Below are 72,089 nucleotides of genomic sequence, written 5' to 3'. Positions count from 1 at the left end.
AACCCACACTCAGGTCGTCCAGGAGGTCAGCCTGGTACGCCTGTAAAACAGCATAGTGTGCAGAGCAGCACCAGCCTGACCTGCTGCTTGATAAGCCCTTCCCACTAAAGTGGAGGTTGTCCTACAAGGCTTTGAGGGGAGAGAGGGCTTCTTAATTGATGATGCCGAGCCCGGCGAGAGATAGCCCGCAAGCGTCTCTCCGACCGGCGGCATCACTGAATACCCCCGTGCCTCAGTCGAATATAATGACGTAAAGGGTATGTGAACACGGGAAGAAAATCTTTTTTTTTTTTTTTTAGGGGTTCCTCCATGAACACGCAACGTTGCAGCTTTCAGTCATTCTCTCTTTTTTTATTTTATTTTTTTTATTTTTAGATATATATATATATATATATATATATATATATATATATATATATAATATTTTCTAAACAGAAGAGAAAAGAGAAAAATTTTCACTGCACACTGCCTAACCAATTCTAACTCCTAACAGAGGAAATAAAGTTTTGACAGGGTTTGTAAAACACACAGAAACAGAATCGCTCTGCAAAAAGAGTTTCTGACAACACCTGGTGACGTATCCATTTATAGCCTGGCCGCAGGTGCATCTAATGATTACACCAGCCGAGGCTATAAATTCCGGTCAATGTTCATTGACGTGTTACACACATTATTTCAGCTCGGTCACAACTAGGATTGTTCCCCATAGCGCTGAGCAAAAGCGCAGCATCATAGTGAAGCTTTTGTAAAGGGAACTCTGAATATATAGAAAGAAATTCTGAATATATAGAATGAAAAGAATGAAAGTGAATATATGGAATGAAAGTGCAAATTTGACAGTACTTAATGAATAATGTATAGCTAGTTATATCCTTGTTATCAGAGAAATAGCCTTTGAAGTCTACATCCCACCATCTTGAGGATCATATTTCCATTATTGCAACATTCTTAGTGATTATGTTAGCACTTAACCTAAATCATGTTCAACAAAACGTTGCTGAAAGAAATGATTATGCATCATTGTCGAAGGAATTCACGAATCTGAAATAGCGCTCCAGGTAGAAGCTGATATACAAGTGCATGGTATGGGTGTACATTCTGCATCACAGACAGGAAGGCTGAGGTTAGTGATGATAATGGAAGTGTATGTTGATGGATGATGATGCAAGAATACTGCACCTAACCTCTTTGCAAGTTGCAAACAAAATGATTAATACAAGTAATTAGGAAAATTCATTAACACTATATATGTGAATGAACACATTTGTTATTTTGTGTTTCTACTTTAAGGTACAACATACCTGCTGCTCTGCTTATTCACATGTGGGATTTAGGATTTAGCTGGATGGCCATATCTCAAATGTTGTCTGCAAACATTCAAACACTGTACAACCACAGGAGACAAATTGGTTTAGTGGACTATGGGAATTTCACCAACATTTAAAATGATGATCTTGATCGTCTTATTACTGAGGTACTTCAACAAACCCCTGGCTCAGGAGAGACCTACATCACTGGTAGTTTGAGAGGAAGAGGGATCAGAGTTCAGCAATGGCGAATGCGAGAGCGAGAGCGTTTAAGAATGGTAGATCCGGTGGGAAGAGGCTTAAGAGGACGAAGGGCTATTCAACGGAGGGTCTACCATGTCTATGTCCAAAATCAACTGTGGTATGTGTTTTGTAAATTTGGAAAATAAATAAATAAATATAATAAAACAGTTCTTACTCCCTAGCAGGTCAGTGAAGCAAGATTGATGTAAGGATTAAGGAGGACCAAAATTATGCTAAATAAATAATGTCATTATAAAACATAAATATTTGTAAACTCAACATGAAAATGTGTGATAATGCAACATTTATAAATATTATTATTAAATATAAACAAGATGAAAGAACATCTAATAATATTGAGATTCATTTTTAAAACATTTCTCTTTCTTCATATTTGCATTGTTTTATATTCTTTTACTTAATTTTGACCACTTCTCTCAACAATCTCTGGGGTTGTAACATTTTTATCACTAAGTAAAAATTGCCTATTTGATAGAAAAAGTAAGACAACATTTTCCATGTAAAGGAAAAGGTCTTTAAAGTAAGCTGACACCACCCTGTTTAGTTTAGTTCCCACAATCTTTCAGTTAGTTGATTAAACATAAAGCTTCCTCTGTTTGCCTCTTGATTCTCAATCATAAACCTTGCAAAATCAATATTCTCACTACCAGCATCCCCCCTGACATGACGTGGGAGTCCAAATAGATCAACAGCACCCTGGAAAAGTTGCAAGGCAGTTGATGCTCTGTTGTCTGTGCAACATCTCAGATAGGTAATACAGCAACTATAGCCATCAACTCCTCCATGAAACACAAATCCCCATGGATTTAACTTATGGTTGTGTCAATATGCCTGGAATAATAATAATTATTATAAACCACATTGGATGTACATCAAATTTTAACTTATTTGGCTTTGTTGTCTTACCTTTTCTTTATTATTATTTTATTTTCTTTATTTATTTTTACAAATTTACAAAACACACACCACAGTTCATTTGGGACATAGACATTGTAGACCCTCTGTTGGATAGCCCTTCGTCCACTTAAGGCTCATCCCACTGGATCTACCATTCTTAAACACTCTCGCCATTGCTGAACTCCGATCTCTCTTCCTCACAAACTACCAGTGATGTAGGTGCCGCTGGACAAGCCACTTCTTCCCTGCATGCCATGACTCTCCTGCAAGTCCACCAAGCCAAGGCACTAAAAGAACTACACAAGGGTAGTTCTGCCCCGGGATTGATGCAGGAACTGCGCTCAGGGACCACCCTCGCCCTCTGGGCGACGAAGGTCACGGTGCGGTCCACCTTGATGGCCCAGGAGTGCTACCTTTGGCTCAATCTGGTCGAGATGAGAGAGACTGACAAGGCAAGGTTCCTTGACATCCCTATTTCCCAGTTTGGCCTGTTCGGCAACACCGTCGAGAACTTTGCCCTGCAGTTCTCGTTGGCTAAGCAACAGACAGAGGCTATCCAACACATCCTACCCCGGCGCGGCTCAAGATCCCGCACCCAGTCTGCCCGTCACCAAGGGTGACCTCCTGCGCTGACTACACCAGCTCTGCCGCAGCCCGCCCCCCCGGCCCTGCCGTCGAGCCCACCGCAGGAGGCAGATGCCACCCGTCTCACGGCCGGCTGCCAAGAACCCATAGAAGGCTTCGAAGCGCTCCTGAGATGGACGACCCAGGGACGAGGAGACCTGCTGTTCTGGAGCTGATGAACAGACCACTCCATGGAGGGCCAGGAGTTGAATCTTTTGTTCCCTTTTCATTTAATTTTGCTGCATGCTCAAGTAAATCAAATCAAATCAAATCAAATCACTTTATTGTCACACTACCATGTACACAAGTGCAACAGTAGGTGAAATTCTTGTGTGCAGTTCCGAGCAACATAGCAGTCATGACAGTGACAAGACAAATACCAATTACAGTAAACAACATACTTACACAAAACAATTTACAAATCAAATGTACACATACTTACACAACACAATAATTATATACAATGTACAGTAAACAATACACACAATATACAATACACAATATACAATACAGTAGCTGTGGTACCCACGTTCAACAAAAGAGCAGTTTCCTTATTCCCTGGGTCACATATCCGGTGTGCACGGCCATCATTACGACCACCGTCCACCATTCCCTTTTGGCAGGTCCGGCGCTCCAGCGGCAGCCCCCCCACCCATGTGTGTCCAGCTGTGGCACAAACACGCCCACACCCGGATGGTTTCGACGGACTGTGTGGATGATGTACCTCCTCCCCCTCCCCGACCGATCCTCTGGTGGGTATCAGGAGCCTGGTAAGTACTTCGATGTCCCTCGACTCAGCACGCCAACAGGGCTCAAGCCCCTTCAACGTGGTGTTGTACTTGCTTGTTTTGATTAATGTACAACCTCTGATGGGCCTTTTTCAATGTGGGTGTCCCACTTTAGGTCCTGTGAGATGGCAGTGCCCAGGAACCTGAATGACTCCACTGCTGCCATAGTGCTGTTTACAATGGTGAGCGGGGTCAATGTTGGGGTGTTCCTCCTAAAGTCCACAATCATCTCCCCTGGTTTGAGCGTGTTCAGCTCCAGGTTGTTTTGACTGCACCAATGAGCTAGCCGTTCAACCTCCCTTCTGTATACAGAACATGTATTATGAACACTCTGACTTCAATCCTTAATTCAGTCCAACAAATCAACCAATAATTTTTTATAAAAACTGTCAGCATTATCATAGGAAATAGTGGCAAGCAGCCAGACAACATCTAGCAGCCATGTCGCCATCATCATTATTAACAACGATGATGGTGAAAATGATGATGATGATGATCCAATCATTAACATTATTGTTCATTTAGATTTTGAGTACTGATGAATATCACAAAGTAACCACGAAAAATATTTAGAAATATATCTAACAAAAACAAATATTGATTAGCAATATAAAGAGCACCTTTCCTATTTATATGCTCTGGATGATGAGTGAATTGAGTGGTAGTGTGAGTATGAGGATGGAGGATAAGGTAAAATGGGTTGAGATCAAATTATTGTTGATCATTATAATTTTTGTGTTTCTAAAAAATAAAAATATTGTTCAATTACAAAATGGCGTAATTATACTGCGTCATTCAATGACATTTGTGGCAAAACTGCATACAGTTAAAAGTATAAAATATTTGAATTATTCCAATATTAAATATGTTTAATTCAAGGTTGAAATACTTCACATTCTTTCTTATAAAGGATGTTTGATTTAATTTATTCCCTAATGTTAAATCAAATATGTACTAACTAATTATGGTGGCTGTTATTAAAGCATGAATATATTTGCCTCATGTTGTAGTAAATGTTAGCTCTTTATTAAATCCTGATTAGTCATTCCTTAACTCACCATTCATTTATGTGGAAGTAACTATTAATTCAGGTATTAATTCATGATTATCCATGCACTGTTATTATAAAGTGTTACCAAAAATGGATCTTTAAATTCTTAAAATCTCAGGATGTTATTAAATAAAAGCATACCGGAATGGTTTTTAGTTGTTGATGAACTTCCCATAAATTCAAGAAAAAGTTTTGCTTACAACAGTGTTGACAACAGGGTTAAAGGTAAGCCTTGATGAATGCAGTCAACAATACTTAAAAAAAAAAATGGTGTACATTTTTTTTACTAGGGTTCAAATGATGTCACTTCCTGGATGTCACAATTTTGTGTAATGTTACATTTTTAATAGAGCGGATATCATGCCATAATAGGGTCCCATGCAAAATGTGGGAAACAGCTTTGGTAAATTAAAATAAATGAATATACATAAAAAATACATTAAATAAACAGATTATGTCAATATTATGACATTATGACAATTTATGATTTAAATACAGCAACAGATTAACCACCAGGCCAATTGGGCCGTTGCCCAGGGGTCTCAAAACCCAAAGGGCCCGAGCTCTAAATCAGTGATTTATATCGAGATATCTATTATCAATCCACATAAATGTCAGCCTTATGTAAAATACCATTTGTTCGGCTAAATGCGTGCTGGACAACAGCAGCGCGAGCACAGACACTCGAGTATGCACTCATGGAATCTGTGTCTCACAGGGGCAGTGCATTTATTTGAAGGAATAGAGAACCGCATCTGATTTACAAAAGCCTTCCAAACACAAAGATAAGGTGAAGTTTACCCTGGCTGTGTAAATGGCTTATGTTTAAAATTCATAGAAGTGACAGAATTTATGCAACAGTATAGAGAATTTTTAAATGTTTAAGTCCTGCATGCATTTAATGTTTAATGGTAAAGAAAAATGTGCCTTAATACCCTAAATATGTGCATGGTAACCTTTTGTAATATTTGGTTAACCGCAAAACACAATCGGTTATTGTGTTATTTGACAAGAGTTGGAACTCTGGAATAAAGAACGTTTATTGCCATGGATGCGTCAAACACAATGTCAGATTAGCAGGGAATAAAGTGCACAGTGAGCTATGAGCCGAAATACAATACATAGATCTTCAAATGATAAAATCACATTCAAGTCGAACAAAATTCATCTCTGTCATTGCCTGCAATGTAGTAGGCCTATTTTTAATCCATTGAAAATGCCCCGGCAAGTTCACTTTCCATGAGGCAGAAAATGCTACAGATTACAGGACTTCTTTGGAATGCTTTGATTTTTAAATGATTCAGCATTTAACTTGTCTGCACACCAAAGCAAAAGGTGGAAAAAACATTGGCTCACCGTTTATCAAGCGATGAAACTTTGCCAAGAGAAAAACAATCTGGAATCAAGTGTAACAATCACATTAAGTCCTCTTTGCAACCTGAACTTCAGCAGAATGTCGATTTGTGACACCAGCGCTGAAAAAGCTTGATGCAGCGCAACAAATGTTGAAACAGAACAGGTGTCTTGAGATGCGTTAATAAATGTTAAAGTTCTTTTAAAACATAAAACAGTGTCTAAAAAAAAGTAACTGCACGGATTGCTGAAAAAAAGTGCTTACATGGCCTCGACGCACATGTGAACAGCCCTTAACTCGCCCTATAGCCTACTTGAAAAACTGACCCAAACCTGGGCCAAAACCTGTAGGTTTGTCAGGTACCATCGGACTCAGATCGGGTTGAAAACCTCTAAACACGTGCAGAATAACTGAAAATTTATTTTGGTATTTGAATACGATGAACATCCCTATTAATAATGGTTCATAATTAAAAAGTACAGATAACCGGCCGTTTAAGGCATTGCTCCAAACTTTTGTTCTGTCGATTTGAAAAATCCAACCAAATCTGGCAAGAGTCCTGTACCGCATAAAAGTGGGGAGGGGGGCTCCGTGGTGTACCGGCCTCTCTGTTCTTAATCCATCCTTGTTTAACCCTTGTGCGTCAATAAAAAAAAAAACAATTACACTCAGGACCTTAGAGGACAAAAATATCTGTGTCAAAAAACAGCCATAAAAATATGATATATTTAGATTATTTTCCATTTTCACTGACATAACTACTAAATAGTAATTCATTTTCAGGATTTAAACCCTTTAATTTCCAGTTTGTTTACATAATGCCACTGTTGTTTTATACACACACACACACACACACACACACACACATTTCTCAATACACACATACAAAACACACTCTGGCATCCATACCAACACACATGCACACAATTTTAGCTGCATCATTTATTCAATTTGCCTGCACTGCTCTATAATACAGAAAATAGGAAAAAAGCTTGTATTTGGCTAAACATGAGAAAAATTACTTCATCTAGTGGAAAATATAAATTGTATTATTTTGAAGCCAGGGCTCCGGAATGAAAGCATAATATCAGAGAATTCGTGATTTTATGCTTTAATGGCACTGGGATCAAATATTGCAGTTTCAATGGGGACATAGTTGTCCTGAAGGTCCTGAGTGTAACTATTTTGTGTACACAGTGTATTATTATAGGACTATGGGAGGTTGAAATATCAAAGTTGCCCAAAAAATAGACACCTTTGGCTAAATGTATGCCATTGTCATTAACACAGCCAAAATGATCGAAAAAATTAAAAAGACAAAAATGTCCTGAAGGTGTTCAAATGTTCAAAACAGTCGAGAAGAACAAGACCAGTTCCTAAGGCAAATATCACCATTTTAACAATGTTAAAAAGGCAATTAGTTTATCTAAAATATTAAATTGTCTCTCCAAAGGACATATGATTTGAGCCTTCAAAATAACTACATTAGTAACGCGATACATACTTGCTATATACTCGTGGAAATATATTTATATTTTAACTGTTTTGTTTGTGTTTTATATTTCTGTGAAAGTGAAGAACTAAAAAAATATTATAAATAAAAACAGCAGTAACTTGATGTACGTACTTGAGCAATGACACTGATATCTGCGTATACTTAACAGTATCTTGCTGAAAAAAATATTAATCGTAAAATCGTTTGTCTTGTGGTGAGAGAATTACCTTCATGAGGGGAGACGAGCAACAGGTTGTTCTTCACAGGGTCAGAGAGCCACCTAGAGGCCAGGCGAATCATGACTGCAGGAAAAAATTAATACCGCATACTAATCAACAATACTTGAATTAGTTGAAGTATACATAAATTACACACACACAATAATAATAATAATAATTATATATATATATATATATATTATGTCTGCAATTACTAATATTAACATATACATCTTAAAAAAAATGGTTTAGTAAATATTGACATTAACATAAAACAAATGATATAAAAGTATTTTATTAATTGTAATGAATGTTAGCAAATTCAGTTAACTAATGTTAAATACCTTATGATAAATAAATAAATTAATACTATATAATATATATATATATATATATATATATATATATATATATATATATATATATATATATATATATAAAACAGTATGTTTTTGTTTTACAACGTAAATGTGGAACACTGTATTAACAGCTTCACTACAGGCATAACTTGCCATTTGTTAACAGGTCTTTGTTTCAAGTACAAAATTTTGCAACACAAACACTGATGCGTTAATATAAAAATGTAAATATATATATATATTTAGTATATAAGTAGTATATATATTATTATAGTATATAAGTGTGTTTCTTTAGTTCATTTAGATTAAGTCAATTGAAAAAGACTCTTAGCTTTTAAAGCTCTTAGCTCTCAGCTAGACTCTTTTTTGAGTGTAGGTTTTGACTAGCAATTTCAAATATATATATATACTGTATTTTTTATTTTTTACAATGTTTGAGCAAAAAATAAAGGAACTAAGAATGTTTGAGACAAAATATGTCAAGTCTGTTTCATTTAATAAAGCAATCTTAACAAAGGTTGTTTTGACAAAAAGCTCATGAACAGAAAATATATCAAATGTAATAAAATGTATAGCCTTATACAGAAAACAATAATATGAGTCTTCTTTGAAAAACCTGCCCTCATGGCATCCTCAAGTTTAGGTTTGTTTTGCAAAGCGCAGTGAAGTCACTGAGGGGCCACTCATATCTTCCAGGCTGGCCTGTCACATCATGTAACATCTTACACCCTTGAATCTGACCCATCCTCCTCCTCTTCTTCCTTCTTCACTCTTTCCCTCTGTTTCTGTCACATTGTTCAGTTTTCTCAATATCATACAAACATGAATTTTGTTATTCATGATTAAGATAAATCTTCCTTTCTTACCCTTTATTTAGTAAAACACAGCTAAAATGACTATTTAAGCAATGTTCACTCGATATCTGTGCTCGGGTGAGCACTCAATAATTCTGACCCTCACATGGTATGATAGCATGACCCAATGACCCACCCATGACCTCCATCAGCCAGCCTCTCTTTAAGTCATGTTTAATCCTAACGTACTCCCATTACTGTAATGTAGGGCATTTGCGTGTATATGTTTGTGTGTGTGTGTGGGTGGGGGTCAGCAAGGTTTAAAATGTCACTAGAATAGCAAAACCTAAAGAAAATATTTTTTTATGGGGACGTCCTAAAAGAAAAAAATTTGCTTGAAGAGTCTAAATAATGTCTTAATTTAGGTATTGTTTTTAGAAATTATAACTTACATTTATAACAACAGATTTGAAAGGGAAGTGCCCAGAAGGATACACACACACATTCACACACACACACACACACACACACACACACACACACACACACACACTCACACACACACACACTCACACATACACACATGTGCATGTTGGCAGAAAGGATAGAAAGGGCACTGATTTTTTTAATTGATTTTTTTATAATTATTATTTATTATAATTTTTTCATTTAAAGAGTAGCACTTATATATAATTAACTTATTCTTTGCTTTTTGAGTAGTTAAGCATTTTTCCTATAGTATAAACATAATTCTTTCCATTATTTCTTAACAAAAATACTATATTTACACATATTTTATCCAGACATGGTCTGTGATAATCCCATGTTTGTGCTGCAAGGTATCACGGCCCATCAACCTTGAAAACAAATGTTTATATATGCTTAAATATGTGGGCCCCAGAGCATATACAAGGACCCCTCAGCAGGTCCATGTGACTATGAGGGCCCCAACTTATAGGACCCCTTTGCCTTCTTGTTTCTTATAATTGTTTTTGAGCAACTCTTTAACTTTATTATACCACACGGATCATATTTGATATATGACTTTATAAAGCCTCTACATCATCATCACGATGTGTATGAGATGTCTACTGTCTCTTGGTGAAAGTTTCATGCTCTTATAGAAGTTATATAATGTTCCTAAAATAGCTACTATCATGTTTTGATGCACCCTTTTGCTGATTTTAAAGTAATATGTACAATAAAGTTTATTTTGCTACTGATATTTCATTCGTATTTGTTGAATTCAAGCAACACGTGCTTAAAATGTCATTATTTCATAGAAAAATAGGTTTAAAGGGTTTAAAAAGTATATAATTTTCTGACTATTATTTCACATAGGCTTTAAATGGTTAAGCTTTATTTATTTTTATTATTTATTTTTTATGTCGTACAAAAACTTGTATTTACATTGCTATAACTGCATTACAAAAAAATTACTTGGCATAGGAGGTTGGGGGAAGTAAATATTGACATTATACTTTGTGTGATTCAAATGTAATGATTAAACTTTTGAACCACACAAACTATAATGTTGGTCTGACAAAACCTTTAAAAGCTTGAAGTTAGAAATGTTTACAGGTTTTACAGAAAGAAAGAAAGAAAGAAAGAAAGAAAGAAAGAAAGAAAGAAAGAAAGAAAGAAAGAAAGGAAGGAAGGAAGAAAGAAAGAAAGGTAGGAAGGAAGAAAGAAAGGTAGATAGGAAGGAAGGAAGAAAGAAAGAAAGAAAGGTAGGAAGGAAGAAAGAAAGAAAGAAAGAAAGAAAGAAAGAAAGAAAGAAAGGTATGAAGGAAGAAAGAAAGAAAGGTAGGTAGGAAGAAAGAAAGAAAGAAAGGTATGAAGGAAGAAAGAAAGAAAGGTAGGTAGGAAGGAAGAAAGAAAGAAAGAAAGAAAGAAAGAAAGAAAGGTAGGAAGGAAGAAAGAAAGAAAGAAAGAAAGAAAGGTAGGTAGGTAGGAAGGAAGAAAGAAAGAAAGGTAGGAAGAAAGAAAGAAAGAAAGAAAGAAAGAAAGAAAGAAAGAAAGAAAGAAAGGTAGGAAGGAAGAAAGAAAGAAAGGTAGGAAGACAGAAAGAAAGAAAGAAAGAAAGAAAGAAAGAAAGGTAGGAAGGAAGAAAGAAAGAAAGGTAGGAAGAAAGAAAGAAAGAAAGAAAGAAAGAAAGAAAGAAAGAAAGAAAGAAAGAAAGAAAGAAAGAAAGAAGAGAGCATCATAAAGCATATTAAAGTGTTTGCGTGTCAGTTTTGACAGCTGAAGTTTGAAATCACGACATTCGAAAACAGACTCGTAGCTCTTTTAAACATTCTGTCAGTGTAATGGGGGATTTGAAAAGCCTTTGAAAAGGCTTAAATTATGCCTTTGTAGGGCTTTTCGATAATGGTAGCCGAGCTGTAGGGTCGTTCCAAACAGAATGTCCCAAAAAATGACAAAATGACCACTATTTTTGAGCCCCACACCTTTCAGCCATTCGAAGCTCTCACAATGGAGGGTAAAGTCTTTGAAGGAAACAGTGTGTAGGATAATCACTTCTGAATGGAACGCTCTCCATCATTCAGATGAGTGTTTCCCTCACACATATATTATATCGCTTATCGCTTCTTAGATGGCTTCTGAAGATATTAATTTAACCACTGGAGTCTTATGGATCACTTTTGTGTTTCCTTTCTGCGATTTTTGGAGCTTCAAAGTTCTGGTCACCATTCACTTGCATTGTATGGACCTACAGAGCATAGATATTTTGTGTTCTGCTGAAGAAAGTCATTCACATCTTGGATGGCATGGGGTTGAGTAAATAAGAACATTTCAATATACATTTTTATATCAAGGTTACCTTTACAAAAATAATTTGCTTAATTGTGCACTCAGCAAGATTCCCAGTAGTTCCCAATCCCAGTAGTTTTTAGACCCTATACTGACACCTATCATCTTGGATACTGTAAGTTTGTTTACTAAGTGCTGTCGCTTTACACCAAATATATAAGTGGTCTGGTAACCTTATGGTAACCTTAGAGGTTACCAAAGCACTTTGCACTGTGTCCCAATCACCCATTCACACTCATACACCAATGGCGGCAGAGCTGCCATGCAAGGCACTAGCCTGCCATTGGGAGCAACTTGGGGTTTAGTTTCTTGCCCAAGGACACTTCAGCCAACCCTGCGATTAGCAGCCAACCTGCTCTACAACCTGAGCCACAGCTGCCGAATATGAATATTCTTTTAGTCTGTGTTTATATCCATCTCATAATACATAAATCCATATGATGGACATCCTTGTATTCAAACTAAACAAATTTCCTCCCACTGCCATGTGCTTGTGCTCCGTGTTTGACGCCACATGTTTATCTGTGATCTGCTCCATGAGAGCGGTTGAGCAGCGGTTTGTTTAATCACTCCATCAGGGACCGCTTGTTTGGACAGTTTTTTTTTCCACTTCTGTTTGGACTGCCTGGTGGATCACACTCCTGTTTATCACTACCATACCATCACTCTGGTCTGTACTGCTGACTTTGGAATCATTGTTGTTTGTATTAAGCATATTGTGTTTGTTGTTTTATTGTTTGGTTTGCTTGGTTTGTTTACCCTCCCTTTGCCCTATGCCCTACTCACTCCGAAGGACAGAGCTCTTGATGTGGGCATTCTGTGCTAATTTTAATACATTGTATTTAATATATTTAACAAATTAATTTATTGTAACATGTATATTGAAAAATGTATAATGTTTTTACACATTTGAAATTTGTAAATCTTAAATAAAATAAAATATAGACACTTGTTTCACCCCTCACATGGCCTGACCTGTGTTTTGTTTTTGTATTTTCAGAATTTTTTAGCATTGAAGTACCAGCTTTACAGGTCAAGTACTGAGGTAGCACTACACATATCAGGAAGGTGTTGTAAAATGTTACAACACCTGTAGAATGGTCTGTTTTATCCATCCTATTAGTTTATGTTTATCTGATAAGTAGTATGTTTCAAAGTGAATTTGTTATTTATGATTCTGGTTGAAGGTGCAGAGCACATCTGGTGGCACTTGTCCACTGCACGTTATGGTTCGACTCGCCTCAACTGTACTCGCTTTACTTTTCTGAGCTTGCATTTCCATTGCAGTTTAATGCCACCTTAACTTGGGTGTGATTATAGGCTGATCGTCATAGTTGTGCCACCTCTACTGCCATAAAATCCTCTTAAACACGACACAAACTGACCAGAACAATAACACAACCGCTAGCTGTTAGATACTAGCTCATTGTGCTGCATAAAGCAGTTGTTGCATGGTGATTTTACACAAGTGTAACAGTTAAATTGGCCTGGTTGTTTTAGAAACAAGCTTTCCAATAGCTGGTCAACTAAATAAAATGAAGCTTTCAAGCAGAGTATACATAACTGTGGCAGGGCTCTCCACCGCCCCTGGCAGCGGCTCCATCACTTCAGGCGGTCGGGGAGTCCAGTCCCTACTCGCCTCACGGACGGCAGCCATCCACCGTTCATCCTGACATGACAATCCCTCCAGCCATATCAGTGGGAATATCAGTGTTCTGCCATGGCCAGCGAAGAGCCCAGATCTAAATCCCGTTAAGCATGTCTGGGACCTATTGGATCGGAGGGTGAGGGCTAGGGCCATTCCCCCCAGAAATGTCTGGGAACTTGCAAGTGCCTTGGTGGAAGAGTGGGGTAACATCTCACAGCAAGAACTGGCAAATCTGGTGCAGTCCATGAGGAGGAGATGCACTGCAGTACTTAATGCAGCTGGTGGCCACACCAGATACCGACTTAGTTTTTAGCATTAGTTACTTTTGATTATATATATATATATATATATATATATATATATATATATATATATATATATATATATATAGGTAAATATTTATTTTCAATACTTTACTGCATATTATATTTATTACATTGTAGATTTAAAACCATTCATCCTTGTGTTCATTTAGTGAAAAACATAATTGACTTCATTATCTTTAACTTGATTTTTATTTCATTAAACATTTTGAATCTGCTTGGTTACAATGACTGTTAGGATGCATTAAAAAATATTATTTAAAATCACTTTTGTGTCATTTCTGATCAAATAAACTATTATCGAGGTATACACCGATGAGCCAAAATAATGTGACCGCCTGGATCGGACTTGTTGGTCCAACACATACCACAGATGCTCAATCGTATTGAGATCTGGAGAATTGGGAGGCCAGGGCAACCCCTTGAACTCTTCATCATGTTCCTCAAATCATTCCCAAACAATGTGTGCAGTGTGGCTGAAACAACCTAATGAAAGTACACATTCCTCCCATAACCATCATTAAAATGTTCTGTAACTTGGTACTTACCACTGCTGACCAGAAGCACCCCACAAGCCTTGTCATTTCAGAGACGCTCTTACCAGTCGTCTGGCTATTACAATTTGGCACTTGTCAAAGCTCAGGTCTTTACTCCTGCATTCAACACATTGACTAGGAGAAATTATTGTTCTCTCACCATCTAATCGACACAGACCTTGACATGTGGCCTTGTTAGGAGATGATCAATGTTATTCACTTCACCTGTGAGTGGTCATAATGTTTTGGCTCATCAGTGTATATCGAATATCACCAACAGGCTAAAAAATGTTGAGAGATATACTTTTTGGAGCCAGATCTCCCCACTCCCACTGGATGTCGAAAGGGGGCCCCCGGTTGGACGGTTGCTTGGGACAAGTACTGTAAGTATTGTTGCTCTTTGGGTATTACAACAAAGTTCTTTGTATTAATGGTTTAGCAACTGGATTCAGCAACCTCAAGACCACAAAACCTTTTTTATTTCCACATGGTAAAATGCAGCCTTTGCAGGGCATTAGTAACTATCCCTCCAAGTGCATTTTTTTTTTAGTTTGTTTGGTTTAAATTGCATTCATTCACACAATCTTATGGAGCTTGAAAGTCACTGAACAAGGACTGTTGCTTTCAAAAAAGCCTTTCTCTTGTAATAAATGATCACTTTCCTTCCAATGACGTTATTAGTGGTGTTTTCTCAGTCATCAATATTTTTACTACATATATCAGGGTGACAGATTTGAACAAACTATTAACATTAAATATTAAACTTCATGTTGTAACTCATCCTACAGAGTTTGTCATATGGACATAAATGATATGAACAGCATTTGGCTGTTGACTATTGACTATTAATGCAACACAGGTGGTCTGAAGAAAATTTTAAATCTAATTTTATCATTTTCTTTCTAAAAAGCTATTGTTGATTCAGTTAGCCATAAAAGGCCAGGCAGAATGGATTTCTTTTTGTTTTTTTATCAATGTACGTAACAAAATGGGAAGCATTTAACCAGAGCTATCATAAATTCACTTTTAGTTCTCCATACTGTGTGCATTGTCAGATACAACGACAGAGAGGGCTTTAGAAGACAGAAGCACAAAGTTTCTAATCAGTTTCTAGTCTAAAAATAATAATAATGTGGAATCTTGGATCAGATGTCAGAATTTCAGGTAGGATACAATCACTTTATTTATTGTTTCTGTGAAAATGTACTTGATATTCTAAACTGCAAAAAATGGCAATGTGACATTGCACTTCTGATAAGGTTTGGAAACAACTACATATTCTTTATTGTTACAAAATAATTAAGTACAAAAATAGCACTATTGTGAAAAATGTAACACAAATGGAAGTGTGGAAAATATGTAGTGACCATAAAAGTTAAAGAAATCTGAACTATCAGCTTCATGAGGTGCATCATGGCATGCTTTTTAAACAGTATTAATGGAGTTCCCATGTACACTTTTTGCTGCTTCTATCCACTCTGTGCACTATCCACTTGAAATCATAAATGTATATTTATATATATATGATATATAATGATCATCCACAACATTAAAAACACCTGCCTAATATTGTGTGGGTCCCCCTCGTGCCGCCAAAACAGCGCATCTCAGAATAGCATTCAGAGATGACATTCTTCTCAACACAATTGTTCAGAGTGGTTATCTGAGTTACCATAGACTTTGTCAGTTCGAACCAGTCTGGCCATTCTCTGTTGACCTCTCTCATCAACAAGGCATTTCCATCCACAGAACTGCCGCTTACTGGATGTTTTATGTTTTTGGCACCATTCAGAGTAAATTCTAGAGACTGTTGTGCATGAAAATCCCAGGAGATCAGCAGTTACAAAAATATTCAAATCAGCCTGTCTGGCACCAACAATCATGCTACGGTCCAAATCACTGAGATAACATTTGTTCCCCATTCTGATGATTGATGCTTAGATAATCATTAATTGAAGCTCCTGGCCCGCATTTGCATGATTTTATGAACTGCACTGCTGCCACACGATTGGTTGATTAGATAATCGCATGGATTTTTGTTGGTGCAAGATGGGCTGGTTTGAATATTATTGTAACTGCTGATATATATATTTACACAGTAAACATTGTTTATGACACAGATAACCAAAAATAAAATGTACTATTGTTGAAACAGATTCTGAGGAGGAGGGCACCTCAGAAGATGAGAGAGACATTCAGGTACGTAATTGGACATATCTGGAAATATTGAATGCTGTGTTCAGTACTAATGTGCTGCTTACTGCATTATACACTGTATAAAGCTTACTCTTAAAAAAATTCAATATTCATCAATTCAAATTTTAAACAGTAGTGTGTTCACTAGTAGGTGTACCTCACTATTTTGCTTGCTTATTTCAACGAGTGGTTTCCAGTTATCATCTCGAAAATAAATATGGTTATTTTGCATTTTTAATACAATTTTGTGTGAAAGCGAATCAACTCATGGCAGTCCAATCAAATAATGAGTCAAGAAGGAGATTTTATAAACCACAGCTGATTTTAAAAACCTATAAATGGGTAGTGTTGTGTGCATTACATTGTTTAAAACTGTATTTCACACCCAGATCTGTTGTATACTGCTTGATTTGGTAAATGTTGCAGGTCATCTGGATATTCTCAGAAAATTGCTTCTTGTACATCGTATACATATGGCAGCAAGCTGTTTTGAGCACACCAAAGATTGCCAATGCCAATAATTCTCATCCATATTTCAGTTCTGAATCTTTGGCTAACACATAACATGAACGTTCCCTTTGTTAAGGGTTTATAAAGGGGTTCATTAATGACTAATAAGTCACTATTGCATTATATACAGGGTTGGGAGGATTACTTTTAAAATGTATTCCACTACAGGTTACAGAATACATGCAGCAAAATGAAATTTGTAACACATTCCATTAGATTACTCAAGGTCAGTAACATATTCTAAATACTTTGGATTACTTCTTCAGCACTGGCAGATTTAACTTGTTTTGACTATAAAAAAAAACTCTGTAAGTACAGTGAGACAAAATACACATGTTAAAAATACATTCTCTGAAAAACCTAAATATCTTATGCAGTGTTGTTTCTAAAACAAGATAAAGCACATTTTAACAGAAAAACAATACAAACATTTTTGCCCTAATATCAAAGGATAAAAAAAAAATATGAATGTGCCTTGTAACTGGTGCATGTAAAATGGCTAAAAATAGTATTTTAGCTTAGCATAAAGCTAAATGTTCAAATGACAATTTATTTCTATTTCTGCTCCTCCAAACTTACTTCAAACTTATTTCTCTGTCTGCTCATATGAATGTAACATACAGTATATGGATAAACATTTCCTAACTGAAAAGACTAAATATTAAATGGAACAAATGACAATAAATTGCAAAGTAATTTCTTCAGTAATCAAAATAATTTTTGAATGTAGCTGTGTTCTGGTTATAATTAGTTACTCATATTTTGTATCAAGTTTCACTCAGTAATTTTTTTCCTCATTTAAAAAGTTTTATTCTAAGTAATTTTTAAATAAAATCATTACAACTAGTGAAATGAAGAGTTCCAACCAGTTCTTGCTGCCGAGGCGTCAAATACTGCCAATTGTGCAAAAGCCCAGCACGTAGGTGGACACCAAAAGCAGCCTTTGACGTCTGACGTTTCTGAGGCCTCTTGCAAGCGTGTTGCTTTCAATGAGAAATGTTTGGCATCAAAGACTGATACGAAGGACATCAGATTTTTATCAGCTTGAAAATACACGTTGGGGTACTAGATTGTCATTCTGACATGATATGGTTAGTTTTTCAGGTCAGTTTTTCCAAATACATAAAATAAATTTTATGTAATTTTTTAAGCAAACTTTTCTAAATGGGGCCCCAGGTTGGTCGGTTGTTTGGGGCCTCAGAAATCATAAACCTGCCACTGTGAATGATAATAATGCATAAAAAGTATATTAAAAAGATTTGAAAAGTTGGAAAAAAGCAGTGCATAATTTCTGCCAATTATGATTGGATTCAAATTAATCGCAAACATTACATTTAGAGCAGAATTTATTTTAGTGGAGTACCTTTATCATTACTGTGAAGTGCTACCAATCTTTGTCCTTCATTTTTAAAAATACGTCTATATTTTTATTATTTTATAATCTGTTATACAGTGTGAGATTCTGGAGATTGAGAGAGATGATGCAAATGAAAAGCTGTCAAGGATGGAGAAGGGTGAGTCATCAGTGGTACTGCAAAATCCTTAAATATCACCAAAGAAACAAATGCATAATTGTAAAGTATTATACTTGAGTTCCAACAAGAAAGACATTTTTGAAAATAAATAAATAAATAAATAAATAAATAAATATATATATATATATATATATATATATATATATATATATATATATATATATATATATATATATATATATATATATACGTATATATATTCATCTGAGACCTCGACTATCATTGCATTCATCTTATTGAAGGATGTTCATGGCTGAAACCTTGACAGATCTCTGTGCAACATAAGCAATTTGAAGTGTCAGGGAATATGTTGAATTTTGTTCAAATGTGTTCCTTTAAAGACTCAATGTTCCTTTGTATAACTTGCTATTTAGCCTCTTCTCAACTGCTCAAGGAACTGGATGTGTTGGAGATGCAGTTTCAGATCGAACGTTCCTGCAGGGAGACCGCAGAGGCCTTTGCACTGAAAGTATGTACACTTCCCTTTTCCCACACGTGAACAGCCTTCTGTTTGTTCTCAAGATTATTCACATCCCCTTGTGAAATTCTGAGATCCTACAGTAATTTGGGTTTCATTGATATTTGGCTAAATGTCACTTTCTTCACACATGTTGCCTCAGATTATTTATTGGTTATTAATGAGAAAGGAGTCAAATTTAATATACCTTTTTTGGACACATTTTGGGCGGAAGCAATGCGTCTTTTGAAAATCTATTTTCAATGGTCAGTTTACTTGATGCTGTCAGCCTCCTTTGGCTTTTTATGCAGTGATTAAAACTTGCCTGGGCTGCCCATTTTAAAGTAAAATAAATGAAATAAACACTTTCACATTATATGTATCTGAGTCACACACATTAGCATTAAATTTACCAAAACAACTGTTAATTTTATCACTTTAGTTGGTACTGTAAGTGTAGCAAATTTTGTTGGCTACTTTATTCGTCTATATCGCCTATGGCAGGATACACTACTGTTCGAAACAGTATTAATTTAGTTACATTTTTTCCATTGTGTCGCATCAATGGACATACCCGGTGTTGAAATATTCATGAATTAAACTGTTTACTTACTGTTTTGCATTGGGTCCAAGTGTTTTTAATTGCCCCATTCATCAATAACAATTCCTTTGCAAAGCTTGAATCATTTTATGACAGGTTCACAAGCAATCCACATTAATATGAGCCGAAAAACATCCAATCCATGCTGAAATACGCTGAAGACACATCCACATCCAGTTTCCAGTATCATCCTGCACTGAAATGCACATAGACGGAAACGCATCTAAACGGTCAAAGAAGACCATCCAGTGCATGTTTTCATACCAACAATTAAAAATAGCACAGATGGGTGAAAGAATGCATCCATGATGTATCTGTGCTCAAAACATTAAGAGGCAGCAGCTGAATGACAGAGACCGTCTTCTCTTCAGAGTTGTAGCTTGACATTGCTTCTTTAAAAAGTGGCCCAAGATATGTATCAATCGGTCAAAGACGTCTGTCTGTGCATGTTTAAATACAAAAATAATATAAAATAGTCCAGGTGGGTCCCCTTTGATGTTCAGGAATAGTTAGGCTACATTAGGCCTTGTTTGTCCTTATCTCTAAGTTTACAAACTAAAGCACCAGTGGTCGGGGCCAAGGGTGGGATGAAATTAAGTTGTCAGGTCCAATATAACAGTTTAGCTTGCCAAGCCTGTAGTGCTGACCCTGGGCGCCAATAATGTTATGTGAGGGGGGAAAAATGGGATGAGGATTATCTAAGGACCTTTGTGACATTTGAACACACAGGTGACAAAAGATTTCAAAACATTAAAGAGGAAAAGCCAAGCCATACTTCCCCTGATTCCTGAGACTCCAGAAAACCTCTCTGTCCTGATCCTGGACCCTGAAGCTGACCCCGGGCCAGAGTCGAGTACTGAGGAAGAGAGCGATGAAGATCCGCTTCTGATGAGTCAGTATCAAATTAGAGGTGAGACTTCAAAAACAATTAAAAATGAACATTCCCATAAGCTTGTCCATGAAAAGACAGAGGATGGACAATAATAGTTTGGCTCATTTTCTTTCTCCATTGTGTTTTGTAATTGCAGAGCTACAGTCAACTGTTGACCGGTTACTTGGCGAGAAAATTCAACTCTGTGAACAGGTGGATCTCCTTAAGAAAGAGAAAGAAGATCTGAAAGAAAAGGTATAATGGCAAAGTGTGCTCAGGACATTTCAGGCACATTAAGGGTAATCTGGGAAATGTTTGCACTTTCTAAATTTACTGGGACCCACAAAACAAAGAAAGACAGGGTGATCACCACCATGATGTTGTACGCTTATTACATTACATTACATATATATATATATATATATATATATATATATATATATATATATATATATAAATTGTTAACTCATAACTCCTTTATAAACCCTTAACAAGGGAACTTTTGTGCAAAGCCATTTACAAATGCAGTACAAATCATTGATATGCAGTTATACAACATAAATAAAAAGGGTGACTTTCATTATTTGCCACGTAATTGTAATTTTAATGTGCATGTTATAAATGCTTAATAAATACACGTATCAATTCTTATATTAATCAAATCCATAAATGCAGCAAACATTTGACTATTTTTGGGAAATTAAAAGGTGAGATTTAATTTGGCTACAGTCCACTTTGTGTTTATATTAATAAATGTAATGTCTTGACAAACTTGAGTTATCACTTTTCGCATTGATGTCAATAGAATGGTTCCTAAAGTGGTGTCCCAATTTACCTAGTCCTATGGTTACCTAAAGTCCTCTGCAAAAACGCTTTTCATGTCTTTATGCTCATTCGCAGCATATATCATATATATATAAAGACTGAGGACCATTAAACCATACTGAACTTTATGTACATAGGTTTCTAATGTAGAATAAGTGTTATTAAGCATTTATAACATGTCAGGTAAAATTTTTCACTTTTTTGGCAAGTATTGCAATGTTGTATATTATTCATGAAAGTCATCCATGTTGTAATAACCACATTTTAATGATTTATAATGCAATTGTATATTAATTATTAGTCATTAATGAACCTGTTTAAAATCTCTTAACAAAGGTATATTTAATGTAAAATGTTACAATGATAAAAAAAAGTCAATGGATATTAAAAATATATTTAAAATGATTTTATGTAAACAGAAAGAGCACGGAAACAAGCACAGTTCTACAGTTAATCGCTTGCCTGGGACAAAAGTACATTATATAATTTAGTGGTTATTACACAAACATATTTGGCAACAGAATGACACAATTGACCAATCAGAACCAAACATTGCAGAAAGCTGTGTAATAAGGTTACATTTAGAAATGAACAAGAAATGAACACATTAGAATATTTAATGTCCCTGTTTATATTATTTGAACAAACATGTCTTTCACATGGCAATAATGAATTATGATTGTAAAATATTTGACTCTTTATTTGATATATTTGACAGATTATGCTGCATTCTGACATTGCATTTGTTCCTAATTTTGACATGCACAAAACAACAATGTTGGTCAATAATTGGTCTTTGCCATGACATATTACTAATGGGTTGACATTTTTTAAAGGTGTTTGAAAGTGTAATTTCACATTAAAAGTTAAATGTTAAACTGTTAATCTGCTAAGCTGGTGCTGGAGGTTGGGGAGAAGGAGGCCCTTCTGAGGAAGCTCAGTAAGCAGAGTAGAACTGTGAATAAAATGAAGAGAGGTGAGTGATGATCAGATGTTTTACTGTACTGATGAGCACATACACGTAACAGATTCTCAGTGGTTTTCTGTGTGTGTTTGTAGTGTCCCAGCTTGTTACAGAGGAGTTTTCAGAGATGTCTCAAAAGCTTGAAATGGAGCAGGGACTCAGACAACATGCTGAAGTTTTTGCACACCAGGTAATCTCTGAATCAGGGAATACAATGGCAAGGAAATGTATGTGAACCTTTGGAATTAGCTGGTTTTCTACATGTGATGTGATTTTATCTTAATCAAAGTCACAAGTATAGACAAACACAAAGTGCATTAGCTAACAACACACAAACAATTCTAATCTTTCATGTCTTTCTCGAACACATATCATTAAACATTCACAGAGCCGTGGACAAAGTAAGTGAACCCTTCCATTTGATAACAAGGCGATCCTCCTTTCGCTGCAACAACCTCAACATTTCAGGTAGCTGCAGATTAGATGTGCACAACGATCAGAAGGAATTTTGTACCATTCTTCCTTACAGTAATGCTTCAGCTCAGCTATATTCTTAGGATGTCTGGAAAACATTCCACAGCATCTCTATTGGGTTAAGGTCTGCGCTCTGACTTGGCCACTCCAAACTTCGATGTTTAGAGTCATTGTCCTGCTGCATCACCAAACTTCTACTGATCTTCAGCTGGTGCACAGCCACCCTGACATTGTCCTGTAGGATATCTTGATAAACTTGGGACTTCATTTTTTCCTCAATGATGGTAAGCGGTCCATGCCTCGAAGCAGCAAAGCAGCCCCAAATCATGGTGCTCCCTCCTCTGCAATTCAACATTGGGATGGTGTGTTCATGTCGGTATGTGTTGCCATTTTTACACCATACATAGTGCTGCATGTTCTTCCCAAACAAATCAACCTTAGATTCATCAGTCCACAAAACATTTTCCCAGTAGCGTTGTGGAGTGTTAAGGTAGTCCTTGGCAAACTTCAGGTGTGCAGCAATGTTTTTGTTGGAAAGCAGAGGCTTTCTTTGTGGTGTCCTGCCATGGACACCATGCCTGTTTAATGTTTTCCGTGAAGTAGATTCATGTTCTAGAACTAGAACTAGTTCCAATGATTCCTTCAAGTCTTTAGCTGTCACTCTAGGGTTCTTTTTTCCTCATTGAGCATTCTGCAGCGTGCCCTTTTAGGCTTGGCCCACATCAGTAGATGCATATTGTGAATAGCAAACTCAAAATGTTTGAGTGCTTTTTATAAGACAAAGTAGTTCTAACCCACACCTCTACTCTTGTTTCATTAATTGGATGCCAGGTTTGCCAACTCCAGACTCTAATTAGCTTTTGTTGGCGTCATTAGCCTACGGGTTCACATACTTTTCCCCACATACACTATGAATGTTTGAATGATGTATTCAATATATAGAAGAACAATGGAGTTCAATGAAATGAGTTCAAACAGATTGTGTTTGTTCATAACTGTACAGTACTGTTTCAAGGCTATCTGAATTAATAAATAGACAGTAAATGGAAGGAGGAGTAGTCCGTTCCCTTTTGGTCAAGGTTCAATTTACACTTGCGATTATAAACCTGCATGGGTGAAACAAACATGAAACAAGACAAAGACACGTTGACCATACCAGCTGGCCCTATTAACCCCAGTAAGTTTAGTATTCATTCAATCTAACTGAGCATCTCAGCATACAGTATAAGCGACATCCGTCTTTGCATCCCACATCTCTTCCTGCAGTAATTAGCACCCATCAAGATGGCAATTTGAACATTTGTGGCTCTTTAAACCCCTGTCCTTGTTTGGCACTTCCTATCTGCCATCTCTTTTGTTGCCTTTGTGTATATTGTTCCCAATTTTCAGATACAGACATAATGGAGGTCCCTACAGGGGGCCTTCACCTGTGAAAGGGACCCCCGATGATTCACACCACGCAGTCTCATTCTGAATGCACAGCCACACACCAAACAGCTTGAATGACATTCTTTATCGCCACCCCTTTCATTTGTCTGTTTTCCCTCTGTTTTGAAAACACATTCATCATTTCTTGTTCAGTGTTTTTTCAAGTCACAGAGGGTCTAATGATGGACTAATTTGAAAGGGAGAAAATACAGGCCGTCATCGCACAAAGAGACGCTCCCGTTTACTTGTCAAGCACATACGCTTTTTCCTATAATTGTGCCGCCGCAGGGGTCTGGGTTGGTGGTTTAGGGACGCAGCTCTTGGGATTGAATGAAAGGGCGGTGAATGGAGGTGAGAAGTGAAAGTCCAAACAGATCGTCACATGATGAACTTTCACTTCCCTTTCCTGTTCACTGTTTCTCCATTTCAACGAATATGCCTCTTGTTATCTAAAATTTCAGGGACATAATGGGTGGTTTGTTCGATTTTTAGTTTTTTTCCAAATCAAAGTAAAATTGTGGTAAATGTTGTGATGCTCATTTTTATGTCCAGATCTATTAAGTTATTCAAAAAACACATTAATAAATATTATTCACAAAAACATAAATTTTTAAGTCCTTAAATACACCTCTATAAACATGTTTTCAATTTCAAACATGAGTTCAAATTCAGTTTGATGTTTTTTTCTGGGGCAAAAACTGTCACCATGTTACTGTATTACAGACAGTAAAAATATATAAATAAAAATCGCATTAAATTCTTGAAAAAAAAACAATTCATTAATATTTTGGAACATTTATATATATATATATATATATATATATATATATATATATATATATATATATATATATATATATATATATATATATACTGTGTAAATATAAAGTTATATTTGATGCCTTTTAATTCATTTAATCAGATATAAATAGGGTTGCTCAATGCACAATAGTTTTTTGTCTTATCAAACATATTTCTCAACACAACTTTGGTAAAGTGAGATCAGCAGGGTAAATTAAAGAGGGTCGCATGCCGGACACGTCTGGCAGATGACGTGGCATGTTCCAAAACTCGTAACAATTATTTTCTACAAAGGTACGCACACAATGGTGCCATGTGCCATGGAGCGCAACTCGCTTTTTTTTCATTAAATTGGATCCATATCATTATCAAAGGACAAAGATTTACTCTAGTCATCACTGCATAATCTATTGTATTGTGTATCTTTCATAGAGCCTACAAATCTTCAGTTACAAGTATGTTGTTTTGTAATTTGACAGCTTGAATGAAAGACCTAAAATAATGGCTAAATAAAGACAAATTGCATTATAAACTTGGCCATTTCTAATTGATCGGTTTGCACAGTTACATCAGTTTCATGCACTAACCTGTAAACTCATCAACATCACTTTGCAACTTTGGACTGCCTTCTACTGCGCTGCATCAGCTTGTCCTCTGACGAATTGGAAAGCATGCAAATTAGGCTTCTGATTTAAATATCGGCTAAAATTAATATATTGATGCCTCAAAAATATTTTGAAAAAATAACATGAGATATATCAATATTTTATTATATATACAATAAAACAAATATATATTAATATTTGAACAACTTTTTTCACCATAAGAAAGTAATGTGGTGTAACAAACATTCAGGTAGCATTCATGTGGCAACCTTTTAGAGAACCCTTTTAGACCCTAATGACAGGGTGTGAAAAAATCATACTTTCACATTTTTATCAAATTCCACTTTTTGTCCATGTCAAATGGAGGAACCCTCAGAAAACTTCTTGATTCGGGACTTTTTCAAAAATATTTGTTAAAATAATATATATGTTTAAAGTTTACATATTTTAATGTTTGAAATGAATGATTAAGTTGGTTGCACTCTCATGTATTCATGGTGCAGGACAAGTATTTTAATTTTATGCCACTGAATAATTTTTTTGTTTTTTTAGAAAATACTATAAATGTTTTTCAACATGGGCACAAAGATTACATTTCTATTAAATCATATCACATTTTTATCACTTCGGACAATCTTGTTAATGACCCAGATCTCAACTATCACAATGAATCTGATATTTTCATTTGCGATCTTGGTCACTTTTATATATGATAGTAATACATTGCTGATTTTTTTGCCATGTGACTTCTGTATAAACGACTGTTAATTGTATAAATGCAATTTTTATATCACTCTAACTCAACATTTGCCAAAATTACCATATATAAAGTATTAAAGAGAAAGGTGAAATATTGAATTTGCTTGACAAATATATTTATTTAAATGAGGTCTCAAATGTTGTGACATTGTTAAATCCTACAGATACTAGTGAAACAGAGGGAAACCCAGAGGCAGAGCATGGCCTTGGTACAGAATGCAGAGACTGAGAAACAACTACAACAAGCTCTAAATCAGGTGACTGACATCAGCAAAGCTCTGGAAGAGATACGACTCTGTTACCAAAATCAGGTGAGCATGTCTGTATATCCATCCAAGATAACATGACCTTACTACATGACTATTTTACGCTTATTCTAGTGTGAAGTCTGAGTTAAGTTTGAATCCAACTCAAGATGTTTCTAGATCCCACTTCTTTTAACAATTTCCTTTCTTTTTATTTTATTTTGTTACTGTCCCTAAAAACTTTAAATGTAATAAAACTTTTAATTTGAAAGCTGAAGAAAAAAAAAAGTATGATTGTGGGTCAGGATTTTTAAGGTCTTGTGGACTCATTTTCAATTGAAAAAAAATAAATAAATAGTAAAGCATAATTATTTGAATAATTTTAATTGAATCTTTCTTCAAATTTGGCACGATATAGATGAAACAATCACAGACACCGACTGAGGATCTTAATACTTTGTCAGATCTGGCAGCAGTAAGAACAAAGCTGGAGATCAGTGAGAAAGAGAAGAGCAACATGGAGACTCAGCTGAAAGACTCACAACTATCAGTTATTTCTCTTCAAGAGGAAAGTATGTTTATTAAATGTACCACAAATTATAGTAACACTTTATATTAATGCTCCCTTCATAAAGGGTTTATAAAGGAGTCGACTGATGACTCATTAGTCATTTATAAATTATTGAAAGGGTGAAATAGTGATTTTCATAGGGAGAAATTAAACATACATGTTATAAATGCTTAATAAATATGCTTATTCATAAATATTATTCAAAAATATAAAATGCCATGATTTATGTCACAACGCAGCAAAAATGGACGGTTATAGTGAGATGAAAAGGAGGGATTACGTTGTTTTGCTACAGTCTGCTTTGTGTTCATATTAATTGCATTAATGTCTTGACTCACTTGTGTTTTCACTTTCCTTGTCAAAAAAGAGTGCCACTCTGAGTGGTGTCCCAATTTACCAAGTCCTAGTTACAAATAATGCAGACAGAACGCAATTACTCATCTGCCTCAAAAAATTCAATATATTTCAATCTGATTATCTTCATTATTATATTTATTATGGGCTCTACATATTAAATTAATAATTATTTGAATTATCATGTATTCTTTATGTTGAACTGTATATATTTGGGGGCTTTTCTCAGCAAATGAAATATGCAGTAAATATGAATAATTATTCGGCTTTGCATTTAATTAATTCAATCAGCTTAATTCGAATTTTAATAGATTTGCAGCCCTAAAAGAAATATTAAATATTTTATTTTATTAGGGCCCAAGCACTGAAAGTGCAATGCATTCATTGTTTTTATTCATTTCTTCCTGTATTTGGACATTTTTGAGGCACTTAGCATGCTTAAAATGTTATGAAAATGTATACACACATCATATTCATTGGCAATTAGGGCTGGGGGTGGGGGGGGGGGGGGGGTCTGTAGCACCCCTTTTAAATTGGGCCACTGCAGCACCCCCATTTTAACCTACGTACAATCATCAAACTTGGTACATATAGTTCTCACCAAGCTGGACAACTTTCATAAATATAGTCATTAGGTCTGCCCAATAGGAAGCTGGCCATTTTGGACTCCTAGTCCAAATAATCCTCCTAGGTGATTCATAAGACTGTCACTACATTTAGACAACATTATGCCAAGACATTGAAGATGCTGAATTCTGAACAGTTTTTGATATATTGAACTGTGTTGCCATGGCAAGGCATCAAATGAATGGCAAAAATGGGAAACAGGAAGTGTCGCATATTTTCTGTGTGCAATGTGTGATTTAGATCGAGATTTAGATGTATGTTTAGTCTTAGGGTCTAATAATTTGGATTTGACTATTTTGGGTCAAGGTCATTGCGTCACCACCTGGCAGCAGGAAGGGTGTCTCTTACAACAGACTTTAAAATAGTACTCTTCTATTTACTCAAATTGCTTCAAAATTGTTTAGAATAATGTCAAAAGCATGTGTCCACTTTGCATTGTTTCTGAAAGCCACCAGGTGGAAATGGACCAGTTGTGCTTGGGCCCATCATCGCTGCTTGCAGCTAAATTTATAATTGACATTATAATTGTAAATTATATTATAATTTATGAATTTTTTACAACAAGTCAAGCAGCTCCAGGAGAGACTGAGAGAGATGGAGAAACTTCCTTCTCTCATATCTGACCAACCCAAAGATGAGAGTGAAAATTCAGATGCTGCACTGTCACTGCCATCACCATCATCACCTCCTCCCCCTCCCCCTCCTCCTCCTCCACCACCACCACCACCACCACCTCCTCCATCTTCAACTTTCACTGAGTGAGAATATAACACATTTTTAACACCTTTTAACGTCAAGATGTTCAAACACACAAAAACATTTCATATAGAATCACAGTGCATTGTACAAAGGTTTTTACGAGCAACCACGTTTGTTTGTATATTTAGCCCATTGAAGGCCTTGAGGAACAGAAAGAAAGGTGGCGACAATACAACTGAAACTGTGGGTAAGAGACCTAATGTCAACTCTGAAATGAAACATTAATAAAGACATAATGAGGAAACTATACGCGTAATTTTACTCCAATTGAAGTTGAAGTTATATCAAACAATGTATGTCCTGCACTTATTTAAAGAATGCTGTTTTGATGTTACTCACAGAACCTAAAATTACTCAGGATATGAAGTCCAGAGCTGTGGATGAAATGATGGAGAGAATCAAGAAAGGCATCGTTCTTAAACCTATTATCAAACCACCACAGGTGAGACTCTCCCTTTTATAAAATAATGTTTCCCTGCTGTTGTTGAGGACAGGAGTGTATCAAGGCTCCATGCTAAGACCTCTTTCATTCTCTGTGAGGCAATAATCATGACATGCAAAAGACATAAAATAGAATCTTCAAACCACATTATGGACAAAGTAAGTAGAGACCTACATTTGTATGAGATATTCCCAAACAAATACACATTGATATGACTTAAAATGGCACTCTGTAATTTTTGTATAGCTGCTAAACTTTTAAACCTTTAAAGAAATAGTAATAGTAGAACAGTATTTTTGAAAGTTATGTTTCAAATGATGTACACTCACATGAGATGAAGACACTAAATCATATCAGTCTCAGAGGAAAAGCTGCTTTAAGGTCCATCATACTCAGAGCAAAGTGCTTTTCATTCTTCAGTCAGAGGCAAAAAGCTGAGCATACTGTTTGTGAACATTCGAACACCAGCCACGCCGCTGGGGGAGGTGTTTAGAGGAGTGTTTAAATATGAGGGTGCACAAGACTTTATGTAAAATCTTAACTACTGTGACATTAAAATGTATTATCAATGACTTCATGCCACCTAATATTGTAACGGTTGACAGTAGAGATGAAAGTGGAGACACAGGATCATGGATGCTGGAGTGGACAAATATTATACAAGGATCCAAAAAAGAAGCATAAAACTCTAGCAGATCTACAAAGTAACTGTCACAATACAAGAACTGACTGGGAATGAACAAAACAGGAGGGTATTTATACAAACAAAAGGCTGATAGGGAACAGATGGAAGTGATGAGGGCAGTGAATTCTGGGAGATGAAGTACAGGGAAACATGTCAAAATAAGAGTCCTAGGAAAACATGAGGGAGACAGACGACGGATGTGAAGGGTAGGGTGGAGCAGAAAGTGAGGAAGGATCCAAGGGAGACAATCAGGAGGCCTGGGGGACGGCTTCAAGGCTGGGAATGGATCCGGGGGCCTGGGGGGCAGCCACAGGGCAGGGACTGGGTCAGGAGGGGCGGGCAGGAGGGGCATGCAGAGCCGTTGTAGGAGGAGTCTCTGAGGGAGGTGGGCGGAACTTCTGAAGGAGGAGTCTCTGGGGGGGCGGGTGGAACCACTGGAGGAGCAGCCGTGGAAGACTCTGAGGGCAGAGCCGTGGAGGTTGGAAACAGGGAATGTGGAGCCGTGGAAGGCGGAGACATGCAAGGCTCGAGGGGCTGAGCCATGGGAGACTGAGACAAGGGAGGTGGAGCTGTGAGAGGCTCGAGGGGCAGAACTGGGGATCTTAGTGTCCGGAGAGTAGCCGCAGGCATGAAGGCCCATGGTGGAGCCAGAAGCTCGGAGTACTGAGGCAGCACCGAAGGCTCGGAGGACTGAGGCGGAGCCAATGGGACTGAGGACCAAGACGGAGCTGGAGGGAAGGAGGTCCCTGATGGAGCCGAAGGCGGAGCCAGGTGACCGATGGAACAAGGCGAAGCTGGAGGGACGAAGGACCCCAGTGATGCCGATAGGCTGATGGCCCACAGTGGAGACGAGTGGACGTAGATCAGAGGTGTTGAAAAGGGATTGAAGCCTGTAAAATCACCTGTGCCGATGGTCGAGCTGTTGATGTGGGAGGAGCTGGCAGACTAGGAGGAGGAGGTGGATGAGGAAATGTCTTGAGTGTAGCCAGCGGAGGAGGAAGGGAAGTCAGGGCGGGAATCAAGTCCAGGTCCACTAACTTGGTGAGAGCTGGCTCAGAGGCAGTCGTGGCTACAGGCATTGGCACTGAGACGGTTGAGGCTACAGGCACTGTTACTGGGACATTAGAGGCTGTAGGCACTGGCATGGATTAAGATCATACGACCAGCTAAATATTCTCTCTTTATCTCAATAATCCTTTGTAATTTATTGCTTTCACTCACTGAATAAAATGAATCATGGCAGATTAAATTAATTATGGCTTAATTATTAATTATTTTTTACAATGACGTTGTTTTTGCCTGATGCTGCACCCCTAATTGTCAGCAAACATACAGTAAACACATATTTGACTGAGCGCACCTTTAAATATTAGGGACAAGAATGTGCCAGTGGCAGTGTGGAAACTATTTGCCATTTGGTTTCATTTTAGGCTGGACCAGAGGACGAAAATTCTTGGAAGGTTAGTGGTAAAGCATAATTTTATATAATATCTTCACAATTATACAATATTATGGTCTATCAGACCTTCAGGTTTTCTCGCAACTGACTGGTCTCCAAGGACATCCACAACTTGTTTACAGTATATACTGTACATTGCTTAAACATGTGTATGATTTGCTTATTGAGTAACTGCAAAGAAGTAATTACAAACATTTTAACACTGTCAGAACTCAGGCATTAAGCATTATTTTTTATTTTTTACAGGAGAAGAAATCTGAGAACCGGAAATCAGCTGTGCTGGAACTGCAAGTGATGCTGGTAAAGCAACATCTCTCACACAACTATATTTGTTCCAATCCATCATCCAGTAGAAGACAGGCCATTCTATCGAATAAATCTTTTAACAAGGTCAACACCATACAGTACATCTATGGTTATTAGAGGCGAAGCAGCAAGGTGCTGTGGCACCTAATGTATCCATTTTCTTTTCTTCATCTTCTTCTTCTTCATTCTCTCTAATGGGAATCTATGGCAGCCCTTAGAACTTTATTGTAGAAAATTATGAAATTTGGCACACTGATAGGGGTGGGCATAAATAGCCCACAGATAAAAATTGAGGTCACTAGAACTCTGCCTATTGCAGTGTCCGCCATCTTGGATTATGACGTTTACAGTTTAAATGTCCTTCAGACTTAAGGCCAAAGTATACTTCGGGTGTCCGTGTTGCGGATCGCTCTGCGCACAGTGTGCGTGACGCAATTCCGGTTTGTGCAAAAATGAAGTATACCTGGGCCTTAAGTCTGATTCGCCCAAACAATATCTCAAAATAATCTCCAGACTGGGCCGCAGAGAACTGACCAAACAGAATTTGAATATGTGCTACAGTTTAGAAGTTATGCCAATGCAAAGTTAACAAGGTCAACGTAAAACAGGAAGTGAGGCAGTATCACGGCAACTATTTGTTATATCAAAACAATACAGTACTTGGTTACTTCATTAGGACCATGATCTCAAGATACATGCAACAAATGTGGTCAAGAAATGTGGGTCACCTATGGGTCAGAAATGCCTATTTTCATCCATAACTTTTTAACAGTTTGTCCTAAAATCATAAGCATGATGTATATGGATTGTGTGGGTCATCAGGTTTTTGGGGATACAATTTCCAACATCTGCAAATTTGCCTCTCCGTCATATTTAATTTTAATAAAAAGTGTTGTTCTTTTAAATGCTTTGTTGGATTTTGGAAACAGCACCACCAATAGTTTCTAAGATAACTTAACTAATATTTTGTATGTTGACTTAAACCTTGGGAAGCCTCATTGTCATTGATGATATGTGTAAATTGAGTTCAGGGTTTGATTCCCACCTAAGCAAGTCTTACATTTGAAATTTTGTTGCAATGGAGGTCTTTTTATTGTGCTTACTGTATAGTTGCAGGGCTTGTCCCAGATCATTGCTGCTTACAGGTATTATTATGCTTCTTCCTCTTTCTCCCCAATGGGTGTTTAAACCATACATGGCTTACACATATGGGTGGGAACAACTAAACCCTTGACCAAGCCTGGGGTCTCCAGGCTAAACTCCATAGCACCACCATCAGTTAAAAATAATTTACCTTACTAGTGCAAGAAAAATCTTGCTTCTTCTGATTACTCATGTATGGTAAGTGCAATGTTCCTCTTACAATAACACGCTGACTATTACTGAGATGCACAGAAAATGACTGAACAGAATGTTTATTTGTATGTTTGATGAAAAGTTACACAAATAGAATATTGGCCATGACCGCTGTGTTTGGCTGTGTTGACTCTCAGCTTGGTATGTCTCTTTAGTGTGACTTGTCAATTGTGTGGCACAACGGTTAAAGCTCTAGATGGATTCAAAGATGAACCCAGCAAAGGATGGTTTTAAAAATTATACCTCAGTTAACAAGTCATCACATTGGTCTTACTACAACATTGACCATACTTTGTTGCATAAATCCTGATTCAATTAAAAAAAACTTTCTCTCAGCTAATTCTCTCCCTTTTAGTGACTGTTAATGTTTTGGCCATATAGTGCAGTGAATTGTGCACTGGACTTGAGATGGGAAAGGTATAGGTTTAAACCTTACTTGGGGAGGCTCATAAAGCAATGTGCATTAAGAATGTATGTCATTGCCACACTCTGGTTCATACGGCTCCAATAGGTCAGATAGGCTTGTTGTCCATTTAGGTTCTTGGCCCATAATTTCTGTTTGCAGCTATATTTATTCATATGTTTTAGACCTGAAAATAAAATATGGGTTTCAAGTTACACTGTAGCACTATAGCAGATATAGAGTGAAAGGTTATTTCCTACCATGTGAAAATGTACTGAGTGTAGGTTATAAACACTCATCATAATCATCATCATCAACTGAATTCATATTAACACTGCAAGATATGTCATTTCTTGGCAACCATAAACAATCTTCAGTTAGGCTATTTATCTATATTACTTGGCAGAACTATTTTCAATAATAATAATAGTAAGAATCGAGAAAGTGGCCTTTTGTGGCTTATTACTTTATTTTAACCTCATTGGTTGGTTTACCTCAGGAGTCCGTAAGGAGGCCTGGCCCTCGGAGGGTGGACTCTAAAATGCGCTTCAGCCGTAATGTTGGGGAGGCAGAGCTTCAGATGGTGCTCCAGAGAAGGAGGAAAGCCATGGGAGATGACAAAGGGACTCAACCAGCTCCATCAAAACCCAAAGGTTACCATTTATTTGCAGATCATTTTCAAAACTGTAAACAAAGCAACCAAGCCAGAACAAACCAAATAACAATTAGATCAACTAACAAATGTACAATATATCAAATCAAATCACTTTATTGTCACACTACCATGTACACAAGTGCAATAGTAGGTGAAATTCTTGCGTGCAGTTCCGAGCAACATAGCAGTCATGACAGTGACGAGACATATACCAATTACAGTAAACAACATACTTACACAACACAATTTACATATCAAATGTACACATACTTACACAACACAATAATTATATACAATGTACAGTAAACAATACACACAATATACAATACAATAAGTAAGGAGTATATGAAATATACGTATATATATATATGAAGTAGTATATTGAGGAGAATATGTTGACAGTCCAGTGTGAGATATAAGATTAATAAAGTGCAGTGCTAATTATTGATCCTGATAGATCAAGTGTTCAAAAGTCTGATTGCTTGGGGAAGAAGCTGTCATGTAGTCAGCTGGTGCGGGTCCTGATGCTGCGATACCGCCTGCCTGATGGTAGCAGTGAGAACAGCTCATGACTCGGGTGGCTGGAGTCTCTGAGCTTTTTTCACACACCGCCTGGTGTATATGTCTTGGAGGGAGGGAAGCTCACCTCCGATGATGTTTCTGGCAGTTCGCACCACCCTTTGCAGGGCTTTGCAGTTGTGGTCGGTGCTATTGCCGTACCAGGCGGTGATGCAGCCAGTCAAGATGCTCTCTACGGTGCTGGTGTAGAACCGTGTGAGGATGTGGTGGTTCATTCCAAACTTCCTCAGCCGTCTCAGGAAGAAGAGGCGCTGGTGAGCCTTCTTCACAACGGCCTCAGTGTGGACGGACCATGTGAGTTCCTCAGTAATGTGGACACCGAGGAACTTGAAACTGCTGACTCTCTCTACCGGTGCTCCATTGATGGTGATGGGGCTGTGTTCTCCGTCTTTCCTCCTGAAGTCCACCACAAGCTCCTTGGTTTTACTGACGTTGAGGGAGAGGTTGTGCTCCTGACACCAGCGTGTCAGAGTGTGCACCTCCTCTCTGTAGGCTCTTTCATCATTGTCAGTGATCAGACCTACCACCGTCGTATCGTCAGCAAACTTAAAGATGGCATTGGAGCTATGTGTTGCCACACAGTCATGTGTGTACAGGGAATACAGGAGTGGGCTGAGAACACAGCCCTGCGGGGCTCCAGTGTTGAGGGTCAGTGATGAGGAGATGTTGCTGCCCATTCTAACCATCCGACGTCTGCCTGACAGGAAATCCAGGATCCAACTGCACAGCGAGCTGTTTAAGCCCAGAGCCCGGAGTTTCTCATCAAGCTTGGAGGGCACTATGGTGTTGAATGCTGAGCTGTAGTCTACAAACAGCATTCTCACATATGTGTTCCTTTTTCCAGATGGGAGAGAGCAGTGTGTAGTGTAGATGCAATGGCATCGTCAGTGGAGCAGTTGTTGCGGTAGGCAAACTGCAATGGGTCCAAAGAGGGGGGCAGAACAGAGCAGATGTAATCTCTGATTAACCTCTCAAAGCATATGCTGATGATGGGGGTCAGAGCAACAGGACGCCAGTCATTTAAGCAAGTGATTGTGGCTTGCTTTGGTACAGGCACAATGGTTGATGTTTTAAAGCATGTGGGGACTACAGACAGGGAGAGGGACAGATTGAAAATGTCCGTAAAAACACCAGCCAGTTGATTCACGCACGCTCTGATGATGCGGCCCGGAATGCCATCTGGACCCGCGGCTTTACGGATGTTCACCCGTCGGAAGGATCGGGTTACATCCACAACAGAGACGGAGAGTGAATCAACCTCTGTAGCGTCAGCCGCGAGTGCTCTCTCCGCGAGGGCGGTGGTGTTGTCCTCGAAACGAGCATAAAATGTATTAAGTTCGTCCAGGAGAGATGCAGCGGTGTTCACAGCGGAGTCTTTATTCCGTTTGTAGTCCGTGATGGTATTAATTCCCTGCCACATACTTCTAGAGTCAGTGGTGTTGAACTGACCTTCAAATTTGTGCATGTACTGGCATTTGGCTGCACTGATAGTGTTACGGAGGGCATAACTGGCTTGTTTACGCTCCTCTGTGTTAGAAGAATTAAAAGCGGAGGACAGCGCATTGAGCTGGTTTCTGGTTGGGGTATATCCGTATTGTTTTGGTTGGAACAACATCCTCTACGCACTTCCTGATGAAACACGTTACGCTGTCAGCGTAAACCTCGATGTAGTCATCAGAGGCGGACCGGAACATCTCCCAGTCCGCGTGATCAAAACAGTCTTGTAGCGCAGAGTCTGATTGGTCCGACCAGCACTGGATCGTTCTGAGGGTGGGTGCTTCCCGTTTCAGATTCTGCCTATAAGCAGGTAGAAGTAGAACGGAAGAGTGGTCTGATTTGCCAAATGGGGGGTGGGGGAGGGATTTGTAGCCATACCGGAAAGGAGAGTAACAGTGATCTAAAACCCGGTCCCCTCGTGTTGAAGTTTATGTGTTGATGGTATTTTGGTGCTATTGTTTTAAAATTAGCTTTGTTGAAGTCCCCGGCAACAATGAACGCATCCTCAGGCTGCGTGGTTTCCTGCTCACTTATACACCCATACAGTTCCCTGAGTGCCCGGTCTGTGTCGGCTGGTGGGGGGATGTACACAGCTGTGATAATGACCGCTGTGAATTCCCTCGGTTGCCAGAATGGTCGACACAGAAGCATGAGATATTCCAGATCAGGAGAGCAGAAAGACTTGATGAAATGTACGTTCCTCTGATCACACCATGATTTGTTGATCATAAAACATACACCACCACTTCTGCTTTTACCTGAGAGGTCTTTTGCTCTGTCCGCTCGGTGCACGGAAAAGCCTGTGATTTCGATGGCCGAGTCTGGAATCACCGCAGTCAGCCAGGTTTCTGTAAGGCATATAACGCAGCAGTCCCTTGTCTCTCGTTGGAAAGAGATCCGCGCTCTCAGCTCGCAGAGTTTGTTGTCCAGAGACTGAACATTTGCCAGTAGTATACTGGGTAGCGGGGGTCGATTTGCACGACGTCTTACTCTGATGAGTACGCCGGCTCTTTTTCCTCTTTTCCTTCTGCGTTTCCGTGGCTGGGCAGCCCAGACAAAGGGCTCCGCCGGCGTATTTGTAAACAGCGGGTCGGCGTTGAGGAATTTGAAGTCCGGTTTTCGATGTGTAATTGTAGAACCTATGTCCAAAAGCGTTTGTCTGTCGTAAACAATAAGGCAGACAACATCCAAGACAAAAAAACAAAGAACTGTAAACAGAACAAACAATAAACCGCAGTGTTGTATCGGAGCTCGCAACGCAGCAGCCATACTCGGCTCCATCTTGAGCCAATCCATATATAAATATATATATATATATAACTTTTCTAAAATTTTCTATTAATCTTTTTAATTAGTATACACCCCAGCAGTTAATCATTAAAAAAAAATAAATTAGAAATGTATTACCTTAGAAACTATTAAATAAATTTATATTAATTTAGAAATAACAAATTTAGGGAGGTTTATGCTTAAAAAAGTGGGGAAAAATATGCCAATGAAACAGAACAGACATATTCAAGATATATATATATATATCACACACACACACACACACACACACACACACATATATATATATATATATATATATATATATATATATATATATATATATTGTATGTTTGTTAGTTGGTATATACTGTATACCAGTAAATCCAGGCAAAGATACAAATTAGGAATTGTGAGAGTGTTCTGGGGAAAACATTTTTTAAAATTGGCAGCTATTTTCAGTATCAGATGTATTTGTAAAGTAGGTTAAAACAAATACATTCTCCTCAAAGATACTTAAAACCTGCCTCCTCATTTCCACACGTCCACTTACGTGAAAACTTTGAGTGAATCTTTCCTCCCCACTTACAGATGCACCCGTCCCAGTGTCAGCCAGAAGCTCTTCGCCCTGGGTGGGGGAGAGTGGAAGCACCCCTGTCCTCCGAAGGCTTCAGCAGAACCGTGAGAAGAGAACCTCTCGCATAATGGCTTCAGAGTCCATTATATGGGAAGAAAAGTGATGTTTAAGGGTTATTTCAGTGTGACCTTCTGTACTATTGTGAAATACGAAGTTGAAATAAGTATGACTTAGACACTGATTTCCTTTTCCCAGATGCCTCCTGGAATTTGTTTAGAGTTAAATGTCAAAAAGCTGAACAAAAGCTTTAACCCTGTGAACTTGCAGCTGTTCAAAACTGTGATAAAAAAAAAAAACAAGGACCCAAGCATTCACAACTGAATTAAGAAAGAAATAAAAGACATTCTTTCAATGGATACTCAATCTGTCTCTTCTTTGCACTCAGTCTTGCTGTTGTGTTAGAGATTGTGCTTTCAGGAATGAATTATTCCGTAATAAGGCTTGTAATATATATGTGTGACTTGCAGAAGTATTCAGACCCTTAACCAATCCTCTCATTTTACTGAATTACAAATAATTTTTAAATGGCATTGCTTTATGTTAAAAAAATATACTTAAAGGTATAGTTCTCCCAAAAATGAAAATTCTCTCATCATTTAATCTCACCATGCCATCCCAGATGTGTATGGCTTTCCTTCTTCTGCTAAACTTAAATTATGATTTTTTGAAGAATAGCTCAGCTGTGTCCTTTAAATGCAATTGAATGTTGGACAGAACTTTGAAGGTCCAAAAAGCACATAAAGGCCACTAAAAAATAATTAATTTGACTCCAGTGGGTAAGTCTACATCTTCAATAGAGATATGATAGGTGTGAGTGAGAAACAGATTAATATTTAAGTCCTATTATACTATAAATCTTCACATTCACTTTTTCATGTTTGTCCACATTCTTCTTCTTTTGCTTTTGGCGATTCACATTCTTCATGCATATTGCCACTACTGTCCAGGGTGGAGAATGTATTGTAAAAAAGGACATAATTATTGGTGTTTACTCAGCCGCAGGCCATGCGTTTGAAGTCTAAGCCTTCTGTGCGACATATGCCATTAAGAAAACATAGTTTCACAATGAATAAGTCATCATATATTACATAGCAGTCAACTAATAATACATATTGACATTTTAAAAACATGTCCAGCCACGAAAGCCAGAAATTGAAACGACAGTTAATGCTCAAGCAAGCCTAATTTTAACTGCAAAATGACTGTTTTGTGACATGAACATCAAAAATCTAAATTTTTCATATGAATCTACCAAGGAGGTCTATAATACCTGGAAAAATATACCTAATATTATTTGCGATTTAAATGTTGCTTGCAATACATTTTGTTTTGACAGGGTAAACGGTTATGCTGCGTTCCATTCAAGATGGATGTGGGATATTCCTACTTGATATCTCAGACCATAAATGCATTCCATTCCCCGATATTCAGAAGATGACGTTTAAGATGTTTAAAATGTTTTATACACCTGTTTCTGCAGGCGTTTGCTAAACAAACTTTAATATCATGTAATGTGGAAACTAACATATTTATCGATATTACTTGATAAAGTGAATGTTTATCACTTACTTTGTATATCTCCCTGAGTGTCGATATGTTTGTGTGACATAATGCACCTGCATCTCGGCAAAATTGGAATTGAGAATTTCTGCACAAGCCTACAAGTTGTAATTCTGACTTAAGATGAACTCCATTGCACTTTTCCTAGTATGAAGTTGTAAAATCAGACTTTCAGAGTTGAATGGAATCCAGCACTTCTTCTCAAAACTTGATCTGACACTGAATGATCAAGCAGCCTAATTTACACTTATAAAACTCCTGTTGTTGCTATAACAATGCAAAAAGCACTTTACTTGAAGTGAAAATCAGTCCTCCTTTCTTGTTTAATAAATTATCAATCACGCAGAACATTTTGTGTTTTTAAATCCATAAGGATCTCTTTCTCAATGGCGACAGCAGCAGTTATGATGATCTCGCGCTCTTTCAAATTACGTTACTTAAATCGTGATTGCATCAATCAAGGCCAGCTAGAAGGCCTCTACCGGGACATATCTTAAAGATCACACCCACCAAGAACAAATAAATCAATCTGATTGGCTGATGAATCTGACAATCTGACATTAGATGCACATTAATTTAAGGCTGTGACACAGCAAACTGACTTCAAAGAACTAGCGCCGACTAAAGGAGACTATGGGGTCGGCTCACGTCGCCTGAGTCTGGGTCAAAAAGTTGCTTTTGAACACACCGCAAAGACGACACCTGAAGGCCAACTAGCACGCCCGTTCTGCGCCTGCATGAGAGGAAATAACTTTCCGTACTAGCAGGTGGCAGTAGTCTGTATTCATTACTCAAAACGGGAAACCGGACGAGCTAGTGACTGATGGAATACAAAATATAAACAAAGCAGCGCTTGCTTACCAGAGTTGGCCTCTCCTGAATCATACTGATTAATTCTTCTTTGCTTGAAAATATTGAACATATTCGTGAGAAATTCGTGTGTTCCCTCTTGACTTCGTCGTTTGCTTGCTTCTTCACTTCCATTTCTCTGCTCGTGCACTGGATCGCTAAGCTGAACAGCCAATCAGAATGACCCGACTCACCGACGAGCTCCGCCAGCGATTCAACCTGCTCAATTGGCCGAAAAAATGCAAACGGGGACTGACTTCAGCCGATGGTGCGGAACACACAGCAAAAACTAGCCTGACAGATGCACACCAACGGCCTGAAATTGGCAGACGGCAGACCATTGGCTTGGTGTGTCAGGGCCTTTACACTGGCTGAGTCTCGCTTCGAAGGCTGCATGTTAGGTAGGACGCGTCCTTTGAAGGCTGCAGTATACTGAGAGTCCTCCTTTAGACAAGTATCATTTAAACAAGATGGCCTTCATAGGACAAGCGGAAATGGAACGTAACATGGTTGCTATGACCCTTTAACAAGCATGAGCGCTTTGAGTGAGAAGGGAACAAAGTCCTTCTGGAAGGGAATATATGAGGTACATTTTAGGAGAGTTTTAATGATGTAAAGAGAAAACTAAATAGATTTTACAGGTGTACTTTTAGTCTAATAATTTATTTTATATATTAATATAGTTGTTCATATGATATACTCTGCACCCATCTACTGAGGTACTTCAACTTGGGAATTAACATTCCTTGCGTTTGAACATCATATTTACAGGCAAATAGACATTTCCGTTGTGAGTGCCCATGAAGGACGCACCTTATGCATCCTCCGAATTCCCATGAAAGAAGGTCGCATTCGAGGGGAGCGCACAAGATGGCGACCGGTGAGGAGGTTGTTTTGAGAAGCTAAGGATTAAAGTTTGTTCCTTCAGCTTAAATCAATCTTTTTGTTTAATATATTGGCCAATCATGGACATATGAATGTAATGTCTTGTAACAGATCATCAAGTTAATTGGGTGTTGTAATTTTTTTTCTTCAACTTTGCAACTTGCCGATGTGTAGCCGAGTGAGCTTCCATGGTGGAAAAAAGGAAAGAGAGGGAAAGTAAAACCAAAGAAAAAAGCCTAACAAAGTCGATAACAAAGATGAAAAGCAAAGATAATGAAGTACACATATGCGGCACTGACATTCAAGCATTGCACTCATATTCGGTGCATAACAATACACTTTCTCCATTACCTGATTCGACCCCCAGCACTCTTGATCCGAAGAAAGGTAAACATGAACCTTCCTTGTCTGAAATTCAAGAAAACATCGTACGATGCATAAATGAGAGAGTCAGCGGATTAGAGGAAATCTTAAGGGCAAATACGGTGAGCATTGAAGCTTTGAAGAAAACGACAGAATTCCTCTTCAATGAAGTAAAAGACGTCAAAGAAGACATGAAAAATGTGAAGAAGGAGATGAAGATAAGTCATGAGGTCAGCGGTGCACATGGAAATAAAATGGCAGAGATTGAAGCCAGGCTCAACGATATTGTAACGTTTGGTGCCCAAGGAGTCAAGAGGAGACGCAGGAGTAGGAACTTTAAATCCTTTAATTACAATCACTGGAGTGGAACAAACACTGGAGTGGAACAAACATAACAATACAATTCAAGGACTGACAACTACTGACAAAAATATATACACTTGGAACTTAATAAGGGAATGACATACAGGTGGGGATAACGAGGGAGTGATCAGGGCAGTGACTTCTGGGAAACGTAGTGCAGGAGAGAACTTCAAAATAAGAGTCCTTGAATGTGGTGAAGACAGACTGTGACAGATGTAGAACGGTATAAAAGAACATGGAATCTGAGAATGTATGGACTGGTGGAACAGGTAGGCGAAGACATAAAGTCACAAGTTGTGGTGGATATTTGTTGCGCAATACTTCCGGAATTTACCAGCAGATTTCAACAAGATGTAGATATCGTTCACCGCCTTGGAAGGAAACTTGAAGGAAATGCCGTGAAAGTGAGAACTGTCATCCTCCAGTTTGTATCCAGGTCCTCACGTGACATGCTTTGGAAAGCTGCGAAAACAAGTACCTATCTGAAGACAAAGGAGATACGATTTGGAGAGGATATAACAACTATGGACAAAGCCATACGTAAACAACTGTGGCAAAAAGCGGAGGCTGCTCGGCAGGTAGGAAAGAAGGATTACTTCGTCGGCATACAAGCCTTAATTGATGGAAAAGAGTTATATGCCTGAACACGATTGTGTGCATATAGAGTATCTTGAATAATAATGTATATGGTCACAATTTTAGTGGACAATATGTGTCTTTACAAGTACAGTCATTACTTGGAACAGTCTACGTTGAGGACAGAAATGTTCAATTAATCTGTTATTGAAATATATCCAAAATGTTCATATGTTTTACATCAAAGTTTTTAAAGACCTTGAGTTAAGTATTATTAGGGTCAATTTGGGTTGAAATTACATTATAGAGGTGATGGAACATGGTTTGTTTCACTTTTGATAAGGTATTGTTAATACAGCACATTGGTGTCTTTGTCAGTTTGTTCTCTAAATGTCAGGGGAATCCGGGATTTGCTGAAAAGGAAAGCAGTATTTTTATTTTGCATGAAATTTAAATGTGACTTCTATTATATTCAAGAAACACATGCTTCTTTGTCAGACTATAATTTTTGGAGTCAATGGGGGGATGATTTATGGATGTCATATGGGAATAATCGATCAGCCTGTGTTGCAGTATTAAAAGGTACACTTAAAGGGAAAATAATTCAAACTAAATTGCATGACTCAGGTATTGGTAATAAAAAAAAATTCTGACATTTTTATTTTGGGGAATGTCTATTCAACTAACTTTACCACACAAAATAAAACTTTATTTTTAAATTTCGAAGACCAGATTAAAAAAATAGTACAAACATTTTGCAATGCAAAACTAGTAATTGGAGGGGATTTTAATACAATTTGGGATTCTGAAAAGGATTGTTTTCCTCCTCGTCCAAATGTCAGATCTGTTCTTCCAGAATTTAATAATTTATGTTCTACTTTTGACTTAATTGATATATGGAGACATAAGTATCCAGATAAAATTCAGTTTACATGGTGTAAAAGGGAACTTACTCAACAGTCACGTATAGATTATTGGTTAATTTCAAGGTATTTAGTGAATTATGTCAAGGAGGTCTCTATAGAACCTTCTGTTCTTATGGATAACAAAGGCATTTTTCTCTCACTAGTTACAACAAAATCCAATATTGTAAAAACTTTTACATACTGGAAAATGAACCAGAACATATTAACAGATGAGCAGTTCAGAGATGATGATAAAAATATCATTATAGATTGTTGGAATGAGGCAAATTCAACCAATGTTTTCGGGTTAAATTGGGAATTAATGAAATATAAAATCAGAGCTTTAGCCATAAGGAGAGGAAATGAATTAGCAAAACACAGAGAAAAAAAAAATGAAGAAAAAATTATATGTGAAATTATAAATCTCTCTGGAAATTGCAGTTTAGGTCAAGAAGGGAACAATAAATTATTACAATTACAATTAGATTTAGATAAAATATATGAATATAAAGCAAAGGGTGCCTTTATTAGATCAAGGAAGAAATTGTTATTTTTTAAAATGGAAAAAAGAAATGTAGAACTCACATCTATGGTCAAACTGAGTATTAATGGACAGTTAACAGACAATATTATGGAAATATCAAGATATGTGGCCAAATTTTATGAGGAATTGTATTCGTATGACAACAAATTGAGTAATGCACAGTCATTCTTAGATTCTATTAAAGAGGATGCTAAAAAGATAATTGAGTCTTCTATGAAAATGTGTGACCAAGAGATATCTTTAAATGAGTTACTTCATTGTATTAACAAATTTAAAGACAATAAGTCACACGGGAACGATGGTTTGATTAGGGAAGTTTATACATATTTTCAAAATGAATTGTCACCTTTTTTGTTAGCTGTATTTAGAGAGGCTATACAATATGGGTGTTTACCAAATTCACTGAGACAAGGTTTGAAAACTTTATTACCAAAGCCCAATAAAAAATTATTACTTTTAGAAAATTGGCGCCCGATTACATTGATTAATAATGATGCAAAAATGTTCGCACTTATATTTGCTGAAAGACTAAAGGGATGTCTTGATCCCATTATTGATGAATGTCAATCAGGATTTATGAGAGGTCGACACATTTACAATAATATAATGCTCATTTTGGAATTAATTGATTACAACAATTTTATTACAGATAATAGTTTTATTTTATTTGTTGATTTTTTTAAAGCATTTGATACTATTAATCATAATTTCATGTTGAGACCTTACATTTTTTGGGTTTTGGAGAATTCTTTAAACAAGCTATTCGAACATTATATAATGACTGTAACAGCTCAATTAAGTTGCCATATGGAACAACATCAAGGTTTAAAATCAGTAGAGGCATACGACAGGGCTGCCCAATCTCAGCCTTTCTTTTTTTACTTGTAAAACAAACTATGGCCATACATATTAAAAGAGATAATTTTTGTGGTATTAAACTTTTGGAGAAAGAAATAAAATACTCCCAATTAGCGGACGATACTACCCTTTTTTTTTTTTTAAATGAAAGTGAATTAAAAAAAGCTATTGATTGTCTTAATACTTTCTCATTTGTATCTGGTTTGTTTTTAAACATTACAAAATGTGTTTTGTTTCCTTAGAGAACTTGTTACCTTAATAACATACATGATATTCCAGTGAAGGAGGTGGTAGATCATTTAGGTATCAAGATCTGTAAAGATCAAAAGGAAAGAAATCATTTGAATTTTACACCAATTATTGGGAGAATTCAACAAAAATTAAATTCATGGTTAATGAGAGATCTATCACTGAAGGGTATAATATTATTATCCAAAACTGAAGGGTTATCACGCTTAGTGTATAAAGCTCTTTCTCTAGATGTTCCACAATCAGTCATAAGAGAAGTAGATTCTATTTTGTTTAATTTCATCTGGAAGAACAGACTGCACTATTTAAAAAAGACGATTCTATGCAATCCAATTGAAGAAGGTGGTCTGAATGTACTTGATTTTAATACTGGTAACTGCATATTTAAGAATAAATGGATAAAGAATTATTTGTGCTTTAAAGACAAAATATGGAATATCATCCCTGCCCTGATATTTGAAATGTTGGGTGGTTTGGAATTTGTTTTGAGATGTAATTTTGGTGTAAACAAGGTTCCGATAAAGCTGTCTTGTTTTCATTGACAGGTCTTTTTATTATGGATGCTCATTTATAAACATAACTTCTCTCCACACAAATCTGTAATTTGGAATAACAAGAATATTGTATTTAAAAAAAAAAATTTAATTTAATAGTGAGACAGTTATTTAATAGAAATTGACAGCTTTTTAATTATTGTGAATTCCTTAATTACTATAAGATTCCAGTAACTGCTAAAGAGTTTGCAATAGATTTTGATGCCATTCCTGGTGGCCTTATTTAACTCTTATCATGTGATATATCATCTGAGTGTATCTCTGTATATAATACTCACTTAAGTGTTAATGGTGTGGAGGTTTCTTCTTTATAAAAACCTAAATGCAAAACATTGGAATACATTGTATAATCAGATTGAATGGAAAGAGGTTGTTACCTAGTAAATACTGTCTCACCAATAAAGTAAAAGAAATCACATGTAAAGTTATTCATTTAATTTACCCAGTGAGACAATAGTCTCAAGATTTTTTAGAGACATGGAGACTAGATGTGTCTTTTGTAACTTAGAGGAAGAATCCATAAAACATTTATTCTTTGAATGTGTGTTTACCCAATTGTTTTGGATTGATATTGAATATTGTGGAATAATTAAGGCTTCTCAACAACTTCTCTGGTGATGTAATGTGGAATAATGAAGGCCTCTTTTAAAAACTTATTTTGTTGGGTAGCTGCAGCTGCTCTTAAAGCTGTTCTAAGAATGTTCTTTAGGAGTCTGTTTCTTGTCTCTCACGTTTAACATGTAGCCTCGAATGTATGTCACCCCCATATAAGGTAAAGAACTATTTCATTGGTGAGGGTCCAGTGGAATGTGGTTTTCTGGACCATAAAACCAAATGCTGAAGCAATAAACTTTGAAGAAAGGATTTGTGAGTCCTGAGTCTCTGTGTCAGTTCTTTCTTCCCTTGGCTGAGCCGTATCGAGACGGGGATTGCAGATCAACAAATAAATTAAATACATTGGATGACAAAATTATCTAACAGTTTGGGGGCTCGTCCGGGATTTCTCCAGACAGGTAAGACTGATTTAAGTGTCAGGTACTCCTGTCTGATGAGAGATTGAATAAAACTTAGTTTAATTTGGCTCTATATTAACTCCGTTAATAACTCTGCTCTGGAGCCCCGTCAGAGGGATGAATTTGCCTTATTATAAATAGGAAGGAGGGTTTTTGCTCTATTATAAATAGGAAAAACCCCACAACCGCAGCAGCAGTTTTAAGGATATCCTTATTCTGGTATGAATAGGAAGAGGAGGGTAATTGTCCTAAGGAAAAGACGGAGAGAATTTGATTCTGCATTATTGATCTGCAGGAACCGTGTCGATCGGGAAATTGTTTGTATTATTATTATTAATAATAAAAGGGTGACATTATGGGACAGGAAATAAGTCGCCCGTTATCGAACGAAACTCCCAAACAGTGGATGTTTCGCAATAATCAGGGTTTCAATACTGAACCTTATATTAGTAATCTGGCCGGATGGTCAGAAGGAAAAACACAATTAGATCCATATCCTAGAGATGGCTCATTTATTGATCGATTCATGAGCGATTCAAAATCTATGGTTAAAAAAGGGTGGGGGGACCCTCAGTGGGATTATAAATACATGAAAGAGTCATACGAGGTATGGAAGAAGATGAAAATTTTTTGGGACAAAGGTCCTGAACGAAAAGAAGCTAAACAAGTGCACGCAGCGGTCTCTGTGTCCGAACAACCGCCTAAATATGATATTGTCGTGAACAAAGCTTTAACCCCTAACCTCCCAACGACACCATGCGCACTGTTGTATCCCGATTTAACACAAGTAAAGGGTAACTCATTCGCTGCAGCCACAAACGTATACGATTCAGATTCAAAGAAAGATACAAGCGATGGTACAACAGCTGCATTTCCTTTTATCCAATGCCCAGATGGATATAAGATCATTCCACTAACAATGTCAGAGGCGCTGGCAATATGCAAGGAATTACCCGACACAGTTAGATCTCCCTTGCAATATGTGAATATTTTAAAGAAACTTACAATGTACAGTCAACTGACCGGGCGCGATTATAGATTGATATTGTCCAAAACATTACCTCCAGACGTAACTGAAACAGTATTAGTTGATAAAGTGCCTTTGCTGGATTCTAAATTCGATCAGCCACGAGTGGAGGAAGGGAAAACCAGATCAGGAAGAGATTTTAAAGGAACAACTATAGACTGGGCATGGGGAGACAATGACGCCTTGCCAATATTTTTTGGAGACCTCCTCAAATTCCTGCAGGGCATGGCCGCATCCAGACAAGCTATTACGCATGCGGCTAACACGAAACAAAAAAAAGACGAAGGTCCAGTGGCATTCTTTGCCCGGTTTAAAGCTTTGTGGACAGACGAATCATCCCTTTCGACTGATGATGATCAAGCGATTCTATTTATAAACATGGACCCTGAAACCGCTCGATTAATTCGTATCACAACTGCTGGTTTGACTGCAATGACAATTTCAGAATTCGGACGACATCTTCGTGAGCTGTCCACTGCTGGGGCTTTTGAGGACTGTCAGCGTTCTTTCTCGAAAACGGCATCCGTAATGGTGCAATATACGCCCCAGATGTATTCTCGCACATGCTATTACTGCGGCAGGCAGGGACATCTAAAGCAAGATTGTCGTAAAATGATGAAAGATTTTGGACAACCATATTGGTGTAAATGAAATGAGAGACAACATTCAGCGTGCTCTGTACCACCGCGCTCTGAACAGTCACGAGAAATTGGCCCACATAACCGCTCCACACCGCGATACCCCACAGAATGGACGCCCCGCTAGGGAAGCCCACAGAGCACTGAGCCCTCCACATATGCATTAGCATCAACGCTGCGTTTCGATAACTCAGCACTGCCTTTTATATCTTTAAATATTGACCACAAACCGTATACATTTCTGGTCGATACTGGCGCATCTAAAACTTCATTAACAGCACATTGCTATGAGGGCTCTATTACGGGACGCACTCTAAACTCTGTGGAAATTAATGGCGTTCCCGTTAAGTGTCAGATGACACCAAAATTACCCGTAACATCTCCTGATAACCCAAACTTGTTTAAAATGCACGATTTTGTGATTTTGCCTGACTCTCCGTTCTGCCTACTGATGCATAAAATTGGGGCAAAAATTACTTTTGATTCTAACTCACTACAATTACTGTTTCCCTCAGTATATTTTCAGTCTGTGTATACAGGACATTGTGGAGATGTTTGCAGCTCAACGTCTGTCCGCACTTCTTCTTTTTTTTCCTTTTTTCTTTTTTTTTATTGAGAAAACGTTAAAGGGAAATACAGAGACATTTGAATCCGTGAAACAAACAAAAAAAAAAAATCACAATTCTGCATCTTATTTCACATATCAATCATCTTTCTAATACATTTAAGTATCCTTTTCAACAGTTTTGATGTCTTTAGAGCTTTGCGGTTATTTTGTATTGAAGTTAGAGAGTTATAAAACATCTTCAAATCAGTGGAAAATAGTCTAACATTTGGTACAGTGGATATACATTTTGCTTTATGTATATGATATTTTCCAAATAAAATGAGAAGTTTCGTTATATTATTCATTTCCAATAAATCAGAGTTACAATCCATAAACAAGATCATTACCTCAGTTATTGTGGTCTGTCCGCACTTCTGCTGCGAAACCGGAAATGCTCGACGTCGACCCAGCGCTATGGGCCACCCACAAGGATGAGGCGGGCCTTATTGACGTAAGACCATATGTTGCCAAACTCTGCTCAAACCTACCAGTATACTGCAAACAGTATCCCCTTTCCAAAGAGAACGAACAAGGCATTGGCCCAATAATACAGCAATGCCTATCACAAAGTATTTTAAAACCTACTCATTCACCATACAATACACCGATTAATCCAGTAAAGAAAGCTAATGGTACATGGCGTTTAACACAAGATTTAAGGAAAGTTAATGATTTAATTATTCCATTGTCACCTGTGGTACCAGATGTACGCACTATCATTAACTCAATTCCAGCAAACCACACTCATTTTACTGTTATTGATTTATGTTCTGCCTTCTTCAGTTTGCCAGTTGCACCAGTTACGCAGCCCCTGTTCGCATTCACCTATGGAGGCCAACAGTATACTTGGACGCGAATGTCTCAAGGATTTCGAGACTCGCCTGCTGTGTTCTCTGCTGTAGTGCACGCTACTTTCAAAGGTACCAAACTGCCATCACAGACCTGTCTGCTGCAATATGCTGATGACATACTGGTTTCCGGCCCAGACATCGAGTCATGCACAGCCGCTTCAACTATTGTGTGCAATGTATTAGCGAAGGCTGGCTTCAAAGCATCAAAAGAAAAGCTGCAATGGGTGGAACCAAAAGTTAACTATCTGGGTCATGAACTACAAAAAGGAACAGTACATCTCTCCACAGACAGGGTGAAAACAATTACTACCTTCAAATGCCCAAAAACAAAAACTCAAATGCAAAGTTTCTTGGGCTTAGTGAACTATTGTCGAGCATGGGTGCCAAACTGCTCATTATATGACAAAATACTGAGAGAAGCAACACTCTCAAATGCTGAAGAACCTATAGAGTGGACTGCTGAAATGGACATGGCTTTCAAACATCTACGAAACAGCCTTAGCTCTCCACCTGCGCTAGGCTTACCGAACTATGATGAACCCTTTCATCTGTACGTGCACGAGGCGGCAGGCACAGCAGCAGCGATCCTCGCTCAGTCCCATGGCGGAACATATAGACCAGTGGCGTACTTGTCAAAAACTTTGGATGAAGTCGCCAGAGGCCTCCCTGCATGTTTGCGAACAGTGGCTGTTTCGGCATTGATGGTACAACATGCAGAACGCGTTGTACTCTCACATCCATTAGTTGTGCACACCTCTCACCAGGTAGGAACGATCATGCACAACATTACAACGCAACACATGACAGCACAACGTCGATCGGGGTATGAAGCTATTTTATTGGCTACTGCTAATCTGTCCATTAAACCAACTTCCTCTGTACACGGCCCAACATTGTCATTACACAAATTGCTAACTGAAGGTGAATTTTCCAACAACACACATGATTGCTTTGATTGCCTGAAAACATGTACTTCCTGCAGGTCAGATGTTTCTTCATTCGCCCTGGAGGAGGGGGACCATTGGTACGTTGATGGGTCCTGTTCCTAGCCAAATGATTCAGTATACTGGTGTGGTTATGCTGTAACAGAACTTCCGAATCAAATTATTGAAGCCTATTCGCTCCCATATAAATCTGCACAAGCTGCTGAGTTGTTTGCGTTGATCAGAGCATGCCAATTGGCTAAAGGTAAATCAATCAATATATACACAGACTCGAAGTATGCTTATGGGGTGATACATGATTTTGCTCGAATGTGGGAGGAAAGAGATTTCAAGACAGCTGAAGGCAAACCTATATCACATCATAACCTGGTTTTCAGAATTATTGAGAACAGCTTATTGTGGTAAGCCCAGATCTGAATCAAGCTAAAGAGGGAGTTTCCATGATGCAATCAACCCTGGTAAGAGACATTGACATAAAACTGTTGCAGGCAAATCCATATGAATCTGATATTCAACATTGGGCCTCAAATGAAGTGAAACCAGACAGGAATAATTTGTTAAGGGATGAACAAGGGCGTCTGGCGCTGCCTAAAACCGCAATAGTAATACTCTGTCGACATTACCAAGGTATCTCGCACGTTTCAAAAGAAAAAGTTATACAGTCAATAAATCAAACATATTGCATAAGTGGGGTATGAAGTGCAGTAAAATTAATCCTAGACTCATGTCTAATGTGCGCACAGAATAACAGACACAAGTCTACAAAGTACGACTCATTACCGCACCCGGAATTGCCGTTCCAACACCTGCAAATAGATTTTACACATATGCCGCCATGTAAGAATAACAAATTATTACTCGTAATCGTGGACCGTTTTTCTAAGTGGACAGAAGCTTTCCCGTGTGTGAGGGAAAATGCTAAAACAGTGGTAAAAATTCTGGCAAAGGAAATAATACCAAAGATTCGGCATTCCAACCGTTATTGAGTGACAATGGCACTCCGTTCACGTCCAAAGTTACGCAACTACTCGCAAAGGAATTGAACATAAATTGGCATTTCAACATACCCTACCACCCACAGTCGGCGGGCGTCGTTGAGCGAACGATTCGCACATTAAAAGAACGATTGAACAAACATGGGTTGATGTTCTACCGGCTGTGTTGACTGAACTCAGAATGTCACCATCTTCTGTTGTTAAATTCTCTCCATTTGAAATACTAATGGGTAGGCCTTTCCCGACCCCTTGGGTCAAAGGCCGTGCTGGCTTTCTCTCCACAGGTGACACGGAGGTGGTGATTGCAGAATATGTGGATTCCCTCATTAAGACATTAAATGGCATAAATGGTGATGTCTCTCTCTCTCTCTCCCTCTGCCTGCAGAAAGTCCTACTCATCCATTTGTTCCAAATCAGCAGGTTCTTGTGAAGTGTCTGAGACAAACGAAGTTAAGAGAACCAAAGTATTTGGGCCCAACTACTGTACTGGCTGTGACAAGAACAGGGGTGCTGACTGACCTTCAACCGCAGTGGATCCATGCAAGCCGCGTGAAGCTTGCTCCAGAGGAGGGCCTTACTGATTCAGGGTGAATGGTGAAAGCACTGGAGGAGCTGAACACGCAGCGCCAGTGCCCAACCGGAATCTTTGAATTAGGAGGACCTGAGGAGGGACCCGGAATAGTCAACATGAAAGTATTCCTACTGATGCTCTGCATATGTCAGGCGGTTATGCTTGCCTTTACCCGTTCAGTGTTAACACAACAGCAGGGAGTCACAAGTGTAATTCCAATTCCCAGAAACAATGTATAGTGTGCTCTAGATCGCCAGCATCAATTTCTTATGTCATCCCTGTACCAATGAATACATCAACATGTTTAACTCATCAGGAGGAGCTGGTTAAGAAAAGGCCTCCATGTTTGAACTATACAATCAATCTGCCAATAGCCGGGACTAACAAAACAGCTCGAACTTGCACTGACCCTAATGCCATAGCCGTGCTCCAGAAGGAGTCAATGTGTCCTTTTAACTGTTTACTTTACAGGGCCAGTGGACGTGTTAACAAAACTATACTGGACAATTCCCAATGTACAAACTGGCCAGTGCCAGGTGCCAGTCCACCCAAGCTAGTTTCCTGGGTCAAGTTTAATAAGACCGAATGTTATAAATTCTCAGATACAGGTAACAGAACTTCATTACATAAAAAATGGTTTCGGATCAAATACTGTTCTCAGGTGAGGTGGATCACAGCTGTAGAATCGTATTCACATCAAAACATCGGTTTACCCGCACAAATATTTCACAACATGAGGGAGGTTGCAGATATGTGGTGGGTATGTTCCGGTAATGATTCAGAACTTATTGTCGCACCCCCCACACCATTTGATGGTTTGTGTTTTATAGTAATGTTACAGGAAGATGTTTCTGTTATGAAGGTACGGGTGTCACCCGGATACGAAGGTACCTAGAAGGTGATTCCTCAAGTGACCCTGAAGTACATTTAGACAGTGTTGGGCAGCCTAGAGGTATTCCAAACCAGTACAAAGCCCGAAACGAAATTGCTAGTGGTTTTGAATCCATCTTTTTATGGATAACCCCAAATAAAAACACTGAATGGATCAGTTACCTCTATTATAATCAGCAGCGTTTCTTTAATAAAACTAAACGGGCCTTCGATTTGGTGAAAGAACAATTACATGCCGCAAGTGAAATGACTAAACAAAATCGTATAGCTTTGGATTACCTCTTGGCTAAAGATGGAGGAGTATGTAAAATGTTTGGTGACAAATGCTGTACATACATCCCGGGTCACACTGATGATGATGGAGAATTCACGAAAGTATTAAAGGAAATGGATAGGTTGAATAAAGAATTAGCAGATAACGCCGGTCATCAGGGAATATGGGGAAACTTTTTCAAGATGTTTGGGTGGTTCGCACCCTGGATGTCTTCCATTATATCGATTGGTGTATGCGTTATACTTATGTTATTATTTGGCCCATGTTTCCTACAATTACTAATGCAAAAGATGAATGTGATGATAAACAGGCATAATATCGCCATGCTCCATTATATACGTGTACCTAATACTGAAGTTGGTTGAGAAGGCTATGTGATCCTTTCAGGATCAAAGTGGGCATTGTGGAATAATTAAGGCTTCTCAACAACTTCTCTGGTGATGTAATGTGGAATAAAGAAGGCCTCTTTTAAAAACTTATTTTGTTGGGTAGCTGCAGCTGCTCTTAAAGCTGTTCTAAGGATGTTCTTTAGGAGTCTGTTTCTTGTCTCTCACGTTTAACACGTAGCCTCGAATGAATGTCACCCCCATATAAGGTAAAGAACTATTTCATTTGTGAGGGTCGAGTGGAATGTGGTTTTCTGGACCATAAAACCAAATGCTGAAGTAATAAACTTTGAAGAAAGGATTTGAAACCACTGAGTCTCTGTGTCAGTTCTTTCTTCCCTCGGCTGAGCCGTATCGAGACAGGGATTGCAGATCAACAAATAAATTAAATACATTGGATGACAAAATTATCTAACAAATATCTAATACTTAACACTCAACATTATAAAATTCAGCTAACTGGTAAAGATATATTTTTATTGTATAACAATAAGAGTTTAGAAAAAATATTTCGCATTCAAAATGTCCTGAGACAGCCGCGATGACGTGGCTGACAAATGCGATCTCTGGAGGACGCATCCTTCCAAACGAGACAGATCCACTGGTGAGGGATTCTGTTGAAATTATGAAGGCCTGAGGGGGCGGAGCTCAAACTCACACACTGCTTGAGCATGTCATTTGTGAAACTTTTCATTTTTCTCTATTTGTTTGTAGAGTGGAAAGCGATTAAAAATACATAGGCAAAAAGGTGATTGAGAATGAAAGAATGAAAAATATTTATTTATTATTTGGCATGTTAGGCCAGCAGAGAAGACTTTGCTGGCCCTGAGAATTCGCCACTGTGTTTACTATATATATATATATATATATATATATATATATATATATATATATATATGTATATATATATATATATATATATATATATATATGTATATATATATATATATATATATATATATATATATATATGTATATATATATATATATATATATATTCAGCATATTTGAGATACTGTGAGAGATAAATATATTCTACAGAACTAAATTTTAATTTAAAAATATCATGTGATTTGTAATTCAGTTACATTTGTAACTGTAAAGCTGTAAAAACAGTCTAAGCAGAAAATATTTCCAATGCACTATATATGCCAGAAGTGTCACAGCATTTAGGCTAATATATTCGTCCATCTGGAAACACCTGGGCAGAAAAAGTACTCTTTTTCTCCTCACACATCCACACTCTTATTCTCTGATAAAAGCATTTTAAATGGACTATGCAATTATTTTCCACTCTCGCTCACTTTTGCCTCTTCCCTTTTAAAAACCATTTTATTCTGTAGGAATCTTCTCACCCAAGAGAGCTTTTCATCTAATAAACATTATAAAGAATTCATGTTTCTCCCCAGGAACTGAAAGGTGTCTGATTTATGTGTGTGTATATCTTTGCGTGTATATGTGTGAGTGTGTTTGTGTGAAAAAGGCAGATGGTGTAGAGATGGATAGATGTGAATGTAATATGCATGACCAAAACAAGCGAAGAGCTGGGTAAAATTCTTGAATATATGCAAGGTCCTTGGAATTCCCTTGGAAATTGAACTTCTTTCTCAGAGCATGCAATAAAATATAAAAAATAAACAAATTGAATAACCAACCATCCATCCATCCATCCATCTTTAGTCAAATTTTAGTCGAGATAACACCCACAGTGGGCTAAATACAAGATCATTTTGATTTATTTAACATTTTTGGTCACTACATATATCCTATACTTCCACTGGTGTTATTTCATAGTTCGACGACTTTACTATTACTGATTACTATAAAGAATGGCTAGGTGTGTTTAAACCTTAGACTGGAAGTAGGCTATACCTTTGCCCATGTTCTCTACATAGAATCAAACTGCAATACCGTCTCAAACCAGACTGGGCGCTGTTTGCACTGAAGGTTCAGATTCCCACATAAGCTTTTCTTGCTCTTCTCGTATCGCGCTACGTCTGAGGAAACTTTGACCACTTTAGTTGTTAGCTTAGCAGCGGAGACGCACATCTCCGTTTACTATTTACTTACTGATAATTTATTCGACTAGCCTTTTAAAGCGATGTGGTTTATTTATTTACTGAGCTGGTTGTCGCTGGTGGTGCAGATATGTTTCATTACTCTCGCTATTGGTAAGTTTTCTGTTGTTGCTGTTAGCGGAACTGCTAGCCGCTAACAGAATAAATACAGCAGTCCATGCGCTTTATCCTCGATAAAACTCAAGTTTAAACCAGATAATATTAGTTAATACCACTTAATTTCGGATAATGGTGGTAAATACTGGCTGTACAGAGAGATTCTGTTGCAGGATAAGCTAAAGAGAAAATCCTTTGTCTTTGCACAATCATTTGACATGATTAAAGACCCGATTTGAATGTGATTAATAGCCTGATTTAGTTTAGACCTTGCATTGTATGTTTTTAAAATATATTATTGTAGTGATGGGGTTAGGGTTATTTATTGGTTACTTTCTCACTATCCACAGTTGTGTCAAGTGACAGGTCACTCGACATAAAATCAATTGAATGTGCATTGCAAAAGATATACAGATAGACTGACTGACTGATAGATAGATAGATAGATATACTGACAGATAGATAGATAGATATACTGACAGACAGATAGATAGATAGATAGATAGATAGATAGATATACTGACAGATAGATAGATAGATAGATATACTGACAGATAGATAGATAGATATACTGACTGACTGACTGACAGATAGATAGATATACTGACTGACTGAGATAGATAGATAGATAGATAGATATACCTACTGACTGACTGATAGATAGATATACTGACTGACTGATAGATAGATATACTGACTGACAGACAGATAGATAGAGAGATATACTGACTGACAGACAGATAGATAGAGAGATATACTGACTGACAGACAGATAGACAGAGATATACTGACTGACAGACAGATAGATAGAGATATACTGACTGACAGACAAATAGATAGATGGATATACTGACTGACAGACAGAGAGATAGATATATAGATATACAGACAGACAGATAGATGGATAGATATACTGACAGACATACAGATAGGAAGACTGACTGACAGACAGATAGATAGGAAGACTGACTGACAGACAGATAGATAGATATACTGACTGACAGACAGATAGATAGATATACTGACTGACAGACAGACAGATAGATAGATAGATAGATATACTGACTGACAGACAGATAAATAGATAGATATACTGACTGACAGACAGATAGATAGATAGATAGATAGATAGATAGATAGATATACTGACAGACATACAGATTGGAAGACTGACTGACAGACAGATAGGAAGACTAACAGACAGATAGGTAGACTGACTGACGGACAGACAGACTGATAAATAGACAGACAATAGCCACATAATTTGACATGGTAATAAATCACAAACAAACAAAGCCCTAGCTCTGTGTATTTGTTGTTTATTTCTATTGTTTTCTCAGAAAGTTATTTGTCTCCACAGCCGCCGGCCTGTATTATTTGGCGGAGTTGATAGAGGAGTACACCGTTGCCACCAGTCGCATTATAAAATATATGATAATGGTGAGTATCACCTATGGAATAACATTTAGATAAGGTTTAGTGATCTACATTTCATTACATAGGGCACACCATGAACATTGAGCCACATTTGATGCAACAGGCAAAAGTCTGTTGAAAGTTAATGCTCCATTTTTTGGGTAAGAAATATGTTAAGCTCTCAGAATAACCCATTTAAGCTCCGTTCACACTGTCAGCGATATTATTGCTCGAAGTTGCTAGTCGCAGCGCTGTTGGTCATAAATTGGCATTCATAATGCTCTAACGTTATTGGTGGGCTGCACAACTAACCGTAGCTTTTGAAAATCGTATCTCAAATTAGATGTCTCATATGTTTGGATATTTAAACTTTGAATCTTTCAATTAAAAACATTTCACTGACAACTTTATAAAATTGAATAATACATATTCACCTTCGAAAGTTCAGTTCCAAAATATTTTTCAGTTAATCTTTATTATTCGACAGGTAATATTCGGTCAATGATGTTTCGCTTTGCAAATTTGCTTCTTAAATTTCAAGGGTAGTCAGTTCCAACCGAATTTTAACCACTAAAATTTTAGAGGCAGATGCAAAAATGCAAGCGTTGTTAATGCAATGCGTTTATTTTTCAATTAGTGCAATTAGATTTTATTATTATTATTTTCTAAGACATTTGTCATTAATTTACTTCCATAATAATTTTACAAGCAATCAGTTTTGTTGCTGGTTAAAATATACATTCTGCCGGAGAAAGCATGTAAATAAATTGCAACAGTGCATAATGCATCATGGGGCTGGGCGAAATAAGCAAAAATGTATATCACATTCACAATATTCTTGGAATTTTTGGTCGATAACAATATCATGATGTACAACTTTGTCCAACGTAAATATATACTGTATGTATTTGACCAATTGTGTACATTGCAATGAAACAACTTTATTAGGGCCCTTTATTATTTTTTTGTGTTTGTTTGTAATTTTTCCTAAATATTTTTTGGGAATAATTTAATTATTTCCTAAGTGGTGTGAACGAATGTTACTTGTCACTGAAGGACTTTTGGTGCTAATTTTGGATATATCGCTCTTGTTTTTGAACACATCTCTGGTGTATGAGATGTTGAACACTCATGGTGTTTGTTAGTTGACAATCACAGTGACAATAGAACTAATCTAAATCAGAACATCGAACTGTTACACCCCTTATGTTTAAAATGATTACTAAAAGTGATAGTTGACCCAAAAATTCTCTCATCATTTACTCACCTCATGCCATCGCAGAAGTGTGACTTACTTTCTTCTGCTGAACACAAATTAAGATTTTTTTGAAGAATATCTCAGCTCTGTAGGCCCATACAATGCAAATCTAAAAGTGAAAGTGGAGATTTATAGTAAAAAAAAAAAAAAAGCCAAGGACTTAAATATTAATCTGTCTCTCATCCCCAGACCTGAGATATTTTTTCTAAATAATCATCTTTTTGTCTTCAGCAGAAAAAAAAAGTTATATCTGGGATGGCATGAAGGTGAGAAAATGATGAGAGAATTAATTTTTAATTTAACTAACCTTCCATCATTCTTACTACAAAAATGTAAACTTATAATTATATATACAGCTCTGGGAAACATTAAGAGATCACTGAAAAATTATCAGTTTCTCTGGATTTACTATTTATAGGTATGTATTTCTCCCAAATTCCAAATAAATATATTGTCATTTAGAGCATTTATTTGCAGAAAATGACATCTGATAAAAAATAACAATAAAGTGTTATCAGACCTCGAATAATGCAAAGAAAAAAAGTTCATATTCATTTTTAAACAACACAAAGTGTTGGGTGACATTAGCGCAAAAATTCTTGGCTTTGTTTGATGGCTTGTTGCTATCCATCTTACTCTTGATCACATTCCAAAGGTTTTTAATGGGGTTCAGGTCTGGAGATTGGGCTGGACATGACAGGGTCTTGATCTGGTGGTCCTCAATCCACACCTTGATTGACCTGGCTGTGTGGCATGGAGCATTGTCATGCTGGAAAATCCAAGCATCGTGGGGAAATTACGGTGCTGTGGAGAAAGAAGCAGCTTACTGACCGAGCCGCATGTATAAGGGAGAAAGCAGATAATACAGTGAAACACAGTGCATGCAAATAGAAACACAGATTTCCAGCCTTAAGCAGCTTTCTCGCTATAAAGGGCTTTCTCATATCCATGTAAACAAGCTAATTTATTTAGAAGTGTGCAGCACTTGTGGACTTTATATCATTAAATTGCAGCATTTTGCGGTTTAAAAATCATACTAGGACATATCACACAGTTAGGAAATCCACTGTAAACATTTTTGGGCGACTATATACTAGATAAAAATGCAGGGTTGATAATGGTGTTATTTAATAAATCTTGAGGTAATTTGTGCTGTGAAATCACTTTCTCCATGTTTGCAGCAGAACAGGAGTTGGTAGGAAAGTTGACTGCGTCAGCTACAGCAAATAAGGTAGCAGGGCTTAGCTGAGGGTCAGTGATGGAGCTTTCGTTTAACAAACTCTTCCTCACTTTCTAAATATTAAGTAAATGCAGAACACACATTCCCTACCATGCGGCAGCATCTTACATAACCTCGATAGAATGGATATTTGAAAATTCATACCAGTTGACACATTTTTGTCTTATGGTATATCGTCCACCCCTAATGCATCATATCATAAACAAATTTCTGACTTTGTTTTCCATGCATAATTTTGTATTAAATCCAAGTATGCTTGCAATTCATTTGTATAAAGTCAGTACTTTTCACAACTTCTTCACATCGCCAATGGTCATTCTTTGTGGCTGGCAGTGTACGCCACTTCAGAGCACTAACATGTACCCTTGTCTCCCAGTTTTCCACAGCCGTGCTGGTGGGGCTCTACCTGTTTGAGGGTTTCCCTATGCTCATGATTGGAGTGGGTCTCTTCACAAACCTGGTTTACTTTGGTCTGCTGCAGACGTTTCCCTACATTATGCTCACCTCGCCAAACTTTATCCTTTCATGTGGTGTGTGATGCCAAGGAGAAAAGGATACATTTATTTATTTATATACGTGTTAAAATTGTCTTGCACCTTTTTGTAATCTTTATTCTTACTCTCTACCTTTTTCCAGTACTGGTTGTGTTAAACCATTATATGGCCTTCCAGTATTTTGCAGAGGAGTATTATCCTTTCTCTGAGGTAAGCTCTTAGACCAGGGGTGTCAAACTCAATTTCAGCTTTGCAGTTAGCGCTGTTGATAATGATGTGCGCTATACGGTTTAGAGTGGTAGGCAATTGAACGCACCTTTTCTGCGCTCACGCCGCTTGACCAGAGCTGATAGTTGTTCGCGGTAACGCTGTTTTGTTCCGCTTTTGGAGAGAGTAAAAAGTGCTCTGGGGAAGGCTCATTAATATTCATGGGGAAAGAGCTAACTGATTGGTCAGTGAGACGTTCCATTTACCTTCCATCATACATTTTAGAAATCAGCTCGCGGGCCACATGTAATAAGGTGGTGGACCGCGGGCCTTGAGTTTGACACCTGTGACTTAGAATATGGACATAACATTTTATGTATACTATTAAGGGACATCTTGGAATTGCTGAAACAGCGTAACTTAAACCCCAAGGGTTTAGATATATATAGATGTTCAGTGATCAGATCGTTTTGAAACACCATTGCTGTGTGAAGGCACTTGTTAAAGCTATGGGCATTTGCAAAAGTGCAATAATTGGAAATGACAGGTTACTGGAGATTTGATTTGAAAGTAGTGTTTCTATGTTCCCAGGTTCTAGCATACTTCATAATGTGTCTGTGGGTGATTCCATTCTCTTTCTTCGTTTCTCTTTCTGCTGGGGAGAATGTCCTCCCATCCACTATACAGCAGGGAGGTGAGTGACTACATTTCTCATCTCATTTGTTTTCATATAGCTTTATATGAGGCCTTCAGGCCTGTTTACACCAAGAACATGCTGAAAAAGCTAAACAAATCACAGACGAAAAGTCTATTCACACCAAGAGTAACTCCAGCCTAACTTTTATGTAGTGATATAATGATAGCGTGATATAGGATAGAGTATAATGCAGAAAAGAGGCTTACTATTACTAATAATATTACAGCTATTGTGTAAGTGTGTAAGGGAAGTATTGTGTACAAACATATAGAACACATTCACATTTTGTTAACAATTGCTTTTCATGTCACTGCTTTGTGCTCTGCTTGTTTTTTACTTGTTTCAAGACACATAACCCAAATGCTCATATTACTGAATGAAGGAACTACAGGACAATAAACCCTCTCGTTGTCGATTTTTGTCCCTGGTCTGAATGGGTCCATAGGAATGCATTGATTTGATTTAAAGTCACGGCACTTATTCGCTCTTGGTGTGAAATTTGAATAGTGCTTTACCTCAACTGGACGTCCTTGCCTGTAAACTATTTTTAAATGTGATGTTTGATCAGTGTGAGTTATGTTTAAAGACTCCAATATCAGGGATGCAAACTACTAAAATCCCCTTTTCTGAAGCTAATTTGCCCAAATAGTTTTACAAATTGTGGATGACTGTAAGTCCTCACTTTTCTTTACATTGTGAATGCACTTCATTACTGTTCTGCATAGTTTTAAACAGCGTTTACCATCGCATCTGGTGCCTTTCTTATATGGTGTTTTCATAAGCGTTATGATAATTGCAAATTAATGTGCACACGCTCCCTCTTTACGGATGTTTGGAATTCACTAACATGCACATGTTACTTACATGTTTCCTTATTAAAAGGAAAGGGTTACGGTAAGCCTAAAAAAAAAGAGAAGATTTAAATACACCAAAAAGCTTTAAATAAAACAAACAAATCAACTGTAAAAATACATTTGGAACACCTTTTCAGACTTTTTCACCTCTCATGAGTTTGTATCCCGATATCATAGAACAAAAGGGTGTGATGTAATTTCAAACAAAATCTGTCCAAAACCAAGGTGTTTTTGAGTTCAATGTGGTGGTTCTAAACAGCTTGCCTGTGCAAACTTTAAGGAAATCTTTATGCCAGCTGTTAAAATCTTTCTTTCTGCTATTGGTCCACATCATTGGTGGGTGGATCCGGTGCGCCACCTACTTTAACATAAAAGAAAAATAAATCTGGTGCATTTCTTCGATTTCTTTTTTTTTTTTTTTTTTTAAATGAGTCTTCAAAGGAAACCAATTCTACTGAAATACTTCATTCTGCAGCCGAAAGCCATTCACAGATATCCCACTAATCCTAATTCTTTTGTATGTATTCTGCCCATTAACTCCATTATACATTTATACTTAAATGCTTCTTTAAAGACCCCCACCGATGGCGTGGCGTCTGATTGTTTGCAATACTGTTGCGCAACTGTTTCAACCTTCTTTCTATCTCTGAGCAAAGAACAAGAACTTTGTTGTGAGTGTATCATAGTGTGTAATTCTTGCAATAGTAGCTGAAAGAGGAAATACAAAATTATGTTTTAAAGCAAGTTTTAAACACTCCTGCCATCTGCACTTTATTCGGGCAAACAGATTGTTGCACCTAAAGTCACATCAGTGATTAAGCCAATGTTGTAATGTAACAAACAGATTGCAATTCTGTTTAAAGGCACAAGTGGTGCAGAAATCACACACTTTACTTGAACCACCATAACTCATGATTCTTATCCATTATTTTCTGTTTCTGTGCTTTTTTTCAGATGATGTGGTGTCAAATTACTTCACTAAAGGCAAGCGGGGCAAGCGCTCCGGCATCCTGCTCATCTTCTCTTTCTTGAAGGAGGCTGTTTTGCCAAGCCGACTAAAGATGTACTGAAGAATCAGTTTAAGTTGGATACACAATCGACTGGGTTTTTTTTACGGGTGCTGGGATGGGGTTGTTCAGAGTACCGGCCCCTTAAAATGGACGGCATCTTTTTTGTGGGAGGGTTTCATTTGGAATGATGTTCATAGAATGAAGAGATTGAATCTGTAGCTGAGTGAGAGGACCACATCTGAACAAACGCACATACAAACTCCTGGAAAGAACAGTTGATTCATATGAGAGTCGCCAGCTAATCCTCTTTAGGTGTCCCAAGCAAGTCTTAATTTTTAAAGGCTTCAATCGTTTGACAAATGGTGTCTGTATGTGGATGATGTTGGAAGTAGCTTTGGCTTTGCTAGAGTCATGACGGCAGTAGTCGAAGGCTCCTGATGATTTTCTTCTAATTGCATCACTTCAGAAGCCAATGTTTTTGTCTGCTCATCAATTAATAAATGTCTGATTTTATTTAAAGCAATAATTTACCCAAATTCAATGTGACTTTTTTGTTAGTCCAGTGTGGGAACATTGTACAATACACTACAAGCATTTGCTTGGAGCTCAGACCCTAATTTTTTAATGAAATGTTTAAAGTCTTTGCTGAAACGGTTTTCTTTTGGAGGGAAAAGCATATTTTTGATTTATGTCCATTCTGCATTGTCTTGTGCTTTTATAAATCCATTTTATATCAGCTGGAGGTTTGACAAGTTAAAGAAGACAAAAAATAAATACAAATGGATTGGACGGTAAAATATTGCTTTAAATACTTTAATGCAATTATGAGAGCCATAGTGTTGGCCATGCTTTATGTACTGTTCAAAATGATAATAAAATCCAGTTGTATGAGTTTTTAGAAAGGAAAACTCAGACATGTACAAATAAGGATAAAAATTGTGGTGACAAAACAATTTCTCTCATTGTGACGTTGTTTTCATGACAATTAAACACACTTTCTATTTTAAAATGCCATTATGCATCAGGACGTTTTACTTTCATTTTGGGTTTTTTCATTCTTAATGGCGATACATTTTAAATGGAAATTAACAGAAAGGCAGCACAAATATTACCATGATGTCAAATTGTTTACAATGCAAGTGTATCGTTTTAACAATAGTACATTATATTAAACTGACCTTTAATGTTATAAAAACAATGTCACAATCAAATAATCTTAATGAGCTGTAAAGCAGGCTCTACTTTCTTTAGGATATTTATTTCAAAGAGTAAATGTGTAGAATTTCTAATAAAATGTCAGAAAAATGATTGAAGGGGCTTCCTTGATGTAAAACTGTCTACTGGCTCTTGCTCTGTACGGACACATTTGACTCCTTTTTACTTGATAGACCGGAGATGATGCTTGGAGTGTGAGGTTGATGAAAGGTCAGCACACAAACACGTTCCATTCAGGAAGCTCTCAACAGAGGAATGAATCACTTAGAAGGTAAGAGAGACCGTGCTGGTGGATGTTGCCCTTTGCTAGTGTTATCAAACTGTTTTGTAGCTTGTTTCATAATGGTTAAAGTCAACATAAAGGAAAATGGTTCTAGGTCAGTGCAAAAGGTCATCTCTTTGCTTATGTGTCAAAACTGAAGCCAGGCGTCCTCTGGGATGTCCAATGATGAGAGCAAAGCTGTTTTGTGCCCAGTGACCTGGGTCACTGTGGTTTTGACCTTGACACCTCCAGCCCCAAACTACATTCGTCCAGAATTCAACTTTGACTTGCACACATAGATAGCATTTCTTTTATTTATTCCATACATGTTTTTTGTCCTTTTTAACTGTATCTTGCAGTTGGTTTTGTTGTTTGTCATATTCCTCCCCCAAATTCAAAAGGGTCTTTTACATTTTGGTTAAAGAAAATTAAGCCTGTTTTTAGGATCATTAAGCTTTTGCATTTTAAATGATGTACATGCCATTTAACGTTTGAATGTATGCTGACTTTAACAACCCAGACATGTTCTTTACAGGTTTCATCCACCCGTGTACTTTTACTCTAATTATTTACCAAACAGTCACATGCGGCAATATCAGGTTAATCTTTGGTATAAATGTTTAATCTCTAAAAAGATGTTTTTGAAATCGAATTTAATTTAGTCCAAGGATTGTTAACGTACTACGGCTTGGGCTATGTCATAGTCTATAAATCTCATATAAAATAGTCGTATCGGATTTTGATTCAATTCCAGTTTATATGGGTATATTTATAATGTCCATCCATCCATCGTCAACCGCTTATCCTGTGTACAGGGTCGCGGGGGGCTGGAGCCTATCCCAGCTAACATTGGGCGAAAGGCGGGGGACATCCTGGACAGGTCGCCAGTCCATCGCAGGGCCACACATAGACAGACATACACTCACACTCACCTCCACATCCACACCTAGGGCAATTTTTTTTTTGGAGACACCAATTAACCTAGCCTGCATGTCTTTTGGATGGTGGGAGGAAGCCAGAGTACCCGGAGAGAACCCACGCAGACACGGGGAGAACATGCAAACTCCACACAGAAAGGCCGGGGCAACCAGGGTTTGAACCCACGACCTTCTTGCTGTGAGGCGACAGTGCTAACCGCTGCACCACCGTGCCGCCCATTTATAATGTCCATTGTATGAAAAATAAAATGCACACACGACCAGGAACAAGATTGATCTTAAGATGAAGATGTTGAATTCTTTATTGCAGTGTAGTAGTGACAAAGTACATGAACCAGTTTGTGAAATAATTTGCCGCCCACAATGTAAATGAAGATGTGCTCCTAATGTAAATTAGATTTGACAAAAGTTGTGGTGCCCATTTGTCTGGAATGGTTCTCGATGGCCATGTTATAATTGTTTGATGTCTCTGAGAACACAATAACACCAGTGTTATGACACATATGTGTGGATGTATGTTCATCTCTATGATAATTAAGCTGTCTGGTTTGAAGCAGTGTATCTACACAAATTGGGTGGAGTGAAATTTACTTAGAGGCAGACTGCATTTCCTTACATCATTTTGCTTATATATATGAAAGAGAGTCTCTCTCAGCTGTTCACTCACTCTGTACAATCATAGTGAAGAGAAAAGAATCTCAGAATGCACAACACATCGAAACTAGAGGCAGATGAGCTACAACCGCAGAAGACCACGTCAGGTTACACTTCTGTCAGACAAAAACAGAAAGCTGAGGCAGAAATCAAGATTCATCAAACCAGGCAATGTTTTTCCAGTCTTTAACTGTCCAGTTTTGGGGGATGCTTCATGTGAATAGCAAACTAAAACATTTTGAGTGCTTTTTATAAGACAAAGTGTTCTAACCTACACCTCCAATCTTGTTTCATTATTTGGATGCTATTTCTGCCAACTCCTGACTCTAATTAGCTTTTGTTGACATCATTAGCCTAGGGGTTCACATAGTTTTTCCAGCCTACACTGTGGTTGTTTGAATAATGTATTCAGTATGTACAATAACAATACAATAATTTGTGTGTTATTAGTTAAAACAGATTGCATTTGTTCATTATTGTGCTCAAAGACAATTGTGACTGCCCCTTAAGGGAACATCTTGACTGAGTACACTGTTGTACATAGTCCAGCCTCTGATTTCATGAAAAACTGCAAGCACAAAAGCATAAACAAACAGCAGGCCCATAAGCGATCTATGCCCACACAACTTGTAGAATTGGAACACCTGTCCTTCATAAAGTTCTACCCCCCCCCCGCATATTTGTTTATTACATAGTTTTGGGTTGTCTGATGATGTTTTCAGAATAGTTGTATTCCTGTCAGCTCTGTTTAACATGTTTAGCATGTTTTAATCCCTCCTGGGTCCTGTATTCAGGAAAAAATTGCCATTTTCTAACAATGAATGAATTAAAACTTAATGATTTAATAAACATGTTATAAAACAGAGAATTCGGATTAGACCTTTTCTCTTTACTTTGCCTTTGTGTGCATCATCACCAGGTCCTGCCTGAGATTATGTAGACGTTTGCATTTCTCTATGTCCTGCTGTTTGTCTTTTTGCCACATGGCATCTCTTAGAAACCTGTTGCATAAATATACACACACATGCACATATTCATGTAAACTGATGGATGTTTTCACTATCCCAGACATTTGAATAACAGATTTCATGCCATTGGCTTATGCCCAAATGTAATTAAATGATTTGGACCCATTTTATATTAGGTTTCTTTAACTACTACGTACTTAAGCATTTGATGCAATGTACTTATTATGTACACTTGTGTTGTTGCATTGTACTTTCATTTAAAGGATCTGCATTTAATTTTATCTGTAGATCCATAACACTCATTTCCAATTATCTATTGCCCAATGTCTATGTTTCTTTGTCCAATCTAACCTGTTCTTTTTGTTTTCTGTTACAAAAGTGTCTTTTTCTTTGCAATTCTTCCCATAATCCTGCACCAGTCTTCTCTTTACTGTTGTACATGAAACTGGTGTTGAGCGAGTAGAATTCAATGAAGCTGTCAGCGGAGGACATGTGAGGTGTCTATTTCTCAAACTAGAGACTCTGATGTACTTATCCTCTTGTTTAGTTGTACATCTGGTCTTCCACATCTCTTTCTGTCCTTGTTAGAGACATTTGTCCTTTGTCTTTGAAAACTGTACTGTACATCTTTGTATGAAATCGTCAGTTTCTTTGGCAATTTCAAGCATTGTATAGCATTCATTCCTCAAAACAATGATTGACTGAGAGAAAGCTATATATAGAGAGAGAGAGAGAGAGAGAGAGAGAGAGAGAGAGAGAGAGTGTTCTGTGCAATACATTTGTGTTTAGATTGTTATCTTCTGCTTTAGTGTGTAAAAAATATCGATTTTAGATCCCCAAACATTTCTTTTGCGAATAGAAGAATAGAGAGCCCTGCAGCAGATGGCATGTACCCCAGAGTCCCCCACTGAACATCGAGTCAGTCTAGGATTGCATGAAGAGACAGAAGCAACTGAGACAGCCTAAACACATAGAAGATCTATGGTGAATTATCCAAGAAGCTTGGAACATCCTATCTGCCAAGAACCTTAAAAAGGGTCCAGGTGTACCCAGGAGAATTGGTGCTGTTTTGATGACAAGTTGGTCACACAAAATAGTAATATTGATAAATTTAATAAATATTTAGCTTTTTTATTTTTACTGCACTTTGTATAACGTTAATTGATCAATCAAAACTATTTATGGCATTACTTTTGAAAATATTTTCAATATACAATATTTTTCATAAATGCCTAAAACTAAAATTCCAGGTTCCACACAAGTTAAGCTCGAACCTGTCTGAACATTCTCTGTTGACCTTTCCCCGAACTGCGGATGGTTTTGGCACTATTCTGAGTAAATTCTAGACACTTTTGTGCGTGAACATCCCAGGAGATCAGCAGTTACAGAAATGTTCAAACGAGCCCGTCTTGCACCAACAATAATGCCATGGTTGAAATCACTGAGATCACATTTTCCCCCAATCTGATGGTAGATGTGGACATTAACTGAAGCTCCTATTCTGTGTCTGCACGATTTTATGCATTACACTGCTGCCACACTATTGGCTGATTAGATAATCGAATGAATTATTAGGTTTTAATAAAGTGCTAATTGAGTGTATGTATAACTGAGAAAATACATAATTCCTGGGGAAAATTAAATGAGAAATACAGTACAACCTTTTTCCTTGATTATTTTGTACTAGAGTGGTGGTGGTGTAGTGGGCTAAAGCACATAACTGGTAATCAGAAGGTCGCTGGATCAATCCCCACAGCCACCACCATTGTGTCCTTGAGCAAGGCACTTCACTCCAGGGCTGCTCCGGGGGCATTGTCCCTGTAATAAGTGCACTGTAAATTGCTTTGGATAAAAAGCGTCTTAATGTAAATGTGACTTGACTCAACTTCACTATTAGTAGGTGTCAACTGACTTAACTTGTCTTGCTTGAGACGTTACTCAGGACTCGAAAGTAAGGACTCGATACTTGCTTGAGACCTGCACATGTGTGACTTGCTCCCACTTCTGACCGCACGCAGAGATTGATCTTTATTATTGATTTTCCTCATCATACCCAAATGCATGAAATGGATCATAGTTCATATTCTTTGTTTCTCTGACTCCGTGATCAATGCTTTCTGCTGTGAGGCATCAGATGCTTGATGATGATCAGAGGAAGTGCAGCTGTCTGAAATTCATCTCATTTAAATATCAAAGATAAGCCTGTCGAAGTGTTAATAAATGCAATTTAATTGTGTTGGCTTGACACTTGTGATATCTGTCAAACCACAGTCTGTCAGTGATTCAATCTCTCAATCAAACTAACTACAACCACTTTGTAGTACTAATGTCTATCAGTGCCCTAGAAACCATTCAGAGTACCATAGCAACCATTTAGATACTAGACCGCCTAGTAAAATTCTAACAACCAGCCAAAACATCCTACCAACTGCCCAGCAATGCCCTAGCTACAACACCAAACTCCCTAACAACTGCCGGGCATACCTAGACTTACTATATAAACAACATATTTAAAGTATATAAACTTAAACTCTCTTCAATCTATGGAAGAATTCAAAACGGCATAAGGCTTACAAACCTTTTTAAACTCGTTGGCAAGGCTCTGTCAAGCCAACATTCAAAGTTTGTCCTGACATGCATTTCCAGTTTCAAAGTACAACATCACCCATCTTCCTTAAAGCTCAATCAATTAGATTATTTACTCTTAATGTTCATTTACATTTATTTAGCAGACTACTCTCTACTATGAACTTCTGAACTGCAAAATTTCTAGGTCGCTTTGAGCCTACATGCACAGGAAGGGGTCACTCTGACAGAAATGTCAATAGAAACTGATCCTAACTCCATGTTTGCCATCTTTAACTGCCCCCAAACTTATGCCATATCTCATAGAGACAACCAGCTCAGTTTACTTTCATAAGGTCATGTAGCTGAGCACACACTCAGGGCACATCTGAGGGTCAGGACCTGCTCTTGGATCAGTTATGTTGAATGGCTGAAGGGTGCGAAGAGACACTGAATAGAGTAACCTTCTGGTCACAGAACAGCAGAATACAGTAAGACTAAAAGGGGGATGGAGGAAGTAAAGATTACAGATGAGACAAATGTTGGCTGATAAAACCTGCTTAAAGCTTCTGTGAAAATGAGATCATGGATTTTTCTTGCCAGATGTTGGGCATCACCATTGGCTGGACTCTGGACGAATAAGGATGGAAAAAGTCAGGTGTGGGTGGGGCTATGACACCAGCATGTGAAAGACCAGTCCGAACATCAATTAAAACAAACATTGTTTTACATCATAACATTTGCAAAGTATCAGTCTATCTGATCCGTCACAAACCTCACATTTTATTGACACTACATTTGAATCTACTTTTAGAATTTATTTTTCTATTTCTTAAAACCGACTGTAAATGCTGAAGCAAAAACATCAAAGGACATGTGCTTTAGTGTTGTGAATTAGTTAGTTGAGTTTAGGTAGTTTCAGTTGTTTACTACGGCAAGCATATTTTTTATATTACTCATAGCAGAGGTGGGACCAAGTCGTTGTTTTACAAGTCTCAAATCAAGTCCTCAACTTTAAGCTTCAAGTCTTAAACAAGTCATAAGTTCTCTTTGCCCAAATGAGTGTCTGATTATTAGTTACTATGTTAAATTAATATTTATTTATATCAGTAAGGCTTTTAAAGTATGTACTTCACTTCTCAGTTCAATTTCATAGTTAATTTTGTCTGCTTAGGGAGGTGCTTGAAAGTTAAAAATGTGTCTTTGAAATATTCCGTGTTTAAAATAAGTTAAGCTCAATCGACAGCATTTGTGGCATAATGTTTTATTTAATGTAAATATATAATGTAAATAATGTGATTTTGTCTCCCTCAATAAAAAAATAAAAAAAAAGCAAATATCAAGGCTACAATTTTTGAATGGTTTAAAAGGCAGACATTTGAAGCTTATAATGTTATAAAAGCACATATTAATTCTTCTGTTAAACTCATGTATTGATTGAGCTGTAAAGTTGTTTAAATCATAATTTTTTACAGTCATTGTAGGGTTTGTTGACGTTACGTCATCATGTCAACAAAGTTGTAAAATTGTCTATAACTTTACACAGAAAAGCTTAGCAAGCGATTTTATCACACTAAAATAATTTGAAATATGTGTCTTGTGGCTATACTTTTATTCGAGTTTTAACTTTCAAAAATTGGCACCCATTCACTTCCATTGTATCACAGAATTTTGCTTTTTTTTAAAGACAAGTCCAAATTACCTTTGGTGATAATCAATATTATGCCACAAAATGATTGAGCTTAACCTGTTGATATGCACCCCCTTTTTGAGCACAAACCATGAAAATGACATACCTGAACTTAAATAGTTTTACTGGACCCTTTGCAGTATGGACAGTGTAGTGTCTTTTGAAAGAAGACTTTCTGGGCTTTAGTTTCAAGAATTAATAT

At 37.5% G+C, this 72,089-nt stretch overlaps 2 protein-coding genes across 3 annotated transcripts; both read left to right on the top strand.

Annotated features, from left to right (window-relative positions):
- Positions 1-15,511: 15,511 nt before the first annotated feature.
- On the top strand, positions 15,512-38,692 carry LOC127618897 (shootin-1-like). Of its 2 annotated transcripts, XM_052091599.1 has the most exons (17): positions 15,512-15,636; positions 16,628-16,671; positions 18,632-18,692; positions 19,088-19,182; positions 20,501-20,681; positions 20,800-20,897; positions 22,362-22,443; positions 22,527-22,621; positions 26,663-26,809; positions 27,162-27,315; positions 28,861-29,053; positions 29,183-29,241; positions 29,396-29,496; positions 31,612-31,641; positions 31,887-31,940; positions 34,205-34,358; positions 38,297-38,692. In XM_052091599.1, the coding sequence occupies exons 1-17, from the start codon at positions 15,603-15,605 to the stop codon at positions 38,443-38,445; spliced, it is 1,731 nt and encodes a 576-aa protein (XP_051947559.1). In that variant the 5' UTR covers positions 15,512-15,602; the 3' UTR covers positions 38,446-38,692. The 2 variants fall into 2 exon arrangements, with proteins under 2 accessions (XP_051947559.1, XP_051947567.1); XM_052091607.1 differs by lacking the exon at positions 31,612-31,641.
- A 17,548-nt stretch (positions 38,693-56,240) lies between these two features.
- LOC127618952 (protein TEX261-like) lies at positions 56,241-64,895 on the top strand. Its single transcript, XM_052091660.1, has 6 exons — positions 56,241-56,416; positions 57,780-57,859; positions 60,710-60,863; positions 60,970-61,037; positions 61,626-61,728; positions 63,540-64,895. Exons 1-6 carry the CDS (start codon positions 56,347-56,349, stop codon positions 63,653-63,655), a joined length of 591 nt encoding a protein of 196 aa, XP_051947620.1. The 5' UTR covers positions 56,241-56,346; the 3' UTR covers positions 63,656-64,895.
- Positions 64,896-72,089: the final 7,194 nt, after the last annotated feature.

The sequence above is a fragment of the Xyrauchen texanus genome, chromosome 2 (genome assembly GCF_025860055.1).
Source record: "Xyrauchen texanus isolate HMW12.3.18 chromosome 2, RBS_HiC_50CHRs, whole genome shotgun sequence".
NCBI classification, from domain to species: domain Eukaryota; kingdom Metazoa; phylum Chordata; class Actinopteri; order Cypriniformes; family Catostomidae; genus Xyrauchen; species Xyrauchen texanus.
This window is presented reverse-complemented; position numbering and strand designations above follow the sequence as displayed.

Bases quoted from the DNA above. Each gene is read 5' to 3' on its own strand.
- LOC127618897 (XM_052091599.1), top strand. From the start codon at position 15,603: ATGTGGAATCTTGGATCAGATGTCAGAATTTCAG. The intron at 19,183-20,500 runs GTATGTACACTT...TTGAACACACAG, and splicing joins CAGAGGCCTTTGCACTGAAA to GTGACAAAAGATTTCAAAAC. The intron at 22,622-26,662 runs GTAATCTCTGAA...TAAATCCTACAG, and splicing joins CTGAAGTTTTTGCACACCAG to ATACTAGTGAAACAGAGGGA.
- LOC127618952 (XM_052091660.1), top strand. From the start codon at position 56,347: ATGTGGTTTATTTATTTACTGAGCTGGTTGTCGCTGGTGGTGCAGATA. The intron at 56,417-57,779 runs GTAAGTTTTCTG...TTGTCTCCACAG, and splicing joins TTTCATTACTCTCGCTATTG to CCGCCGGCCTGTATTATTTG. The intron at 60,864-60,969 runs GTGTGTGATGCC...ACCTTTTTCCAG, and splicing joins AAACTTTATCCTTTCATGTG to TACTGGTTGTGTTAAACCAT.